The sequence below is a fragment of the Durio zibethinus genome, chromosome 8 (assembly GCF_047325235.1).
Source record: "Durio zibethinus cultivar Kanyao isolate XHJ-2024 chromosome 8, ASM4732523v1, whole genome shotgun sequence".
Taxonomy (NCBI): domain Eukaryota; kingdom Viridiplantae; phylum Streptophyta; class Magnoliopsida; order Malvales; family Malvaceae; genus Durio; species Durio zibethinus.
The window spans coordinates 1,530,325-1,602,413 of NC_143169.1; the positions used below are offsets into that span (position 1 = coordinate 1,530,325).

Sequence of the window (72,089 nt, forward strand, 5' to 3'; positions counted from 1 at the left end):
TTAAATTGGCCAACACCAACATTTTTACATGTAATATGAAGTTTCTATAGTCTTTTATCTTTTTATAGGCACTTCATTTGGAGTTTTAGTTTCATTATGGCTTTTATCATCTAATGTTTGAAGAATGAAGCTTTTAAATATACCAAAGAAGCCCAACACAACTTTAAGCTTATCAAGACTAGGATCACTGAAGCTCTCATCTTGTCCCTACTAGACCTTAATCAAGTATTCAAGGTGAAATATGATGCATCCAATTATGAAATAGGTACTATTTTAAGTCAAGAAGGAAAGCCTATAGCATTTTCAATGAGAAGTTCAATAAAGCCAAGAGAAAGTATTCAACTTATGATAAAAAGTTCTTTGCCATATATAGAGCTGTATCCTATTAGAGTTAGTATCTCTTTCTCAAGCCATTTGCCTTATATTCAAACTATGAGGCCTTAAAGTTTATCAATAGCCAGCATAAACTCAACCAAAGGCATACAGCTTGGGTGGAGTTCTTTCAAGCCTACAATTTCATTATCAAACATAAATTGAGAACTCAAAATGTAGTGGTAGATACTTTGAGTCGAAAGTGCTTCTTATCAAGGACTATGGCTATTGAAGTTATTAGATTTGATGTGATTAAAGGACTCTCTATAAGACAGATCCTTACTTTAGTCGAATTTAGGAAGAATGCAAGCAAGGACCACATAACCAATTTTTGTTTCATGATAGATATCTTTTTAAAGCTAACAACCTTTACATTTCCTCATGTTCTTTGAGACAAGCCTTAATCAATAAAGCTCATGATAGTGCACTAGGTAGACACTTTGAAAGGGACAAGATACTTGCTTTTTTACAAGATAGATTTTATTGATCAAGAATGGAAAGGGATGTTATGAAACACCTTAAACGATGTAAAGTGTGCCACATTGCCAAGAGTAATGGTCAAAACACTAGATTGTATACTCTATTGCTCATGCCTAATTCTCTTTGGGAAGATGTTAGTTTGGACTTTATAGTTAGACTGTCTAGAAGTCAAACGAACAAAGACTCCATCATGGTGGTTGTGGATTGTTTTTCTAAGATGGCCCATTTCATTCCTTATGCCAAAACTATAAATACTTCTCATGTTTTTAATATATTTTTCAGAAAAATTGTAAGGCTACACAGAATTTCTATATCCATGGTATCTGATCAAGATTCTAAGTTTTTTAGTCATTTTTGGCGCACCCTTTGGAGAAAGCTTGGCACCAAACTCAAGTATAGTTATTCTTATCATCCTCAAACAAATAGTCAAATGGAGCTAACTAATCGTAGCTTGGGTAAACTTCTAAGAAGTTATATGGGAAAGAATATTAAGCAATGGGATCTTATTTTACTTCAAGTAGAGTTTACCTACAACCGCTTATTAAGTCAAATCACTGGTTACAGCCCTTTTGAGGTGGTGTATAGTAAGAATCCAATTAGCCTTTTATATTTAGTTTTTTTTCTTACTAATTAACAATTTAATAGAAATGCAGAAGAAATGGCTAAGGGTATCAAAAAATTCATGAACAAGTAAGAGCTAAGATTTTATAGTAAAATGAGAAATATAAAAAGGTAACAAACAAGCATCGAAAATATGTAGAGTTCAAATAAGGTGATTTGGTGTGGATTAACTTACAAAAAGATAAATTTCCTCCAGAAAAGTTTGGCAAATTATAACCAAAGACAAATAGTCCATTTAGAATTTTCTAACACATTAGGGAGAATGCCTACAAGATAAAACTTCCTAACACTTACAGAGTATCTTTCACCTTCAATATTGCTGAGTTGTCACCTTACCATGGTGAGAAAAAAAATTCAAACTTGAAGACAAGTCTTTTTTAACTAGAAAAGATTGACACCGAATTGTCAACATATCTTATAACTTAGGCTGAGATTAATGAGGATTTATCCAAAAATAAAATGGGCCTATTCTTGGTTCAAATATATTAAATAAGTATAGCAATAATGTGGGTAGGAATAGAAAGATTGTGTTTGCACTAGTTGAAAAACAAAAGCATAAAGATAGACGAGATTATGGTCAAATTCATTATTATATAATCTATAAGAGTAAATGCGTTCACATGCAAATCTCTTGATTTTAAGCACGATTTTAACAATTCAATTGAAAAGTTTCCATGCTTGAAGAGATGTTCCTAGCCTATTTATTTTCTATTATTCTTTGGTAAAAGGCAAAATAGAGTTTTCTTTATCCTTAAGCAATTTTTTAGATTCTTCTTCAAGTTTTGTATCTTTTAAGTGGATTTCTTAGAGTGGTGAACTTCTATTGCTTTGTATCTTTGATTAGAATTCTTAGGGTGGTGTTTCTATATCCCTTAATGTCTAATTTTAGTGGTGAACTTCTATCCCTTTTTAATCCAATAATCATATTTTGCCATTATTCAAATTCTTGTGAGTTGTCTTTTATGTGAATTTTTCTATTTACAGTTACTCTTCAACATCTCAACCATCAATTTTTGACATCAGATTGTCATAACGTATCAGTCTAAAGACTCGATCGTTAGACAAAAAAAATTTAGAATTGTAAAAAAACATTGAGAGTCCCCACCAATCTTTTTTTTTAGTGTGATTGGTTATCCAAAAATTTTATCTTTTTAATAAAATGGTAAAACGAGTTTAGAGTTTATTAAAAAGATAATTTTATTCTATGAAAAATCAGGTTAGATTCAGGAGTCGATTACGTATGGGGAAGGATTAGCACCCTCACAACGCCCATAATTGGTACCAATTAATTATGCATTATTTTTGGCATTGGAAAAAATGATTTTGATTTGAAATTTAATAATAATTCCCTTTATTCATTGAAAAAGAAAGTAATTTTATTAAAGTTCTTTATTTAGGAATATCAAGGAAATCTTTGAAGTTAAAGAATTACTTTAAAAATTCTTCAACATTTGACAGAATTTAAAATAACTTTTTTTACTTAAGATTTATCACAACATTTTTGAAATGAAAATAATATTTTTTGTAGATGATAATCATTTATAACTCCAACATCTAGGTAGAGTACTAATAATTATATTTTACGAAATGCTATTTTAATTTTATTTATTTAAAACTAAAAAATTTTGAGAAAACTTTTTATGTAGATGAAAAATAATATAATTAATTTAAACATCAATAAACATATATATATGCATTATAAATGAGTACATTAATTTAAAAAAATAAAATATATGCAAATGATGATCACAAGCAAATTAAGAATCAGGTTTTCAAATATAAAGAGATCACATGGACTTTCTAACATTTAGGTAGAATTTGGGTGTGACTTTTTATATTTAAAATCATGTCCCATTATTTTTATTATTTTATATTTTTATATCTGTTGTTTTAACAAAACAAATTTATTTTGAGTTGTGAAAATGTATGAAAATTATTAATGAAATAAAATTTCCTAACATCTAGGCGATATTTGGGAATAGATTACTTCATAAAAGGTTTTCATATAAATTTTTAAAAAATTTCCTAAATACCGTAACATGTAAGTGGTATTTGAAAATTTAATTAATTGACTTGCATTACATTTTATGATTAGATAAATATAATTACAATAAATCAAATTAAAATTAAAATATTAGAAATCAAAAATAAATTTATTATCAACAACTAAAAATAATTAATATAGACTTATTCAAAAACATACATGCCAAAATAGATAAATAAATATATGAACAACAAAGTAAGAAAGTTAAAATAAATTTACCACAATTTGGATCAAAACCCACTATAATGGAAGGGCCTAAAGTAGATGAGTTGAGGCTTAGGCCTTTTGTGTGGCCTGGTTCAGAGATGGGTCTAACAAGTGAATACTGTGGGCCTAGGGGACTCAATTCGGTGTGGATAGTAGATCGGATTAGGCATTGGTTCGACCTAGTTCAAAAAAAGATTTTTTTTTACCTATAAAAGCTAATTTTTTTTTAATCTCATTTCAAACCCATTTTTTACAAAAAAAAAAAAAAAAAAACCTCTATTCTTTTAAAAAAAACTAAAGCCTTTTCTAGCCCTCGATTTCTCGCAAAGCCTTGCCATGACCACCACTGCTCCGTCATTGGCCAATGGTCTTTTAGCTCCCAATTTCATTAAGAACTTCTTTTATTCATCCTCTTTATAGATCTGAGTTTAGTTTTTCATAAAATAGCCTAAAAAACTCTAGACTTGAGCAAAAAAACCAAAACTTTGAACCTTTGTTTAGCCTTTGTCTACCATCTAATCTTTCTAATTTCTTAGTATGTTTCTCCTCCATTTTCAATCTTCGTCTTCAATGATTCAAATCATCCTAAGATGTCCCAAGCAATCGAAAGCTACATTATACCATTGCCATCCTTTTCTCTTTCTTTTTTCTTTTTTGGTATCATCGAATCTAAGGCTTTTTTTCAAGGTGTTGCATGACACTAGGTTTTTTACAATAGTGAAGATTGTGATTTTTTTTTATAATTTTGGTTTTTCAGGTGCTAAGAGGTCTTTTAGTAACTTAGGCCTTTAGTTTCTTTCTTTTTTTTTTGTCTATGGTTATGGGGTGCTGTTGAAGGTTTTATTTTGGTTAGAATGGTGGTTTAGGGATGGTGAGGTTTAGTGCGTGGTGGCAAGGGTGTAACGGTTGGGTGCGATTTCAAAGGAGAGGGGATTTTGATGATTGATGATGCAGTTGATTCTGGATTTTGGGACAACACTAGTATTGGGTGCGTGGGTGAAAGCTTGGTTGGGTGTAAGGGTAAATGGACTTGGACTATGGTCCTACGAGCGACAAAGTTTACGAAAGAGGCTATGAATGGCTTTAGTCCAGTGTGGGTGAAAGGGTCTGAAGTTTGGTAAGTTTTGGGTATAACTAATGCCTAGAGGGTGTTTGGCGAAGGCTGTTCGGCAAAAGCTGATATGGTGTTGAGGTGTGTTATGATGGTTGGGTGAGGGTCTGACCGAGGCTAAGCAACTGGGTTTAAAGGATCGAGTAAAGGTCTAGTAGGGATGCTTGTAGGCACAGTGCCGGTTGTGTTAAGGCCTCTGGTACGGGGCAGGGGTTAGGATGGTCTGTGAAGGTTGAGGCTTTGGGAAAGGTTGGTAGTGTGAGTGTTTGGTGCTTTAAAAGTTTTCCAGGGTTGGAGCAAGAAGGCTAGGTGAAAATGTTGTATCCGTCCTTGTGTCTCTTCTTTTCTCTGGTTTTTATCTGGTCATTTGTAACATCCATCTAAAATTTTTTCAGTATGCAGGGTGGTGGAGCATGGCACTAAGCAGTACAAGGTAGTGGAGAAAGGTGTTAGGGTTAGCTTGTTGTGTGCAATGGCCAAACAAAATCTGTAGTGGCTGTCGGCCACTCCTTCTTATATTTTTTGTTTTTTCCTCTTTTTCATAATTTATTTATTTTTTGTAAATTAATTTTTGTAATTAATTTTTATCTTATATATTTTTTGATTAATTGTAGTAATAATAATTTGATTAATTAATTATTTTTCATATATATTTTTTTAATTTTTAATTAATTAATTTAATTTAAAATGATAATAAAATAAAATAAAAAATAACAAATTCGAAACAAGTTTGAACAAATTTAAATTAATGCTTAAGCCAGCTCAAAAAATGTGTAAATTGAGTCTGAAAAAAATCAAACAAATTTGAATTAACTCGAATAAAATTGAGTATCTACAGCTGCTCATCTTTGCACATTATTGAGAATCAAGAATAGGACAATGATATAGATAATAATTTTATCTGTAGTTAATGGTTCAAAATCTTTCAAAAGTTTTTCCTTTTTTTTATTTTTCTTTTTTTTTTTGTTTGATTTTGGGTTTTTTTGTTTATGTTTTTGTTTTAACTAATAAACTTGACAATTTGAAAATAAATTTAAAAACTCTTTTAAACAAAAACTCAATAACTTTTGAAAATAAAATAAGAAATAATGCCCGGAGACCTTATAAATCTCAAAATTAAAACAGATTTAGTTCGAAAAACTTACGAATCTTACTCATAAGACTTACAAATTATGTTCGAAGTTATTAAAGATTACGCTTAAAGATCTTAAAAATTATGTCTAAAAATCTTAAATATTGTGCCCGAAGGTCTCAAAGATATCAAAATCTTTGAATGTTCATCATACATTAGAGGTAATAAAACTTTAAAAATTTAAAATGTTTTGTCAGGAGATCTTAAAGATTATGCCCGAAGGTCTTAGAGATTATGCCTAAAAGTCTTAACTTATTTTTTAATTTATTTCTTCAAAAGATAGAGTTAATTAGTGTAACATTGCCTATTACCATCAACTAAAGTTAGATTACCTTTATAAATACCATTTGGTAATTGGTACATATTTTTTAAGTTGGTGTTAATCAAATTATAGGATAACTAAATTATGACTCGTGCAATGTACAATATAGTTTTATTTATTTCATATGTATATACTATAAATTAGTTTTTTTTTTAAATTATATTCAAATTTTCAAAATTTGTAATATATAAAAAATTTTATATCTAACTAACTTGTCATAAAAAATAAACTTTTTTAAAAAAGTAAGAAGAAAATGAAATGTTTTCACTTTGCGTCATCTTTATTTACAGTAATATTTATACACCTAAAATTTATATCAAATAATGTCCTTCTTAAAAGTCCAAAAACTTAAATTATCGAATGATAAATTAAATAACAAAAAATATATAAATATACTTTTACTTTTATAATTTTATTCAAATTACTGTACAAAATATTAAAAAAATATTAGGAGATGTGTGAAAATAATAAATTGAAAAAAATATTAATTTTCATAAGAATAAACTTGCAATACTAATAGAATATACTTGGAAAAAAGAAAGATGTAAATCCAAAAAATAAATTGCAATAACAATAGAATTTAAAAAAGAGGCAAATCAAAAATTAAAAAAAAATGATACAACAAATTACATTTTATATTCTTTAATTTGTAGAATAACTTTTAGATAACATTTAGAATTGAACAGATAATTTTCAAATTGATATTTTAAAAAATTAGAAGGTTATAATAAGTGATAAAAATTAAATCAAATTTCTTACCTTTTTTTAAATACAAAATTAATAGTTAGAGTTGAGATAGATATAGATTCTATTATTTAGAGATTTAATATGAAAAGAATATTTAAATTTTTAATATTTTACATAAATTTTTTTAAAGATAAATTTTGTTTTATACAAATTAAGATAAAAGAATATAATAAGTTTTTTTATAGATTCGGATAAACTTAATCTTTATAATTTAAAAACATGTTTAAAGATTTTTATAATTAAATAATTTATAAAATAAAATTATCTAATAAAAAATTAAATTATTCAAATAAAATCTATATTTAAAATTTTTAATTTTAAAAATACTTATCTCTAGATTATTTTGATTTGCAATTATAATTTAAAGAATTTTGATATTTGAATAAATACAAAATTATCTAATTTGTAATTAAAAGAAGTTATACTCTTTAAAAAAAACTATCCTACAAGTTATCCACATAAACATCAATGTGTCAAACCTTATCATATGTTTATGTATATTGTAATATAATAATGTATATAATTTCTTTAATTTTAATTGTTTATCAAATAATTTTTTAATCAATTATTCAATTTTCAATTACTTTTTTAAAATTTTAAAAAATTAAACTTTTTCAATTCTTTCAATTTAAAAGTAAACAAATCATTTTATCTTATCACTTATGATTTATTAACAATCTATTATTTCTAATAAAAATAGTAGACAATTATAATTTTTTATTAAATGAGGATCTCAGTGTCCATTGTGAGACACTTATGGTTTTATCTTGGACAAATCAACCTTTTAAAATTTAAATATATCAATATGCAATCGTCAAATCCCTTTATTGTTTCCTTTGACCAGATTAAAAATGGTCACTCTAGGAGCCAACCTTTGCAAGAATCAACAACATATAATTTTAGTAACTGGAAAAATTTTGTTCGTGATTGATTTTTGTCGATGGCAATTAGCAATGAATGCGTCCTCATGTGCTAAGGAAAGTTTAGATAATCAAGGGTCTATTTGGATGAACAATAAGATTAATTTTGATAAAATTAAAAATAATAATAGAAATAAGATTGATTATTATAGTAATAAGATTTAAATATATATTTTTTAATATAAAAACAGTAATAACGACAATATGAATTGTAATGAAAAGAAAAAATGATCACTTAGGACATTGATTAAAAATTACATATAAATAAAATTTTAAATTATTTAATATTTATAAAATTAATAAGTAATTGAAATTTTTTAAAATAAACTTTATTTGTTAATTATTGATTAAAAATTACATATAAATAAAATTTTAAATTATCTAATATTTATAAAATTAATAAGTAGTTAAAAATTTTTAAAATAAATTTTATTTATTAATTAATTTATTATGTAATAAATTTTATTTTTATATTAAATTAACAAATTTATTTTATAATTTTTAAATAAAATAATCAAAATTAAAAAAAAAATTAAAAGTTTTGAACTTAAAGGAGAAAAAATGGAATAAATAAATAAGTTGCGGTAGCCGTGAACACAGGCTTCTCCCTCCAGTGAAAAATTCATACCTATCGCACCTCACCACAATTCCATTTGGATTTAAAAGTTGCTGTGGGCACATCTTTTCATTATAAACGGACTCATGCAATGAATTCCAAGATAAGTTTCGTTTAAGTTGAGGATGAAATTAATTTTGGTAAAATTAATAATAATAATAGTGATTATTATAATAATGAGATTAAAATTTATGATGAGATATATATTTAGTTGTAAACATAATAATAATGATGAGATGAATTGTAATAAAATAAAAAAATAATCGTTAAAGATATTAAATTAAAAATTATATATAATAAATTTTAAATTATTTAATATTTATAAAATTAATAAATGATTAAAAATTATTATTATATTAAATAATATATATTTTAAAATTTGATAATAATATATATTTATATCGATTAAAATTTAATAAAATAATATTAAACAAGTAAAATATAAAACATTAATTAATTTAAATATAAATACAAAATAAAAAAATAATAGTATTACAGTAAATGGTCCAATTCAGTGACTCACTGGACCATTTTTATCGGTGGAGAATTATTGCTGGAAGAGCCCAATCACACTACACTAGTATACATCTAAACGAAATGAAATGATGCAATTGCACCAAAAAAGGTAAAAAATTTTCTCGCACTGATGCTGTGAGCGAATCCGAATGAAGCCTAAGAAAATTGATTCTTTTAACTGATGTAAGTGTTGCCTATCATTTATCCGATGTTGATGAATATCAGGAATTAAGTTCTTGACAAAGTATTAATAGGGTTGACAATCCAATTCATCTCTGACAGATTTTAATTCGACTCAATTTTATAGGATCGATTTTATTTTTTAAAAAATTAAATTTCAAATTGAGCAAGATTAAAAAAAAAAAATCAAGATATGATCAGATCAAATTCGAATTTTAGGTAAAATCAATCTGATCGAATCCGGTATTATATAAAAAATTATTTTTAATTAATTATTTAATTTTTTATTTATATATATTTATATAATTATATATTTAAAAAATAATATTTATATTTTAAAAAATAATATTTTATTAATTTTTAATCAAATCAAATCTGGTATGATTTATACGGTATTAAATCAAGTCGGATTCAAATATGAAAAAAATAAAAAAAATTTCGAATAAAATTAAATTCAAATTTAATGAATATAAAATTAGACCATATTCAAAATAAACAAAAAAACGATTCCGATTCGACCCATTGCCCACTGTAAGTATTAGCCACTCATGAGTTAAGGTTAGAAGAGTGGATAAATTATAGAAACAACCCAAATTGCATAATTGCTTCTATTTCTTCCGCTAACAAAATAAAGATATATCTGTCCGACATGGTCGGATGCTGCTCATCCTTTTGTTTGTGTGTGTCAGAGGCGGATAACTTTTAATGTTAGGGTATTCATGAATAATTCTAAATTTGAAAAATATGAAAGTTTGAAAAAAAATTTTCAACTATACATTCTTTAAAACTTTTTAATGGATACCTCAAAAATTGAAAAATAAAAAAATTTGAAGAAAATTTTCTATTGAATATTCTAAAATTTTTTCATAAATAAAATTGATAAATTCATCCATAAATATATATATATATATATATTATAAATATACATCTCCTAAAACGATTCGTGGATCCGCCACTGATGTGTGTGCATGGAGATGTTTCATCCGTCTTAGATTTGTGCGGTATGTATGCTGTGAGAGGTAGTACGCTGTCCAGAGTGGCTAATCGTGTTTTTGCTCTTACATGTTTGATTTCAGGTTCGAAACCTTGATGTCTTCAACTCTACATGGCACGAAAGAAAGGTGTAAACAATCTGCTGGCTCAGGCAAAAATTGAGTTTGGTTTTACTATATTTGGAAACGGAGAGTTTAAATATTTTTGAAATTTCTAACTTTTTTTTTTTTAATCCCTACTCTAATATTCACTTGATTAAAGAGATATTATCCATATAAATTCTTTCATACTCGTAATTTTTAAATATCAGTTCTAATAATATATCAATTAATTCAAAAATCAATCGTTAATTAGTTTAAATATTTTATTTTAGTATAACATCGATACTTTGACAATTTAAGATTATGTTTGGCACGTAAGATTAATTAAAAAATAAAATACTAATTATCATATCACATATTTGTTATACACTTAAATAAAAAGATTAGATTATTGAAAGAATTAAATATCTTATGCCAATAAGATAACTCTATCCTTTAGAAAAATAAAGGATTATTTTTAATTTATGAAATAAAATTTACATGTCTTATTACATCCTTAAAAATTATATCAATAATTTAAATTATATAAATTTTGAGGAAGAATAATTTTGACTAATAAATAAATTATCATATCTTAATCATTGCATACATCAAACATAAGATAGGATAATATTATTTAATCTAATCATATTCATAATATTATCTTGTCATATTCTATCATAATATTATGTTCTGAACAAAACCTAAATATATTATATTATATACATTTTATATATAACTTAGACACATAAATTAAACAATATCAATTTATGTATCTACGAGCATTTAACAAGTAAAAATGATCTCATAGATTTCTAAATTAGTAAAAAATAAAGAACATTATTTTGTGCTTTCTCTAAACATACTATGTTACATCATTTTTTTTGAAAAAACATAGATTACTACTATGATAGCTTTTGGTTTGAGAGAATTCACAAAATTTTTCTTAGAGATCTTAATGGTGGATATTTGATTCATACATTTGATTCACAGTAATCTAATTATGGGAGAAAGTGATAAATTTTTAACAGTACCCAAAGTCTCGAAATTAGAAACCCATATTTTCCTGTGGTATTCTAGGATTTTGAGAGGAAAGTTACCTTATTTCCAAATTTGACATGAATAAGAAATTATGAAATAGTTATTACCTTTTTGAAAAGCCTATCTAGAAGTTATTAGAAATCAGTTGTAGATTTTTGTACAGAAAAAAATTTTATATTGCAATTAAGGCATTTGACATGAAGAAATACCTCAAATAATCATTTTATGTTTTTATAAATGAATTATTTAAGATGTTTTTATACATAAAAACGTCTTAAATAATCATTTTATATTTTAAGGTTTAGTGTTAATATTTTTATAAAAGGATTATTTAAGACGTTTTTGTATAAAAATACTTTAAATAATCATTTTATATTTTATAAATAAATTATTTAAGACGTTTTTAAACAAAAAACACTTTAAATATTCCTTTTATATTTTTACAAATAGATTATTTAACAGAAACATTTTAAATAATCTATTTATTTTTTAAAAGAAATTATTTAAGATATTTTTGGAAAAAAACACGTAAATAATGTCTTTTAACAAATATATCAAATATATCAACATTATTTAAGGTATTTTTGTCAAAAAAATCTTAAATAATATCACATATTTTTTTAAATGCATTATTTAAAGCCTTTTTTTTATCCCAAAACCTTTTAAATAATCTTCTCATTTTTTTAAAGGACATTATTTAAAGTTTTTTTAGTTCAGAACTGTCTTAAATAATGCCTTTTAAAAAATGAAATAGATTATTTAATGTGTTTTTTGTTGGAAAATGTCTTAAATAATCTCCTTTAAAATAACAAAGAGATTATTTTAAACTATTTTCCAACTAGAAATGCTTTAAATAATTTTAATATTTTTTTATTGATGATATTTTATAAATAAAATAGCAATCATAAAAATATTTGTTTTATTTTGCTACTAAAGGTATTATTTATCGTTTGAGTATTTATTATTAATAGAAGCTAATAAAAAGTTATCATCATATATGTCAAAAAAATTATAATAATTATTTATGAATTAATATATATAGATTCTCTTCAACAAAACGAGTGAATTTGAATATGAAATATCTTAAAAATGAAAAAAAAAAATCTTATATCACATTTTTTTGAAGATTACATTTTCTTTGAAATTTACGATTTTGTGAACTAAACGTCTCGTATAAAAATATTTGTTTTCTTTTGCTGCTAAATGTATTATTTGTTGTTTGAGTATTTATTATTAATAAAAACTAATAAAAAGTTGTTATCATATATGTTAAGAAGATTATAGTAATTATTTCAGAATTAATATACGTGAATTCTTTTCAACCAAACGAGTGAATTTGAACACGAAATACCTTAAAAATAAAAAAAAAATTTCTTATATCGCATTTTTTAAAAAATTATATTTTCTCATGAAATCTACGATTTCATGAACCAAACATTTCCTATAATTTAAAGTTAAAATAATGAAAAAAACCTTAATTTTTATAGCTTTTTTTAAGATAAATTCTTATATTTTTATTATATTTAAATAAACATTTAATTTTTTATTTACACTCAAATAAAAACTTAAATATTAATTTATATCCAAATAAACTCTTAAAATTTTAATTTATATCTAAATAAACCTTTGATAATAATTTATTTGAATACAAATCAAAATATAAAAGCATATTTAAAGACAACAAAAATATAAAAACTTATTTTAAAAAATAAAATAATTTAAGAGCTTTTTTTAATATTTTAACCATAATTTAATGTGATAATAATTGATCCATCATAAAGTTGCAAGCAAATAGAAGAGATGAAGTGAGACTAAGAGGAGCATTTTTCAATAGTATTAAAAAGATTCGAATATTTACACAGGGAAAAAGCTGAAATATAGCAACGTTAATCCAGATTTACAGCACACCTGAATTTGGATGGTGCATATATAATCTAACTGAGAAGAACTAGTCCCTCTTCTTTAAAATACATAAAACAGAATCATTTCAGCTGTGAAATTTTAAAAAGAATTTATTTCTGCTCCACTAGCCACATTGCACCTGTACAGCTCCTCCAATCTGACTGAAAGATCTTGTCAACGAATCTACTTCTTATTCCTCCTGTAACTTCACAATTCTGGATGAGCCTGCAAATCTCATTAGCCATGAATGATAATCAATAAAAAACTCCTCTCTTCAAGTAGACGTGCAGAATTTTTACGTGAGAGGCAAATTATGACTCACCCCAGATGCTATTGTGAGCAATAGGCATGGCTTCATCCTTCCTCATCCTCAGATTTAGATGAAATACTTGAAGTTATATCTACCTCCACTGGATGCGGGGATCTACCTGCAATGTTGTAAAGAAAATTATATTCTGCCACTCATAAAAATTTAGGAAACAGGTTCAAGGTATAGTCTAATTCTGAGGAAAGATCCTACTCCCATCCCATCCTAATGGTTGTCACAAGTTCGGGTGTAAATGAGATACTTGTCCTCACAAGCTACTCGAACTTGATTAAAAAAAAAAAAATCTAATTTGAATCGGTCATTGTCGATCCGAGCTTGAGTAACTTGAATTATTGAGTGAGTCAAGTTCAAATATTCTGATACTTGACTTGAGCAGTTCAAAAACTTAATCGAGCTTTTCATTTAAATATATATTTTTATTATTTTAATAATTAATTTATTATTTTACCCTTAATATACCTAATCTAAAAAACCCTAAATCATTTTCCATCTACTCTTTCACTCACTCCCCCGACTCCCAATCCTACCAGAACCAATATGTGGCACCCCTCCTCTCGCTATCTCCTGATCCTTTTTGACACCAGTGTAGCATCCAACCAACCAACCAACCTTCCAACACCAGCTTAGTTTTTCTTACTCGGTGCCCCTTTTCCTCTCACTCTCCCGATCATTTACGGGTTAGTCCATCTCACTCCCCAATCATTTCTGATAACTTTTTTAGTGTTTTTTATGCTTCTTATATTGTTGAATGGTTCATTTTGACAGTATCGAATATGGGAACTTTAGGTTTGGTGGGAAAAGGAATTTGTGGTCCGGTGGGTCTGTATTTTTCCCTGATTGTCTTCAGTCTTGGTGTTCTATCTGTTTCTGAGATGTAAGGTGATTGAATTTCTATGCTTCATCTGTTCTACCTTTGGTTTATATCATGTTCTTATTCCATCTGTTGGTTAAATGTTGGGTGGATGGCTTTCTTCTGTTGTAAGCGTCTACTTCATGTCAATAAATGTTTGATTTAGAAAACAAAGCCTCATTTGGTGGTTGCAATTTGATGGGGTTCTTAGCAAGACTTTGATATCGAAATAAAATAACAAAGGCATGATGAAAATGTTAGAATAAAACAAAGCTCCAAGGGTTCCATCTCCTGAAAATAAATGCTAGGGAAAGTGCTCTAATCCAAACAAAATCGCTTCTCCATTTATTTTTTTTTCTTTTATAATCACTGCTCATTTCATTTCTCAAAATTGATACAAATTTATAAAAAATCTCAATTTGAGCTCGAGCACATGAAGTCAAGTATGAGAATCAAACTTGTCCTTAACATAGTAAATGAGCCTAATCAAACAAGCTTGAGTAACTCGATTTCTATCTCGAGTTGAACTTTGCTATAAATATAAACTCGATCAAACTCGAACCGAGTTTCAAGCATAGAGTTTGAAACCGAGTTCAAGATCAAGCACTTGATCACTTAAACCCATAGTCACAAGCAAAGGGGCTATATAACTTAATCTTAAACCTTCGTCCAACAAACACCAACTAAATAAACATCCCAAAAGCCAATTAGCTTTCTTCTTGTGAAACCCATGATCAGCAAACTTTCTTGGGAAAGAAAGTAGAGAAGAACACAGCAATGCAGAAGTAAAAAAAGTTAGTTGTTACTTTCTTCCTGTGAACTTCCAAGGCCTCATTTGGCATAGAATTTGTGCATAAACAAAAGGCTAATAAGGTAAAGTTTACTGTATAAAATCACGATTACAGAGTATTTTCTCTCTACAACATAAGCATGTTCTTACCTAATATTAATCCCAACATTTAAATCACTAATTTTCAATCGCAACCACAGTGCCGTACTAAGGCTATAACAACGGTGAAATCTTATTTTGAGATGCCTGATTTATAAACAATTATATTCCAGTCAAAAAGACTAAATCCAAATAAGTCAACAATCTACATGCCAAGTTGAATTGGACGCCAAGCGGTAATTGAAAGAGAGAATGAACAAAAATTACTACTCAATTGGTAATTGAAATTACCTTTGATGAAATAATCAGAGGAGGGCCAACCTCGGACGGTGGTGGTGGACATGGACTCCTCCGGGGTCAATGGATTAGCCAATTTCTCAACGAGCTGGGCAAGGCCGTAAGAGTGAGCTGCGGATGGCGGGACCCAATAAGAGGATCCGGGGAGGAAAGGAAGCCAATCGGGGGCTGAACGGCGTACGATGATCCGGTGAATCGCGTCTTCAAGTTTTCGCAGGAGCTGATCGGAGGAGGAAGAGGAGTCGGAGGAAGGATCGGAGAGGTCGGAATGGTTGGGTTGGGTGGATTGGGTTCGGACGGAAAGGAGACGATAGGAGGAAGAGCGCGGTTTGCTGATTGGGCTGAGCCTCATTATGGTCTGGGAAAGAAAAGGAGCCATGAAAAGACAAAAGGAATTTTTGTTCTTTTGCTTTCAAGGATAATGGGAAGAAGAGAGAAATTACGTTTTCAATTTATAGAGAGGCTAGAGAAGGCAGTAGAAACGAAAGGTAGAGAGAGACTGGGCTTGGGCTGTAGTCAGATTTGGGTTGGATTCAGCCGAAGTGTATGTTTATCTAAATATTATTCCAATAAATAATTTTTTAATAATTTAAATACTATTTTAATTGTTCGGGTCTAAATGGGGTTGACTACGGCTTTAATAAATTAGGTCTTGTCCCAACGATTCATTCCATTTATTGTGATTCACTTCCTTTTTCTAAAAAAATAAAATTACAAAAATGGACTTAGTATTATTGCATACTTTGTTGTTTTTTTTTTTTCCTTTTTTTAATATTTAAGTTTATTAAAAATTAAACATAATTAGTGAAATTAAAATAACATCATTTTATTAGTAGATCACACAACTTATGAGCTATCATAGCTCCATTGGAAAACTATTCAAATTTGTTTCTATTATTATTAAACTGAACACAAAATTAAACAACTTTAATAATCAAGTATGTCAAAATTGAGTAATTTAATATCTGGTTAAAGTAATTTACAAAAATATTCAAACTTTTTATTTTTAATATTTTTACAATAAACATTAATATTACATATAAATATTTTTGTTAATTATTATAATATATATATCCGTAAACCTATCGTTAGACATAAATTTTAAAAATTACCATTACTCTTTTTTATTTAGATGCAATTAACCATCTAATTGAATCTATCACATTTAAAAAAAAATCTTAAATTTGATTCAGATATCTTTAAAATGTAAATTCTAGCTTATAAAATCATATTTAAGTTCGAAAGTGCGATTACGTATGAAAAAAATTATGACACCCCTATAACATTCATCCAAAAAAATATCAATTTGATTTCAAATTATCAAAGTCATAAAATCTCTTTGTAATTTTATCAAATATTTTAATTATTAAAAATTGATCTTAAAATTACTTCTATAGTTTAGTAACAATTTAAAATAAAATTTTCACCTCAAAAATATTTATAAAGATTAATCTCTCACTTTGAAGAAGCTTTATCATTGAAATCAAATTTTGGGATAAAGGTGATGGATTAGAATTTTTATTTGTGAACATTTTAGTACATCAAATACTTAGTTATGACATGGCATGGCACAAGAGACAAGTCCCAAACAAATCAAACAAGCAAAGGGAAAAAAAAAGGTTTAAAAAGATTTTATAATTTAAACTATGATTTGAAAACACAATCCAAAAAAAAAAAAAAAAATTTGAAGATGATATGATTTTAACAAAAATTTTAACAAATATCATATATGAGTTTAATAACAAAAAAAAAATGTTTTTCCTGTCAACGTGCAATTTTTATACAAAACAAGACATCGAATACATTAATTGTCAAATCTAGCTCAAATTTCCTTCCCCAAATAAAAAGAGAGAAGAAAAGAAAGCTCAATACCTAATAAGCCTTTTTGCAGCCTGAGCGCTTAAATCATTGCTACCAAAAGTCATGGAGAAAGTAAGAAGTAGAACACAAAAGGATCTGATGAAGTTAGTATATCATATTTGCCTAATGAGCCTTGAAAGATATTGTCCGGTCAAAAAATACAGTAACCACATGACATTCCTATACATGTAACTCTATATAAGTTTGGATAACTCTTTTGGAACCCCTAAAGGGAAGGAAATTCAATCAATAGCAATGATGAGAAAACCAACGGATACGTACATAAGAAAAACAGGGTAGAGCGCAAGCGCTTTTCTCCTCAGATTGACAGCTGAACTAATGAAAGGATAGGCAGCCCATAAACTCCACGCCAATGTTACACAGACCACAATCAATTTGACTAAGACGTTGTCCTTCAACATACAGATTAGGGCTCCGATATCCAAAGGAAATAAACAATAACCTAGAAGACTCAGACTCTGGAAAAAAATTATGTGCCCACCCTGAAAGGATGTAAAGGGCAAAACCTCAGCAGAAATCATATTTTACACCAAAATTTCAAAATAATGGTATCTAATTATATGAAAAATGGGAATTCCCAAACCAGAAATAACATTTAAATAAATTTCAAAAACTAGCACACATCGTAAAATTTTACTCTGTAAAGAGAGAGGCCATTACCAGTAGTAGTACATTCAACGTCAAAATTACAGCACCAGCTGCAAGCAGTGCAAATGCAACAGCAAAAACCTCAGACTGAAACATTTTTAAAAGGAGAAAAAATTAGCACTGACTAAGTAAAAACCACGATAATTTTTATAATAAACAGATAATAGATATATATATATATATATATATATATATATATATATTGGAAGAAAGGTCTATATACAAACATAAGAGATGCCTCTTATACAGTGAAAATATGCATAACAGAAATAACTTACAAGAATATAAATGTAAGATGACAAAAAAAAACACAAGTAGAAGAGATAAGGCAAGATTGCAGGAAGAGAAATCACAAATATAAAACAAGCAGAAGCAAGATCACAAGTAATCACAAAATATGATGAGATGATATCTCTTAAAAATGTAAAGCATCATCATCATGCATCAAAAGATCTTGAAGGAATTGGAAGCCAATAGGCAACCCAGCACCTCAAGTTATCTCCAATCTGTCGCAGATCGACCTCAATTTTTATCAGTAAATGCAGCTGGATCATCTCCATCTCTAGATGGAAGAGGCCAAATGCACAAGCAATGCTATATGTAGCTATGCAGACAGGTGTGCAAGTCAAAAAACAAGATCACTTAAATTGAATGAGAATTTCATTTACGATCAAAACCTTGAAAAAGTCTGAAGGACTAAAAGTCCTAATTATTTAGGTACTAGATCTTATGTAAAATCTATAACTTTGAAGAAGAGGCAAGGATCAACATAGAATGGCATTCCAAAATCACTAAGCTTACCAAAAGAGCGAAAAACTGGACAATACAAATAATAATCGAGCAATTGAGAATAACAATAAACAAACCACTAGAAAGATGCATAGACTATATATCTCGCCCTAAATCGAAATCTTAAGAATTGCAACTTCAGTTCAAGGCTACAGTTGTCAAAAAATAAATAACTAAATCTTCAAACCACAGCCCATTGACAGGTGTCAAGATATTTTGCACTTACACGTGAAAACCCTTTAAAACAATCAAATACAAAAGCAATTACAAACTAAGCCTTTCTCTCATGATGTGCGGTCAGCTACATAGATCATATTGTGCCATCATGCTCTATTTAAAACTATCAAATGATGGAGACAAATTTGAAATAGAAAACATTCAAGTAAATGAATAGGGAAAAAGAAATTATACAAAAGATCTACCTACTTAAAGAAGAATCTTTATCTATTCTTACATGTATAACTTAAGTGCTAAATAGGAACAGATATGCAGCAATCCAAATCCTCCATCAGAAACAGCTGCTTCGATCCATCCATCAGAGGGATAAATTTTCTACCATAACCAAAAAAAAAAATCACAGTCTATGCAACCAGCTTTTTTTTACAAGACTAACTGACTGCCACAAACAACTATCAATTACAGTAATCTAACATAAATATTTATAATTCAAATCAATAACATAGAGCATCTTTTAACTTTAGACGGAATCAATGGTGTTGTATTGTTTGTTACTTCTACCAATTGCTTTTTGCTTCCAAAAGCAAAAGGCAAAAACCGCATTTTGATAAAAAAGAAAATGTTATTTTAAATAATTAGAAATCTTGAAAAGCAAAATGCATAATTTTACATTTAGGTAGAACAATTACTTAGAACTCAGTCTCGTAGAAATTTGTTCATTTTTTATCAACATTTGCTTGTAATTTCTAAGGATTTTAGAGAAGTAAAAAGCAAACAACAAAAAAAAAATTTATATATATATATAAAAGAAAAAAAACTCTGTTGAAATAAGAGAAGAATTCTTATTCCAACAACTAACCCCATTTTCATTTCATGTAAACTAAGGATCCACAACAAGTTATATAAGATTTTAACAGCTAACAATCAAATTTTCATAATAAATTAATTATATGCACATTAAATCAATTTATCAAACACACACAAATAAAAAAGAAAAGAAAATGTCAAAATGTCAAAAAATAAATTAAAAAAAAAGGTAAATGGAAATCCAGAGTGACAACAAACCTTCTTAACGGAGGCGGACCAAGAAAGCATGAGTCCCAAGAAGACAACGAAGAAGAAAGGACCCCACAGATCCCAATCTCTCAGCGCCTTCCCTGGATCTTCTCTGAAGGGATTCGGAAACACCACCAGCTTCAAGTTACTTACGATCCTCGACAGATCTCTTTTAACGGTATCCCAAACAGGCTCCGTTAGGGTGTTGGGCGCGGGACCGAATCCGGTCGCCAAGATGCTGCTAGAGTTACCAACGGGTGGAGGAGGAGTAGGAGCGTCAGGGACATACGGCACCTTCTGATTGGACGATGATGAGGAGAGCGGAGGCGGAGGAGGGATATTGGATTGGATGAAGGGGGAAGTGGAGACGGGAATGGAGGCCCGAGGCGGGCTTGAAGGGCGTGCCGGGAGGACTGTGGCTGGGCCGGATTGGACGCTGGCGTTGATTAGATTCTCGATCTCGTCAATGTCCGATTGGGACGACGCGTTAAGAGGTATCGAATCGCTGTAAGAAATTGACATTTTTGTCTTCTTTTTCTTTTCTTGAAATAAATATTTGTTTCTTTGTTTGGAAAAATGGGTTCCGACTCCGTGAGAAGGTGGAATGAACGAGGAATTGAGTAGCGACGAAGACAGTGTGCCGGGGTGATATTGGTTCAGTTTATTTTGATTAATTCATAATATTATTAATTTTTCAAATTTCATCTAAATTTAAATTTATTTTAATTAAATTTTATCAATTCATCGAATTTTACATTTAAAATTTTTATATTATTTTAATATAAATTTTAATATATTTAAATAAATTTAAATATAAAATAATTATTTTTATTTTACAAAAATTTAAATATATATAAACTACAAAATTATATAATTTGGTTCGATTCAAAATTTTTTTTTACTTTTTACTTTTTGATCCAAAACTTAATATGCAAACAACAACAACAAGCTAAGTTTTATATCTCATAACTTTGATTGATTATATGAAAAGTCAAAAAAAAAAAATTTATGTTAGATAGTAATTTTAAATTGTCTTGTATCACTTATTTCTATAAATTTTTTTTTATTTATTTTCTTAATCTTTATATCATCTTTTATTACTTGCATTTACGTTTTTGTGATCTACTTTTAAAAACTTTACTCGCTCCTAAATCCAAAAATTTATTTCTTATTATTGGTGCACAAATAGGCTTATATTTCACATTTCTAAATTATCTAAAACATTCATCTCTTATCTTTTCTTCAATTCAGATTATCACTAATTTTTCTTTAATCTCGTCATCTTTATTTTTGTTTCTTTTAGTTTTACCATACATCCATCTAAGCATCCTCATAATTGTTAAGCTTATTTTCTTCCTATGTTGTTTTTTAATTACCCAACACTTAATCCCATATAACAATGCATGCCTTCTAGTTATTTTATACCATTTCACCTTTAACTTGAAAAATATGTTACGATCACACAATAAATCCAATGTACTTTGCCACTTTATCAATCATGCTTGAATCCTTTGATACATATCTCTTTTTATCCTTACATTGTTCTGAATAATTGATTCAAAATATAAAAATGACTAATTTTTTATATCACATAATCTTCTAACTTAATTACATTAGCATTTATTTCTTTATAACTACTAAACTTACATTCTATATATTCAATTTTTGATTTACTCAATTCAATTGTATTTTTATCTTAGAAATATTATCTATTCAATAAAGATTGTGTTTTTTTTTTTATTTTAAAAACGAATTTTTATTACATTCTAAAAAATAATTTTTTTCATATTTTTAACAAAGACCACATTTATTATCTTAAAAATGTCATTTTTATTAAATTATGAAAAATATTTTTTTCATGTTTTCAACAAAAATCATGTTTTTAATCATAATTTTTGTGAGGATTTGAATAATATTGTGTTAAAAACATGATTTTTGTTTAAAATATTTAGGAAAGAATTTATTTTCATAATATTTTATAAAAAAATTATTACATTTTTAAGGTAAATAATATTATTTATATAATTTAAAAATGCACAAGTGAGGACAAATCAGGAAAATTTTCACTATCCCTTTGAAATTTTAAAAAATCTCATGGAGAGTAGAGTTTTTAATTCTACTATATTCTCATTTCTTGACACTATTAAAATTCTTATGATCTAAAATAAAAAATTAAATTACAAAAAGTAGTATTTCGAAAGAAAAGTTATTTCCTCCAAACCAAACGCTCTTTAATATTTTGTTAAAATATGAGAGAAAACAAAAAAATTCTCTAATACTTTAAATAATAAAATAATAATAAATAATTAAATTAAAAATAAAAAGCATTTAATTAAATTTATAAAATATAATATAAAATTAATTGATACACTTCTTTTGGATAGACATCGTAATAACCAATTTGTGAAATATAATATAAAATTAATTGATTCGACGAACATCGTGGGAATGTTAATCCCTTCGCATGTAATGTACTCTCCATGCTATCGTATAATACAAATAAAATCCTTTCTTTTTAAAACCAGTTAGTTAATATTAGGATTTAAAAAAAAAAAAAAAAGGCAAATTCAATTAAATAATCAATAGCATCGAAATAAAAAATATATATATAATAACGTTTTCCTTCCGGGCCCCACGTTATGCTAATTTCCGTTCCATAAAAACTTTTATTTCTAATACCAAAACACAAGTTTCCTTATTTTATTTTCTTTCTATTTTCCTTGCTACCAAACACAATATTAAGAAAATAGAAACGGAGAATACTAAAAAAGGGTGAAGCAATTTATGTCAAAAGACCAATGAAGAAATAGCGCCTAAAATGAAGCAAATCATTCGGATGACTATTACCTTATATGTAAAATGCGAAATGTAAATAAAACATTCGTTTCGTTCACAAGGACTCCAAACGGAGATCCTACACAAAGCCTGTTAAAACTTGTATGAGAAAATCCTCGAGAAATGACTGTAAGCTTGTTGACTACATTCTTTGCTAGATATCCATTTTATAGGAAAAAGAGATGGCATTTCAAGCCATACGAATAAATGATACAACAGTCTGCACTAAACCTGGAACGAAGGATTTGGTTTGAGCGGCATGCTTCCCTGATGGGAGCCGGAGACCGACTCTTCTTCTATTTCAAGAAAGTACAACGGTAAAACTTTGAGCTTGTCATCTATTTGAGGTCTAAAATCATATGAGTGAGGTCAGCCAAAAACATTGAACTGCAAATGAACCCTAATTACCACCCAGTCGACCTGTCTTCCTGCCTTGTTTTCTAATCACTGGTTTACGTTGCCCTTTGGATTCTGCAAAATTTGCATCGTTGCGGTTAATGATTCTTAAAGGGTGTGCTTCTGTGTTGAATACCCACTCATCCAATGGGATGACTGTAGGGGGTGAGAAAAGAAGATAGAGATATTTCAGCGTCTCCGCGAGAAAAAAGCTTTGCATCATGTTGTCTTTAACACCAGTGTTAACCTGAGAAAAACAAAAAATTATCAATTAATGAATGACAACAATAAAATTAGACCATTCTGCTTCAAGCAAATTGTCTTTACAGCAATCTAAAAGAAGAAACTCAAATAGTGATGAGGTTAGGCAAAGTTAATATCCACAAGATATTGCCCACTGAAGATAACTAAATTTGGAATTCTGATAATGTATTGGATTAATAACTGATAATGTATTGGATTAATAAAAATAAGTCAATACATCTTAAGAATATTTTTTACCTTCTCCCGATCATAAATTTTTCTTATTAATTTTTCAATATTCTTTTTTTTTTTAACAATAGATTAGGGGATGCACTGAGGAACATAGGCAGTGCAGAAAAGATGGCAGAATTACAAAGAAAAGATGAGAACAAAGTAACCATCTGCATTTCTTCAAACTATAAACCTTGAACATATATTACCATAGATCAATGATGAATATGTAAAATTGTAGACAAACCTCGCAAAAGAAGGTAAATAAATAAACATACTGCAAAGTTCCATTGAAGTTGTATACAGTACAATTTTTCAACAGGGGCTCTAACCATAAAGAAGTAAAAATAAATTTCTATGTTTTATATCTTTTAACAAAAAGTATCAGGTTTATGAGCTTAATGTAACCACCCCCCCCCCCCCCCCAAAAAAAAAAAAAAAAAAAAAACGATTCATATTTTTGTTATTTAAACATCAACAAAGAAGTTTAACTATTAATAAACAAAAACGCAAAAAACGTAGATCAGTCAAATAAGATCCACCCACAGTATAATGTCAAGACAATATGACACCAATAGGAATTATGAAGCTCAATTTCATTTTCAATTCCAGATACTAACTTTAAATCTTTTTAGGCCATTTACATTATAGGTCAAATTTTTTAAATTTACTCTATAAAATAAACTTGAGAGGACAATGCATTTTATATTGGGAATATGATGCCATACATAAAAGTTTTATGTTTCCCAACTTGAAGGGTGATGAAAATTAGGTTTCAAGGAACTTGGAGGGACAATGCTTTTCCCTCAGCTACCTTTCCCTTCAATATATAACCATTCCAAAACAAAAGAATTTCTCCTCTCCCTTCATTTCCTTCGTACTTCCCTCCTTGCCCCTCAATCTAAGCACTGTGTTAGGGGGTTAAGAATTAACATCTCAAAGGACATGAGAAAGTAATCAGGCATTAAGTGCAAATGTAGGACCAAACAAGCTAAAGTATTGAAATGCTAAGCTGAGCATCTTATTGTTTTATTTATTTATTATCATTATTATTATTCAAAATTGTGATCTTCTTTGAAAGGATTCTGAAGTACAAATATAAACACCGAAAATAAATTATGTCATGCTGTGGGCTTGATGAGCACTTACATCCTTCAGGCCGACAAATCCAGATTCTATCCTGGAGTTCTTTTCAAATGCCTGAAATATATTCCAACCCCACTCTTGATATGTCTTGTTACCAGTTAAGCGCCACAGGTAAAAGAGCGATTCAATAGTCTCTGGTCTCAATATGTTCCAGGATGTACCCACACTCATGTCCTGAAAAGATTACACTTAAAAAACGTCAACATATAATATGATAATCTATAATATATATAATGAGAATAACAATAACTTACTTGTCCAGAATTAAAGAAATAATTCTCTCCAGCTAATTTTGTTGGTGTGGACTGGTAGAAATTGTAACAAGTCCAAGCAAGCTGCACAAGAAGACAAAAAAAAAAAAAAGTCCAAGACCCAAAGAACCAGCAGCTGTTTAAATGGATCATGCATGGGAAAACAAGTACTTGGAACCCAACCTATTTATAATCCGCCCATGCCTGCTCATTTGATACCCTTAACTGAAGACACAATGTTTTACATAACTTTTGCCCCCAGTGACAAAGAAGAAAACAAGATAACTGCAAGTCACACATGTCCTCGTATTTGGAAAGCAAGCAAGAGAGCCAAAAATGCCAGAGGCCATGAAGTCTTAAACTCTTAATTACCATTCACCATAACATAAGACAATATTCAAGAACATAATGCTTGTACATGGAAACAAGAAGGAAATGTGCCCTATACTGAGGAAAGTAATCTACAGTGCCAACATGAGAAGCATTAAATCCAACATAAATAAATTGATTGTAGACCTCAAACAAATTAAAAATGTCAGGAGTGTAGAATCTCATTCTAGCATGCCAATTTGCAAAAGGGACAAAATTTCTTCTAATATAAGGCATGAAGAATTACTCTTAACATCGAAAACCTGATAGCAAAAACTAGTTTAGTTCTCTTTCTTTCAACAAGCCACAATCATCTTGACCTATCTAGTTTACTCTTTGTGAGAGCTGGGTATGCTCAAATGGACATGAAGGTTTAGCAATGTTTATGTAGCTGCTTTTGAGTTTTGATCATTAAAGGAAAAGATATTTCTTAATTTTTCCAAGTTTTCCTTGACACATGTGGCTGCATGCACAAAAACGACCTTGGCAGTGATCTAAGATTTGGTCATCTACTGATCTCATGGATGACATCAACTTTCTATATCAGAACCAGTAAGGCTAACTTTGACATTTGTCCAAGGGAAATTCATCAAAAATATGAAACATTTTTCAGTAGTAAAATCAAGGTGAAAGCATTTTAAGGTTAGCATTTCAAGTATAAAAAATACCTCTTCAGCAAGTGAAAAAAATTTCTTTGCCTCCCCAGGACCATAACCAGATGACCCTAAAGCCAGCATTCCTGGAGCAAAGCATGCTAATTCATCCATCTGCATAAATATGAAATGTCGAAGCACACAGTGAAATAATTGCACTATAAAAAAGCAATGCAATACTAGAGCTACAGTAACCCAAAATTACCTTGTCTGTCAGTGAATCCCCATTTTTCTCACAGATATATGCAAAAGATGATGGTGTTGATCTTCTAATTAAGCTCAGTAGACCTTTCATTGATATCTCCCACATATCTCTACATCCAACATTGCATAATGGGGTTTTCTTAATGGGAAGTTAAATCAAAATAAAGTAGTTAAGTATTGCATTAAAATTGATATGCTTAAAACATGAAAATCAAATTCATCAACAAAGACTTTTAGCATATACTTGTTCATGCCAGAACATTTTTGACATTTGAAAGTCCACTAAGGATTTATCTCAAGTAACAAAAATTCAGCCTTTACCAAGTCTTTTACATTTTATTTTTGTACTTCAGACTTAGAACAAAACCTACAAAACTTGGAAGTGACATCCATTTGATATAATTAGAATGCATTAGATACTCGTCACATTCTGCATGAGCCTACAGTTGTGCCAGCAACAAAAAGTGCCTTCATTCTCAGGAAATAGAATAAAAGAAGCAAAACCAGGCGCAAAATAACTAAGTGGTGAACAATGATTCAATTTTCTGAAATCTTACAATAAGCATAAAATTGATTGTGCAGGATGGAAGGAGAACTTAAATAACCAGGTACCATAAGGTTTAGTCATATACTCATATAGAGTTAGAGTTCAGCTGAGTTGAGGCAGTTTTAGAGGTACAAAATTGAAAGCTAAAATACCAAAAGTGAAAATGCATAAAAAATTATCTCAACTAAACTTCTATAAAGGGAGAGGTACCAATAAATAAGGTAGTATGCACTTTCCATGTCTGTATATTAAAATAGATAACATTTTCAACTCAGACAAAAGCTTAGCTCCTTAAAAGTCTTTAACTTTAAAAGAAATATGATTTTCTCATCCAATGAAAAACCATAAGCAGCTATTAATAGCAGCAATTCAACAATGCAAATGGAGAAAAGAAAGATGATGGAATCCTCACCTATAAAATTTTACAGATGATGTTTTGTTTCCTTGTATCCAGACTTTGAGCAGATATTCATAGAAGCTGCAATAAACTTATTCATATTATGCAGAATCTCAAATGAAAAAAAAGTGATGAAATGTGAAGCCAAGAAAAAGAAAGGTGGATTTTTCAAATGGCAAATACCTGTCACCCATAGCACCAAAAGTTATAGTAGAGTATGAACCAGTTCCTCTGTCAGGATTAATATAGATGGGAAGCAAACCATCTGCTGGAAAAGTTTTATTAAGCGCAACTATAACCTTCTCCACCTAATACATCAAAGCACAAGCAAATTAATTAACCACCTCAGCAACCAATAGCCACTTAACCTTTTTTTCCTCAAAGAAACAGTGGTTGTCTATTCAATATATATTTTCATTCAAAAATTTTAACCCAACTTCTAAGATATGATTATAGAGATTGGTTCAACACAGAAGTCAGATATCAATAAAGCAGTTCTACCACAACAATTAGAAACATGTTCTGTAACATAGGCACGCATAAACATGAGACAAATATACCTTCTCCTGATACTTGGGATCTCCTGTTCTTTGCGAAAGAGCAATAAACTCTAGTTGCTCTGTCCCTGAATCTGCAAGAATACTTTCGCCCTAGGAACAGGGGGGGAAAATCAAATTAAATCAAATAAATGTATAAAATAAACATCTAATACCAGCTCTTGAGCCACCTAAAAGAGCTTTCTTCTTAGAAGGTTATTTTTCTACTAGTGGAATGACAACTACCACATAAAGGATAATGAAAGATCTAACAAATGATTTGCCAAAAACAGACACAGAATAATCTCCAGCGAACATGATCTTATTTGCTGCATAATCAAATAATAGTATTCAAATCAAACTCAGTAAAGCTTTAATCTCAACTAAAGGAATCAGCTAAATAAATGATTCTGCACAATTCCACTCTAACCAACACATGCTTCATTAAGTCTTAAGCAATGTTAGTGATGTCTAATGTGCAAGGATTTGTTTACATCAGCAAGGCACAAGGTGAGACAAAAGCACGCCCTAGTAGCATAAGGTGCTATGCTTTATACATTTAAAAAACTATAATACACATACATAAAAGAAAGAAATTTCTATACATCATGTCCAACAAGCTTAAAATCCATATATTATTAATCGGCATTAATAAATTAACTCCATACAACGAGCTAATTTATTCTAAAGATCAAGTTTTATCAGTAATTAACTAAAAGTCATCATCAAGCACTAGCTCAATTTTTCCCTCTCTCCATATTCAATAAAAAGTTGCACATGGACCATATTAGTGATCTTTATTGTAAAAGGCATTTGCATTATCCACTTTTTTCTTCTTAAGTTACAGCTAATAAAAGAAATAAAAAACTAAAGAAACCACAGGGACACTTAGTGCATGCTTTTATGTGCCTTGACAAAAGTGTGTCTACGTATAAAAGCATGCACCTTGTCCAAGAAACCTTGCCCAAAGGGATGTGAGGCACCTTTGTTAAATTGGCACTGCACCTTAGCACCTAGGCGCACACCTTTATAATGCCAAATAGTAATCATTGTTAGGGTTAAAAGGAGATGGAAATAGCAAGGAGGCCATGATTTGCTAATCCAACAGCATACTGATATAAGCTAGTGAGGTCATAATCCAAGCCTCCTAGCTTATTCACGAAATGTAAAAAAACTTTCACTGCTATAGCATCAAAGAGAGTAAATACTAAACAGTAGAAATGCAAAAGACTTACCCCAGTCCATCCAGGGTTATGTGCATTTCCATGAGCCAAGTTGATAACATTATAGGGGATCCCAGTAGGAGTATCCCAGGCAGGTAGCAATCTATCAGCAATATCTCTAGCTTTTTCAAGGAAAACCTTGTCGCCTGAAAGATCATATGCACTAAGAAGTCCACCAACAACTCTGAATTTTCAATTAGAATAAACCGGAGAAATTAGTGTCAATTAAAAAAGAAAAAATATTTAGAAGGGCAGAAAAGAATCATAACTCATAATAGTTTCTTGACAAAACAACTAATGCACATAAAAACTTGACAAACACAACCTTATGGTTGTTTCAAAAACACTGGCATCATAGTCCTTATTAAAATCCAATGAGTTTGCAACCCACCTGCAAATAACAGCACCACAACACCTATCAATAGTAATTTAACCATAAGCTCTCCAGGAAAACAGTATTACCAACTACATGTACATAGGAAATGGTGACAAGACAGACAAATGGGTGGAGCAACTTAATGCTTCCCTGTCTCCAGAGCACCAATGATCACAGCCCAGCATTATGCAAACGGCCAGGATACAAGACTCCTTGCTATCATAACCAGAAGTGCATGTGTTCCAATCAAATGCAATTATTGAACTCAAACAGTTTGAATCTAAGCAAATGACTCACTAGACTTAGTAATGTCAGTCCAGGGACCTGAGGGGACATACAGACTAGTTTCCTTGTAAACTAGAACATGTTGTAAGGTAAAAGGAAGAAAGAAAAAAGTGAGCATCTGAAGAAAATGATAGGAACAAGAACTTGAATATTCAGAAAAGGAGGTTGGTGACATAATAATGAATGCTAAGAATGTTGAAAGATACTTGACAAACATACAACAAGAAAAAGCAAGTAGGCTGAGGGTGAGAGAGAGAGAGAGAGAGAGAGCAATGATGAAACTCAATTGCATTACATAATAACAATTAGATATTTCCCCATAAGTATTTTCATCAATTCACATTGTTCATGACTAGAGAAATAAGGTGATCAAAGAGTTTCTTTTTCAAAGGAAAAGGTGATCTAGAATTTCCCGCGACCACTAATGAAAGGTAAGCAAAGCTTTAACAAAGAAGCTGGGCTGTTGTACCCTAGGAGCAGCAGAACTAAGAAAAACCGCTACATGATGCCACAAAATATCATAAAGAAAGTGATTGGCTCACACATTAACAGTCCAATCTCTCTGCATATGAAGTTTCACCATTCTTACTTTCAGAACAGCATTTCTTAGGTGCACAAGCAATAAAGGAGAGCCTAAGGGAGCAAAATTTAACAATATATGCCTGATTTTCTGTTACAAATGGCAAATTGCAGTGATAGTAAAGAGCACACAACTACTACAAGAACTGATGACACCACTAGCCTGTCCATCAAAGATTTTTTAAGTAGCTAACCAAAACTACATTTAAAAGTAAGGTCCGAGGGCATCCTAATTGCTTGACACTTGGCAACCCAATTTGCTGCAATTTGTCATGCAACTAGAACTCCTAACACATTACTTTAAAAAAAGAAGAAAAGGATATTTTCCCAAAAAAAAATAGATAGAGAAGAAGTAGAGGAAAAGAAGGAAAAGAAAAAAAAAGTTAACATTTTTTTCATTTCCCTCTTTTTTGTTTTTCCTTTCAATTTTTCTAGATAATTATTTTTTGCAAAAAAAGTTACCCAAAAAATGCAGAGAAAAATGGAAGCAAGCTTAATCTATTCTATTATTATTTTTCCTTTTTTCCATTTTTTTCCTAGATACAAAAGAAAAAAAAAAAACCTCTTCTTTAAATAATTTTTAAAAAATCAATTAAATAATTGTAACTATACAATAATATAAGTTTTAATAATTCCTAATTTAATACTAATTATTATTTGAGACACTCAACATAATATTTATAAGAATTATTCTATTTCTCAAATGCATTGCCACAATTGGCAAATTTGATTTTATTAACATCATAATTTCTTAAAATTTGAAATAAAATACAAAAATTAAGAAAAAAGAATTAGAGAAAACTTTACAAGTTCCAACTTAGAAAAAATGAACCTGCAGCATCAGGCTAATTTCTAGTGTAAATATAAACTACAAAACAAAAAAAGGCAGTTTCATCTCCTGATTTGGTATAAATAGGAAGACAATGTTTGATTGGACTAAATAACAAATATCCCTTCCTGCTATCTATTTAAGAAAAGCATATTGATATGGGAGCAACCAAAACTGAGATAAATGCACATTTCATAGAATAAAGATATATATATATATATATATATATATATAGATATAGATAGATATACCTATACTATATATAAATGTGGTTTAAGGGGTGTGAAACTTTGGCGAAGAAAAGAAATTCCTTTTATCACTTTTTCTATCTTATTTCTAATAAATTTATGATAGAGTTGTGATCTACTTAAATTAATTCAAGTTAGAGTTGTAGTCTACTTGAATCGCTATCTTTTATCTTTTATTTATCAATATCAGATAAAAATTAAGGGGTTTGAAACTGTTGTGAAGATTAAGAAACCTCTATAACATTTTGTTTTATTTCAAATACATTTTTATGATAAGAGTTACAAATTTTACTTGAATTATTCAAGTTGTCATGCAACAAAATCACTATGACGTAGGACAACTTGAAAGGCTAGGATTTATGATAATAATAATCTGAAATTCTAAAGAAAATGGAAACAGAAAAGAAAAGATCCTTAAGCTTCAACCCTAGTGTTCCTTGATTGCATCACACAACCAAGAAGGAAGAAAACCTAAGCATCACACCTAAGGTTGATTGCATCACGCAATCACAATATCAATAATACTTAAAAATCTCTTGTCATAATCTCATATCCTGTCCTCAAAAGAAAGAGTACATTGATATTTTTATAAGTTATGCTAGCAATCCTAACCCTAGAAGAACTAGTAGTCCTATTCCAACTTCCAAATAGGAATTTAAAGAAAATACTTGACACCCTAAACACTAACCACCTTGACACTTAAAAACCAAGTCTAATAAACTAAACCCTAATATAAATGTAGAATACCAAATATAACCCTAGATCTGCAAAATATTACAATTGACCTCCATAAATATAACAAAGTAACAAAATAAAATCTTAAATAGGTTCACCCCACAACTAGCTTCTTAGAACTCTACATCACACTTTTTTTTTTATCAATTTTAATTTACTAGCTCGGAATGAACCATATGATACATTTACAAGTTGAATAGAAAAGTTTTAATAAAAATATAATGTTCAATGCCTTTTTTTCAATTTAAATGCTTCATCTAACAGGAAAAGGCTTTGTTTATTTGCTCTTGTCCTTTTTCAGTTCTTCAGAATTAAAAGGTTGTTGCTTTTATCTAATTGTGTTTTTCAAGTTTTAGGTATAAGGGATGATCCAGTAATTTCAAGATTTACCAAAGATAGTAGATTTTAAGTTGAAGAGCCTTGTATTATATATTTCTGAGTATTAGGTCTCTATTCATGGTCTAGGGAATTATTTTAAATCAATTGTGGTTGTTGCAAACTCTTGCATGATTATTAGGATTACCATGCCTCAATAAATATGTAACTTCTTTCAATTAAAGGTGAACTACTTGGAGATGGTTTTCCAGACATAAGCTCTTTACGTGCATGGAGTAATCAACCTTAGGTGCAAATCCTATGAAACCTGTGTGTATGAAGCTTGGTAATTCTTTTTCTTCTTTCTATTTAACATTTGCAATTTTCATTCCCAGTTTCAAATCTGCATGTTCTCATTCAAGTAAGTTATAATCTACAGAAACAAGGCAAAATAGCAATCATGCCTTCCTCCAGCAAGACTCCCAGCACCGTTTTATTTCCAAAGTTTAACATAGAAAAACAACAAATATAACTGCTTATAAATGGTAATATCTCCCTCACAAGTGAATTGCTAGCCCCCCATTGGTAAAGTAGCATGACAAGTAATATCTAGCTTGAAGTTATGAAACTTCTTCTAAATCACAAGCCCAGGCAAACAAAAATTCATACTTAAAAGTTATTTCTGATTAGATGAAAAGGAGAGAATGATGCAATCTAGCATACAATGAAATAGACCTTTATATTGAGAACAAAAAAGCCAAAAATAGAAAATTGAACTCACTCTCTTGCTCTTCGGAACTGCTCATCTAGACCCATAATATATAAAGTATCAAGAGAGTCTATTAATGTTGCTCCAAGACCACCAAAGCTATTGACTCCATTCATTGACTGAGGCTGGTACAGGACATCAAAAGTCAACAAAATTAGCATCTTTATGAAAGCCTTGTAGCGAGGGGGGAATTGAATGCCACCAAAGGACCAGTCTAGAATTTTTTTAAGATGTAAAATTATAACCAAACTATTTGCATCAGTTTTAGAATTTGAACAAGACATACCCTAGCAAACATATAACAGAAAGGTCCTATTTTAAACAAGTTGAAGTTGGTATGCATAAAATTCAAGTTAGTTTTTCTTTTTCCCTTTCATATCATCCAATGTTTTTTCAACAATTATAAGTTCATGATCACTGCCAAACTGACAACATGAGTTCAATTCTTCTTCAATTAACTTTTGAAATATTTTCAAAGTTGTTCACATTCAGTGCTAATTCTTCATTCTGAAAAAGTTTTTCACCATAAATGAAAAGCACATTCAGAGTGTTGAGAAACCATCAAACAATTTGTAATGACATTGAACAAGAAGGGAAAAACCAACCTAAGAATTGTCTAAGAACTTTGTTCTCTACCAAAAGTTAATACTCAAACAAATTAGGGAGTCATGAAGTAAAGCATAAGCCTCTTGCTTCAGAAAAGAATGATTTGCAACATGCATCACTTAGTTTCCTCATAAAGGCATTATCTTTGACACTTCCTTTTAAGTCATTATTTATTTGCTAACAGAAATTCACATAAAGCATGATAATGAAGGCAACAGCCTTAAAATTTCCCATATAATTGAAAAGCAAGAACCCCTGAATCTCAAGAAATCAATCACTTTAAGTTTTTTAACTAAGCTCTATAAGATTTGTAAGCGAGACAAGTTCTGACAAGTAGAATGAGTACAGCAAACATATCAACATATATTGAAAATCAGATAATTATTCAAGTTAACTGAACTTAATGATGAGGTACAAACTGAACACATGAATATTAATGTTACTTTGGCACAGAAAGCTCCTAGTTTGTAGAAGAAATCATGAACATTAATGTTACTTATCATAACTTAGGTAATATGACCAAAAATGTAGTAAAGCGGGAGAAAAAGGAAAGAGAACTGCTTGATATAATATACACAGAAAGATTTCAGCATACCTGAAGTTCATCATTGCCCCATGCATACTTCTCATATGAACTCCAGGCATGAATCATAGCTTCCTTCACCTTTTCTCTTCTTTGCATTTCAATGGGATCATTTGGCACCACCTTCATCTTTAATTCCTCCAGCTGAAAGAACCAAATGCTAATACTTAGTCCATGCATCTAGCCAAACATGATCCATGAACCCAGGTGGTTAGGAAAAGACACGGTTTTTGGAATCAAGCATGTGCCATGGACAGGTCACTCCAGTTGCATTGAGGACAGAATAAAAGAAAAAAACAAATGAGTTTTTAAGAAAATCTCTAATCCACCATTTTATAAATATGTTGACAGTGAATTTAAAAAAAAAAAAACCCTAAATCTAGAGTCTCCAAATAAATTCACATAGAAATTTGCCAGTCAAGAATAATAATTCAGAAAACCCCTTCCAGGGAAAAGAAAGTATGGTAAATTAATGTGAAAAATGATGTTTTACATTTATTCAAATAAGTAGAAAAGAACGCTTAACTTGAGCACATAAATGAAGCTCTTACCATATTTTGTAATCGATGCACTTCATCAGTCAACTTGGACACTTCAACCTACACGTCAGCATGAAATTTGTTATACACAGGCATTTAAAAAGAACTCCTATAGCAAGGATGTATCCACTTCTAGTAGCGAATTTGAACACGGCTGCCATCACTTATCATTATCCCAAATTCATAAGTAATATCCACTTCAATTTTTAAGCCATCAAATCCATAAAATTCATATTAATGAAAAAGCTTCTTCTGATTCACCACTTTCAAAAATTAGGAAATATCTTTACTAATTTCTTAACTATAAAATACTGAATCAAAACTCAATTCATTCTCAAAAAATGCCAACACCAAATTACCAAAAAAAAAAAGTTACTATCAAATTATCTCGCTTTCTGACTCAAAATCAAAATTCTTCTAAATTTCCATTAACAATATTAGAATGACAGCAATTAGTGCTAACAGATCAGTGCTCGATTTGCTTGAAATTCATGATCTAACAATTCTAATTTCTTTCTTCAAAAAAATAAAATTCTAACTCCTTCAATTCCACATCAAACCAACAAAGTAATAAATTTTGATCAATGAAGACAAAAGGCTAAAACAATTATGGTCATCCTTCATGATTTCCAAGAAAAAAAAAAAGAAAACAGAGCAATACCTAAATTAAAGAGTCAAAAGATTTAAAAAAAAAAAGTAGAAAAAATTTACCTCGTGTTCTCTAACGAGAGTTTGACGATCCCAGACGAAAAAAGTAGCTGAAACAAATGCAATCAAAAGCAAAGCCAAACGCTTCGGTCTTTTCAAATAATACGAAGGGTTACAGTATCTCAATTTACTCGAAGACGAAGTTGATCTACTCCTCGCCATTTTTTTATTTTTTTCTTTAAATAATAATAATTATAGTATCTTCTAAAACAAAAGGATAAAATGGAGTTGAGGAAGAAGGTAGACAGGGTGGAACAGCAAAAGTAAATGGTAGAAAAAGAAAAAAAGTCTTCAAGGAGAGAAAAATAATTAAATTAAATTAAATTAAAAGCGGTGGCGTTTAGGAAATTAAATTAATTAAAGTCAAGTACGAACCAATGTAATGTAAAGCTTGACGTTAAACCATCCACTAGAAATTCAGTAGTCACGTCGATTTCTGGCTCTGCTGGATTGTGGTTGGATCATCACTCATGGATTCATGGAACACTTTTCTTTTGCTAAAATTACGTTACATGCTCTTGTAATTTTTTAAAATTTAAAATTTAGTTTTTTTCATTATAATTTATATAAATTTAATTATTATATTATCTTAGTTTAATAACTAATTCTATTAATTTTTTTATCATAAAATTATTGACGTTAATGATATTGATTTTATTAACGTAACATTAATTTTACTAATATAAGAATTTTAATTTATAAAATTAATTATTAAATTATGTAAACTTTTTTTATATTTATATAAAATTAAAAATTTAATTCTTTTAATATAATTTTAAAAAATTCTCGTTTTCGTATAATTTGAATTTAATAATGTTAGTTTCACTAATAATAAAAATACTATTTTTTACTTTTTTAAATAAGATTTTATTTTTTAAAATCAATATTTTGATTTTTTTATATTTTAAAATATTAAATTTAATACTTTTAAGTATATTCATTTTTTAAAATCATATTTTTAAAATTTTTTAAAATTCGATTTTACTTTTTTAAAAAATTTAATATTCCAATTTTTTTAGAAATTTTCTAAAATTTTAAAAATAATAAATTTAGTTTTTTCAATATTTAATTTTTTAAAATAAAATAAAATTTTTGAATTTTTTATTTTTGAAAATTTAATAAGTATTTAATAAAAATATTTAATTTTTATGGAATTTTTTATAAAGTTTTCTATATTTTTAATTTTTATGATTTTTAGAGATTTTGTATATTTTTTATAAAAAATGAAAATTTTATAAAAACATAAAAATTAAAAAATATAGAAAATTTTATATATATTCCAAAAAATTAAAAGATATTAAACTTCAATATTATGTTTAAATAAAATGTTAAATTTTGAAAAAAATTTCAAAAAGTGAAATTTCAAAAGTTAAAATTTCAAAAAAGAAAATAAATTTAATGTTTCTAAAAAATCTAGAAAAATTCTAAAATATAGGAAATATTAATTTTTTAAAAAAAAATATAATTTTAATAAAAATATGATTTTTAAAAACTAAAATATTTAAAATATTAAATTTAAAATTCTAAAAATATGAAAAAAAATTCTAAAAAATTCGAAGTATTGATTTTTTTTAAAAATTAAAATCTTAGTTTAGAAAATGAAAAAAAAAATGATTTTTACTAGTAATTGTACCAACATTATTAAATTAAACTTGTATGAGCAAGAAATTTTTATGAAATTATATTAAAGGGATTAAATTTCAAATTTCATGTAAGTATAATGACTATTTATATAATTTAATAATTGATTTCATCAATTTAAGTTGTCGCATTAGCAAAGTCAACACCCACATTATCAAATCAATGGCCACATCAATATTTTTATCAACAAAAAAATTATAAAGTTAGTTATTGGACTAAAATTATCAAATTAAAATAGTATACAAACTAAATTTGTATAAATTATAATATAAAGATTAAATTTCAAATTTTAATAGAATATATCAAATCATTTTCTACCTCATAGAACATTTTTTATTACTCTTAATTTTAACTTAACACTTTATAATAATTAGTTTGCAAAGCTACACTATGCTGTGGGTTGTATAATAGTGAAATAGATATTATTCAAATTATGAAGTAGATATTGATTAAATATAATATTCATAATCTAAATACTTTACCTATCATTGGATCATAAAAAGAATAAGTAACTTTATTTGAAACTCAACATTCAAAGAGAAATTACCTAATAACTTAAGAAAAAAAAAAGAGAAAGATATATTAGTTTAAAACACCAATTGTTGTGAAAAAACTAACGAAAAATCTCTTAGTCTATATTTAAAAAAATATAAAAACTAATTTCCACCTTAAGAGTACCACCATGTACAAATCTTCTAGTGTTGTATCCAATTCAACAATTATATTATCACCCTTCGCAATTCTCTCTTACATCATCACCCTTCACAATTCTCTCTTTCTCTTATGCCTAACCTCTACAAAAAACCTAAAGAAAAGCTCTATCTTATCAGCAAAAGTAGGTGATTCAATTTAGCAAAACATAACTAAAAGTGAACGATTATTAAAAAATGATGGCTAGCCACATTTAAACTAAGAGAATATAGGAATTGGGAGATGATTCTTAAAGGTTAAAATAATTATTAATGTATGTTATCACAATTATAAGTCAATAACTAACATTTTATTGATGATTTCATACATATTCACTAATAAAGTAAAGGTTTTAACTTCAAGTATATGTGGGTACAATGCCAGCACTTAAGTTACCATAGCATTTCAATTACTACCATATTAATATTAAGATAATTAAATGTGATGCAATAGTAATAAGAGAAGTAAATTTTCAACAATCTTATGTGCTAAAGATGTCTTGAATATTAATTCTTATTCCACTTCTATCACCGTTAGCAACATGCTGCTTTAGGCTCTCTTCTCCATGCCTATCATATATTTCTCTCTTTTTGCTATCTGACAACACCCATATGCTAATCATTCATCAAATAGATTAATCATTGAAAAAAAATCAATTAATTTCATCACAAATTATTTTTCATAAAAGAAAAAATTAAATAAAGAAGGAGATGTTTTATGATTGTTAATCTTAGCAAATCGTTAATTGGCCTCTTTATTAAGTAAAATGCAATAACCACATTTGAATGAAATGCTAAAAAGTAAAAGGAAAGAAAAGGAAAACAAATTATAATCAGAAAATCTAATACATATTACCTACGAAAAAATAGTTTAGATGCTTACTTTGAGTGGTGTCTAGACTTACTGTTCATCAGGTATACAATTATGGCCATTCTAAATATTTCATAATAGCTTTACATGCAATTTCTGAGAAAATCATTCACTTGATTGAACCAAAAAGAAATATAATCATACATAAATACAAATGTTAAATACATATTTGGTTTGCTTTTTTTTTTTGTTTTTATCAGGATATAGTAAGACTTTGTTCACTTATAAAAGCCTGCAGCATCTATCATCGATTTTTAAGTTTGCAGGTGGCCCGAGCTTAAAATTAATAGTATTTGAAGCAATTTATAGCTGCATTCAACTGTAATACATTAAATGAGAATCCTAGAGTAATACTCAAACTAGATGAAAATTGAGAAACGTGAAAGGTTTTTTATGGAATATACACTTTACAAAATAGGAAAAATAATATCATCATTTACGACAATTACAGCATATCTTCTGATCAATGTGATCCATTGAATTTTAATGAGTAAAATTTTCATCATAAACTAATTTAGGTCACTTAAAAATTTTGAAGTATTATAACAAAAGTTAAAGATCCTTTTCAAGATTCATCCACTTGAGAAATATAGTTTTCTTAAATAGTTAGATGAAAAATGAATAGGTAAAATAGGTAGTATAAAGCAAGAACTCGAGATCCTTTCCTCCATTTTTCCTTTGGTATGAGAGGTAACGTCTTAGAACTATACCCATTTTCTTTAACATCAACAAAGCTGTAGACATCAAACTACTAAAGACTCAGCTGAATCATTGAAAGATTTTGTCAAATATTCATTGTCATTTGCTATAAATTCAATAGGAAGATTTTGTTAAATATTCTTTTCAAGATTCATCCACTTGAGAAATATAGTTTCCTTGAATAGTTAGATGAAAAAATGAAAATGTTAAAACAGATAGTATAAAGCAAGGACTTGAGATCTTTTCGTCCATTTTTCCTTTAGTATGAGAGGTAACATCTCAAAACTATACCCATTTTCTTTAACATCAATAAAGCTGAAGATTTAACTTAACTATTGGAAGATTTTGTTAAATATTCATTGTCATTTGTTGTGAATTCAATTGGAAGATTTTGTTAAACAAAACTTTAAACTCAGCTAGAAGATTTTGTTAAAAATTCATTATCATTTGCCTACCATTATATATATGCTTGTCCATAAATTTTTGAGAAAATATATTAAGTAGTTATAAATATAACTAAAGTTGTACAAAGGTATGCAGCTGTAAAATAGATAACTCATGAAACAAAATTAAAGACATGCGATTTTTCTCTTCTATAGAAACTTAATAGAGGCTTAAACAATTAAACATTGTCATGTATTTTAATAAATGTATTTAGAAGAGTTTTTGAAATGTTTCAAAATTATCAAAGGTTGCAAGAAATTGAAGTACATAAGATGTAAATCTTTTATTAATTTTCAACAACTCAATGTAAAAGTACCATTTTTTTTAGTTAATGTAAATATCATTTCTTTTAATTAACCAAATATCAAGGCATGAAACTTTTGTTCTGAGTATATAGGTCTACATGCATGTAACAAAAACCAAAAAATTAAGAAAAAATTTAAACTTACTCTTAATATAACATTGATTCCACTAATATAACCAACATTTTAAGGAAATCAAATAGGAAAAAAGTACAAATAAAAAATTTGACAAATTTAAAAGTAAAGGACAAAATCAATGCATTTAAGAAATAATAGTAAACAATTAAAATAAACATTTCAATTTAAATCAAACAAATAAAAAAGTTAAGTACCAAAGAAGAAAAAACTTTAATTGAAAAATAAAAAAAATAAAAAAAAAAGCTTTCCAAGAAAAAGACAAACATTTTTCAAACCGAATAAGCAAATAAGTTACCTCAAAACCTTCTTGTTAAAAATGCTGGTAAGAATCCAAAATGCATTTGTGCTTCGTTTGCATCATCATGACTTGGTGTTTCTTGTCTTTGTAAAAATGCATGAAGTTTTTCATTGAGATGTTGTTCAATTCCATGGCACCGAAAGTAGACAATTTCTTTTGGGAAAGCTCCAATAAGTGTGCCTATTTGTAAACGGGTGCTTTTAGTGGCTATTTTCAATTCCCAACCATAGAAGTAAGTATGAGATTGAGGGTTGCTATAACGAGAAAGGTAGAATAAAAACATTGAATCCAAAATCCTAAGGTCTACTAGGAAAGTCCCTTGCATGTCGAGGTAAAGTGGATGACCCACAATTTTCACACTTTTCATGGTAATTCCTGTTGGGTTCTCATACTTTGGTGGGGAAGCCACAACGGCCGTGGTGGAGAAATAATGGATAACGATGGTTGTTTTGGTTTTGGTTAAGCTTTGACAAAGAAGCTTCAGGGCCATTTTAAAGACACATCTTCAATGTTTCTCTTAGTACCTTTTTCCCTCTTCAATAATCTTGTGAAGAAAATGGAGAAAAAAAATAAAGAAGCTTGGCACATCTGTTCTTCCAAGCCATTTATTTATTTATTTTTACAATAAATCTCTAAAAGCTTCTACCTTTTGTGTCTTTTCAAAATATCGTTTAAATGATGTCTTTTTACATTGATGAGTTGTCATGTAAAATAAAAGCAGGGGACTATTTTTATATATTCTTATATATTGTATCCTAACACCACCTCTTATAAAATGTCCAGCTCTTAACCAAACAAGTTAATCTTTCAATCACTAGGATGGCAGATTAATTTATTTTATTTTATTATAAAATTGATACATATTAATACATGTCGAATAAATAAAGCCATAATAAAAATACATAAATAATTTTATAATTCTTGTAATTGAATTTTTATTATTTGAAATAATTTTTCATTTTTTAACTTAATACAATTAAAATTTAGAAATACAATGAATAAATAATTCTAAGCTAAGTAAATCATATTCTAATCAAACTAGTTCAATAGGATTAAATCTTATTATTATTAATTTATAATTATAATAAAAATTAAAATGATAATTTGGAAATATAATAAATAAAAAATATTTTTTATAAAAATATTAAGTAATTTCATCATTAGTCCATTTTTTTTTACCAAGACATTTTCATTTGCAACAAAATTTTTAATTTTTTTTAGTCCTTACTTTTTGAATTTTTTGAATTAGTTACAAATTTATACATCCAACAACATATGGTTAAAATTTAGATGAAATTTGCCTTGTAAATGTAAAAAAAAAAAGGTCATGCGGCAAACTTCATCCTTATTGCACATAAATTCTAACATAATATTGATTAGATTTGAAAAAAAGGAACACTCGAAAGGTTATGGATAAAAAAAAAACTTTTAGATCATGGATAAAAATAACATATTAATAAGTTGTGAAGAGTTTAACCATAAACAATCTCTTAACCATCCTATCAAATAAGTAGAAGATTCATTAAACTGTGAGACATTATCCACCATAATGTGATGTTTTTCCAATGCTAATAAAAAGTAACCCATCCAATGGTATTTAACATATAGAAAACTTCAAAATAAAATGCGTCCCACGCCAAAATATCATAAGTACCACCTTATCCTAGACCATCGCAAGGAAAACTATAACCAAAATTTTTTTATTTGACATTAACTTGGAATCGGGCACATCTAAAACACCTTTTACTAAGATTAAGGTAGAAAAAGCCATGGATTAGTGATATAATTTACTTAAAGTTTTACACACATCATACTTTTATATATGATAGTATTTATTAACATGTGTGCAAGCACCAAATGTTGGATCCAAATTGATGAATGAAATAATAGATTTTCCAAAATAAAATGAAATAAAATTAGAGATATTTGGTAAGAATGTTGATTGGCACTCAATCAACCACATTTCTTTTGTTCGACAATATACAATATCGATTAGTCAATGCATTTTTAAATAAAGATGCATCTAGATGAACTTTTAATTTTTGATAAATCTCAAGACTTAAGTGTTGATAAATTTTTAGCAATTTATGAATTTGAAGAATAATAGAAATGTTGATTGACAATTATATATTGTCAACTGAATTGATAAGATCATTTTCAAAATTATCTCGTTTCATTACCTCATGAGATAAATAACTTTAGAAATTATCGCCTTTAGGTTTAGGGTAAGTAAATACCACTTCTCTTTGTTATTACATAATCAAATTGTAATGTGTCAATACATAATCAATAGTAGCACAATAAAAAGAATAAGTTAAATAATCCTTTATGGGAACTCATTATACTTCAATACCACTTCTCTTTATCAACTACATAATTAAATTGTAATGCCTCAATACATGTTTGGATTGTTTTTTAGACTTGGGTTCCTTTTGTTTAGCACTAGCTTCATTATTTTCAACAATGCAAAAAACTATAGAATTCAATATTTCAACTTCTTGTTTCAGACCTTTTCCTTTGCCACCTTAAACTAAAAGTTATATTAAGCTTAAGTTGTAGAATTTGCAATCATCATTTGTTTGAAACTCCTTCCAACTAATTGTTACATCATTAAGTGTAAAATATAATCATTTTGTAACTTTGTTATTATCCTTTTAGGATTAATAGCTAGTGTGAAAGAACCATTTACATGGTGTTTGACCTCTCTATAGCATGATACGTGATAAATTTTATTATTAAAGCATATATTGTTCTATGCATGTGATCTCTCTTATTTTGTGTCTTAAGACAAATGCCTTTTGAGAGATTCATATAATTCATCATAGACAAGTATCTCTTCATTAAAATCTTTTAGCATCTTGTCTAGGATTATGGTATGTAATATAAGTAAGTATATACTCTTAGATACTTTTATGCTAAACCTCTTTTAGCACCTTGACTATGTTTGTAGATTATTAGAGTTCTAGCAACCTTTTACATCCATCCTTATTTTGTTGTTAATAAACTATCACATTTTATACATGCACCTTCAATTTTTCATTTTAGTTCTTTGAAAAGGTTCTTAAAATACTTGAATGGCAGAGTTCATCATGGTTTATTTATTAAAAAATGATCATTATTTTTCTTGATGCTTTTTCAAATTCTAATTGGGCTAGCAATAATGATGACGGAACTTCTACAAGTGGTTATTTACTCCAATTGTAAGATAATGTTGTATCTTGAAAATTGAACAAGCAAAAATGTGTCGCTTGATCTTCCATGAAAGTTGAATATAAAGCTATTGCCTCAACTATAGATAAACTTGCTTAGATTCAAAATTTACTTCATGAACTAAAAATTCCTTTGTCTATACCACAAACCTACACTTTGATAACGTGAGAGCTACATATTTGTGTGTTAATCTTGTGTTTCACTCTCAAATGAAGCACATTGCATTAGATTATCATTTTGTTTGACCTTTGATAATGTGAAAGCTACATATTTGTGTGCTAATTTTGTGTTTCACTCTCAAATGAAGTACATTGCATTAGATTATCATTTTGTTTGACCTAAAGTCAATTATGAAGAACTCAAAGCTACTTATATTTCTTCCAAAGGTCAACATACAGATGCTCTAATCGAACCATTATCTAAAACAATGCTACATCATCCAGAAACAAGATTAGTGTCTTTGATGGAGCTGTCATCTTATGAGGGCATGATAACAATGATCAATGAAATGGTAAAGTTTATCCACATCATAGTGAAAGTAACAGCTAAAGCCATATTAGACGAGAGTAATAGATAAGAGTCTACACATAGCTATGTTATTTCTTTTGTAGTTATCTTAATCTTAAAGTGTATAGTTATATAATCTTTTGACTCTAACTTGGTGTGTGTGTGTATGTATATCATTGTACATGACATTTATAAAATACATAAGAGTTCACTTTCTTGTTATTTCTATATTCAAGAGTCAAATCACATGCAAATTTTTACTTTTTAAAAAATTTTAAAACAAATAAATTTATTTTTCAAACCCAAACTAAAAGTCATATATTTGCTTTTAAAAAATCTAAAACAAATAGACATTTCATACTTCAAGTTAAGTTGCAAATATTAGAAATTCTCTCTATCAATAAATAAGACCAAAATAGGCTAAAATCAATTTTTTTTTTAGACAAATAACCTTATAAATTGAACCAATTTACTTTGAATGTGAAATCTTGATTTGCAAAATTTGTTAGACTTTTCTCATCAATAAGAAAATATTATTATATAGAAAACATAAAAGAACATCATTTTAATATAATAAGATTATGCATTTAAAATACAAATTATTACAAATTACAAATGGTGAACCAAGTCGGTAAAATTCATGGGTGCTAATCATCCCCATCATAGGCTACCAACGAAAAAGATCCAATTAAAGTATTTTGTTAGCTAGTATGGAGATTGTCATCTTATGAAAGTGTAGACACTTTGCTCCCTTTTGAAAGGGACGGAGCCTAGATATAGAGCTCATATAATGTAAATGCATGTGATAATGTGTGTGAAGGAACATATAATTTTTAACCATATTTCCATAAATCAAATAAAAGACAAAGAAAAAAATGTTAGTAAACAAATAACATAATCATTACATTTTAAGACCATTAACCAAAAAATTTGATAAATTTAAAATTTTATGGCCTGACTTTCTATACATCCCCAGTAAAGTTACCAAATTGTTATAGTGTATAGATCCGTATACCTATCGCTAGACACAGACTTAAGAAGTCATTACCAATCTTTTTTTAAAAGTGTGATTAGTCACCTAATAAATCTATTATTTTAAAGATGTACTAAGCTTAACTAAGGATCCCTAAAAAAATAGGTTTTAGTATACTAATAAGAACATGGTTCAAAAGTTTAGTTACGTATGAGGAATATTATAACACCCTCATATGCTCATCAAAATTACATTACCATTTATCTTAAATTATCCTAACGGTCTATGATTCTAATGGCCTTTTATTTAATATTTAAAATATTAAAAATAATTTCTAAAATTTTTCCATCAATTTGGCAAAAATTCAAAAAATACTTTCACACTTCAAGAGTACTCAAGAATATCATTTATCTTTCTGAAAAAACTTTGTTGTCAAAAAAACTTAATCATTTACTTTTTTTTGTTAAATTTTTATTTTATTAAAAACATATCTAATTTTTTCACAATTTGAGCTAAAATTAGAAATATTTTCTCACTTAGAAATGTCTTAGATAATTATCTATTTGCGATTACTAAGAATTTTATCATCATAATTTATTTTTTATTTTGCAAGTTTCGTTTCTAAATTTTTTACCATTTAGGCCTAATTTAGAAATATCTTATAAGTTTCATTTCTAAATTTTTTACCATTTGGGTTAAATTTAAAAATATCTTTCTTATAAATTAAACTATTGTTATTTGTCATTTGTTTTTTAATATTTAGAAAGAAAATAATATGACAATTATTTTTTTGAAGTCTTATCTAAATTCTTTTACCATTTGGATTGAATTTATATATATAAAAAAAACTTTATCTAGAAATCTCATAAAAATTCAATCATTTATGATTTTTCTTGAGATTTTATCCTTTGATAATTGTCAAATATTTTCACACAAAATTTTAAGTTATATTTTCAATTTTTTATTTGAAAAAGAATACAATTACTTTTATTGAAATTTCAGCTAAATTATTTCACAATTTGGGTTAAATTGAGAGAAATTTCTCACATAAAGATTTCTTAAAAAATTTATTATTTGAAATTTTTAGCAATCTCATAATTGGAATAATTGTTAGTTCATTTCCAAATATTTTATTAAACTTGCTTATATATATTTTTTAATTTAAAAATAAATAATAATTATTGTAATTGAAATTTATCTAAATCTTTTCCTCCATTTGAGTCAAATTTAGAAAAAATTCTCACCTAAAAATTTTCTAAAAATTAGCTATTTGTAATTTTTAAAAATTTCATAATTAGATAATTATTATTTATTCTCAAAATTTTATTAAAGTTTTATTTTATATTTTTTATAATTATTTTTTCTAAAATAACTTCTTTTAATTTTCCTAAAAATTTAATCATGCAAGAACATTTCAAAAATAAATAAATAAATAAAAACCATAAAACAAATATAAAAAAGAATAGGCTCGGCTCAGCTTGCTTGGTGCGACTGTAGAAAGGAAGGAAATTTGGCTGAGACGACTTTAATACTAACTCAACTTGGCTAGAGCAAAAGAAATTGAAAATGAGTTATATACTATTGGCCGGGTTGGTGCATAGTTCTCCCCAGGTCAACGCACAGATCTTGGGGAATTATAACCTTCAAAACTCAGCCATTTCATTTTGAAATAAAAGCCAAATTTTACTTTTTTTTTTTTTAGTTTTTAGATCTTAACTCTCTCTCTAACCTTTTTTTTTGCTTCTCTCTCTAAGATAAATGCCAATGAATGTGTTTTGCAAATCTAGCTAGGAATTTGTCAGAGTCCTATTGAAATCAAGGTTTGATCACCGAATTCTGAAAATGATTACTGAAAACTGAGTTTCTCGTTAGAAAACCACTGGAAAGTTTGAATTTTCGCTAAGAAATTCAACAAAAAAATCTAAGTTCTTCAAATTTTCTAGAAATTTTTAGAAAATCCACCAAAAAACATTGACTCAATCTCCTGGGTTACTGAATTCCTTGAAAACACTGACTCTTTCAACTCAAAACTAAATCAAACTCTAACATCCAAGGAATTCCCTAAAAATTCCTTCAAATCTTACTACCAAAACTCTTATACAATTTCTCTATTTTCTCTTTGATTTTTCTATGATTGCTCTGTGTATTGTTTGTTGTTTTTTCTATGATTACCTTTTTTTATGTATTGATTCTGTCTTTTTATAGATGAGAATCCAAGTCCAAATCGTATTTTAAATAAGATTAAACTCTTCAAAAAGTCTATCTTATAGTTGGATTGAGACTAAATTTTATTTTTTAAAAAATCATTTTGTTCAGTTTCCTAAAAAATTTTAGGCATTATTACCTAAGAATCATGATTCAATTTTAATTCCATCACCGATCAATCCTTTTCCAACCAAGGCTTTTGCCATTTGATTTTTAATTATCTTTTTTGTTTAAACCTAATTAGATAATACTCAAAGATAAAATAACAAATAGTAATAAAGATAAATAAATATTAGATAAAGACAACCAATAATTACATAATAAATAAATAATAAGATTTATACAAATAGATAAAATAAGGATAAATATCATAAAATAATAAAGTGTAAAAACCTAACAATAAAAAGGAAATATAAAATGAAAAATTAGGTTGAGATTAGTTTGCGTCTAAATAGATTAGGCCCAATTGGTATGGATCCAATCGGTTTGGGTTCGAATCAAATAGGTGTCTATAGAAATGATTTTTTAACTTTTAAATACTTTTAGGCATATCCGTATGCTTTTAAAAGGAACAAATATGCTTTTTCATATATTTTCAATATTTGTCACTTTTAAAAGTGAACAGATATGTATATTTTTTCACTTTTAAAAGCAAATGAATATGTCTTTTCGTCAAGCTCAAATATAACTTTTTAAATGAATATAGTTTGGATAAGAAGATTCATTGCAACAATTAAAACCTAAATTTAAACAAAGACAAGTAATTTTATGCCTTAGAAATTTGATATTGAATCTTGATATGGTCTGAAACTTGTAAAAATTAATGTTATTAGCTTTTCATTTTGTGTGATGAAACTTAAGTTTAGGGGAGTAGAAATATGTGAGAAAGAGTAAATGGAAGGAAAGAGATTTATGGAATATGTTATTTTATTTTTTATAACTTTTAAATTTTGCTTGATAGAAAATATGAAAGGGATAAGAGAAAACTGTTAATCAAATGATTAAATTACAAAATAAGAAAATCATTATGAAGCTTAATAATTGGATTAATACTTTTTTTTTGTCTTTATTACTTTTCATCTTTCTTACCAAATAAAACTATAAAGAAAGTCTATCTGTTGGATCAAAAGCTCGTTATTTATATTTTGCTAGTGGAAATAAAAAACAAATCAAAAAGGTTTAAGATGTGAAACAAAACTCATTTTCTTTGCTTGCATTTTGCTTTCTAGAACTTGAAATGTAGCTTTTTTTTTTTTTTTGTTAGATCAATTTTCAACTATGCATGGAAAGTGGGAAATTTTTATTAAAAAATAAAAAAAAAAATCTTTGGAGGAAGATTTGGTTAGAGACTTTAATATTTCTTTTTTACACTTTTAGCTAAAGAAGACAAAAAATTTAAACCTATAGAGAAGACCAAAAATCTACATGAGAAATAAAGTCACAAAGTGTTATATGTTAAATGGAAATGGTTGTGTCATAATGACATTTCGATTGTTAGACACAAAAACAAGAGCATTTAGGAATTTTTTTTTATTCAAGTGTGATTGGCTATCTATAAATTTATCTTTTAACAAATTTTAAAATTAATTAAGATTTACTAAAATTCTTTTGGTCTATGAATCGAAGTTGAGTTTAGGAGTATGTGTATATATGAAGAAGATTATAGCACTTCCAAACGTTAATACGAAAACAATATCAATTGATTTTGTGTTTTCCATTAAGAAAAAAAATATTTTATTAAAAAATAAAAAGAAACATTTTGAAAATTTTTCTTAAATGACTCTTATATTTTGGCAAAAATTTTAAAAATATTTTCTCATTTTAGAAATATTCAAAATATCTATTGTCACTCTTGAAGATAAGGGTGAGCAGTTGGTCGGTTTGGTATGAAAAAATTAATAATCAAATTAAATGACTTTTATTTTACAAGTAACCAAACGAACTAACAAAATTTTAAATAACCGATTTAACTGAACCGATCAAAAATTAATTCAGTTCGATCAGTTCGGTTAAATAACTAAATTTTTTTATTATTTTTTCTTTTATTTTTAATAATTATTTAGCAATAAATTCAATCCAATAAAACTTAAATTCACATATCATTCTAACTAAATCACTAAAGAATTTAATAATTTTAACAATACTTTACAAGAAAAAGACAAATAAATATTCATCTAAACTTGTTTAATCAAAATAAATCAAACAATAAGTTTTAAAAAGTATTACTCTAACATATATCAAATAACAAACAAAGCCAACAATACATAATAATTGTCATTTCAAGACATAAACAAGTTTTCAAGGTTCAACAGGCCAACTGAAGAAAGCAAATCAAGCAAATGTAGCTCTCATAACTTTGGTACAAAACATAAAAGACATTTTAAGTTGACAAATTGAGCTAACAGCTCATACAAAACATAAAATAAGTTAAGGACACTTCGAGTTAACACATGGATATAAAAGTTCATAAAAAATATAAAACAAGCTAATTAAAGGACATTCCAAGTTCTAACAGCGTTTTTCATATATGAACCCTATAGCTTTGGCGTATATTTTTCATTATTTTTAAAGATATTAAAGAGATCAAAACCTTAATTAGTTGTCAAAGAATATACATATTTACCCTTTAAGGGGCATTTTTTCCCTTATAAAAATTTAAGAGAGATTATTAAAGGCGTTTACAGTAAAAAACACCTTTAATAGTCCTTTATAAAAATTTATTAAAGGGATTATTGAATGCATTTTTGACCAAAAATACTTTTAATAATCCCTTCAAAATTTTTTTATATGGATTATTAAAGGTATTTTTAGTCACATACGCATTCAATAATCCCCTCAATAATTTTGTATAAGGGATTATTGAAAATTGAACCAAAAACGCTTTCAATAATCCTTCATAAAATTTTTTGTATAAATTATTGAAGGTGATTTTAGCCAAAAATACTTTCAATAATCTCTTTAAAAAATTTTTTTGTATGGATTATTGAAAAGCATTTCTGGTAAAAAATGCATTCAATAATCTATACAAAAAATTTTGGAAGGGATTATTGAAGGCTCTTTTAGTTGTTATAAGATTTGTTAATTCAGTTATCAATTTTAAAATCGATAATTGATCGATTTAACCAATTCAATCGATTCCAAAATTGACTATAACCGAAAATCGACTAGACCAAACCGAAATGACCGTATTTCATCGCTTTCAGTTGGTCAAATAGGTTTAATCGATATTTGCTCACCCCTACTTGAACAGAGTTCATCATTGGATTCAAAATATTTTTTGTTTTTTTCTTTTAAAAAATTTAATTTAAAATAGAATCTTTGATTTTGAAAAAAATCTTTTTAAATTACTATAATATTTTAACATAAATTCAAGAGTATTTCTTCTCCTAAAAATTTATATAGAAATTGTTATTACATCTTTCTAGTAATTTCATCATCGGAAGATTCAAAACTTAATTTTTCAAAATTTTAAGAAAAGTTGATATTTCAAATTTTTTTCTAGTATTTTCAAAACAAGTTTTTTTTCATTAAATTTTATTTTATTTAAAATATTTAAAAAATTTTGATATTTCAACTTTTTTTTTAAATTACAAAAAAATTTTTTTTTTTCACTTTTAAGAAAAAATTGACATTTCAATTTTTTTCTAAACATTTTATTTGCCTAAAAAAAATAGATATTTCATAGCATTCTCAAAACAAAATTTTTATTTAAAACTTATTTTTTTTTATTTTTAAAAGGATTTTTGTTTGGCTTGAGAAAATATTTTTATTTTTATTTTTATTTTTTAGAAAATAGTTTTTATTTTCTATTTTTTGTTTTCTAAAAAATATATTTGGTAAATGAAAATAAAAGTTGTTTTCTAAAATGCAAAAATAAGAAAATAAATAAAATATTCAATAACATTACTACTAATATCATCTAATTATAAATATAATATATTTATTAATTAATGACGTTAAAATGTATTTAAATATGATAACCTACAAAATATAAGGAAAAAATAATGTACATTTCTCATTTTCTCAATTGAAAATATCTTTTTTTTCTATTTTTATATTTCAACCCATTTTTATTTTTATTTTTTTAAAAATTATTTTTATTTTCAAGTACCAAACACATTTTATTCATATTTTTTATTTTTTTAAAAAATAAAAACATAAAATAACTCTATTTTCTAAAACCCAACACTGTTATATTAAATTTTCTCTATTTATTTTCAAATTTTTATGAAAAAAAATATTTTTTAATTTTTTCTTTTAACATCTTTTAAAAAAAATGAAATTTTTATATATTTTTGCAAGAGTGTTTCGCTACAAAATTCAGAGAATCGAAGGTACAATGACTTGGCATTAAGGTGGAAAGCCATTGGTTTTTTTAGGATAAGGCACATGGGCACAAGTAAGGTGGAATGCTTGCATGATCACCAAGTCATCATGTGTACTGCAAATCTGGCAAGTCAGCCCAGAGACATTTCTAGACTTCATTTTCTCTCACTTGGGGAACTGACCTGGCCATCTATTTGTCTTACAAGTGGCTCCTGTACTGATCCACCTAAGCAAATATCACGTGTGCTAAAAATACATGAAAGAAATGCCAAGAAGTTCACATTTTTTTCTCTGCAGCATACTGCCCCAAATTGCTCCATGTTTTGAAGGGCTGACGTGGCTTTTTATGCAATTTGATTGGTTGTAAGTATACCTAGGTTTTAGCTAGTTATAGAACATTTAGGGCTGAGATTAAAGGAGCCCCGTTTGTCTGTCTGTTTTTTTTTTTGGCAACTCCAATGTCTGGCAGCTCAATAGCTACTAGGTTCTTCACTGTTCAGCCTTTGTTCTTTATTTTTCACTTTGTTTTAAATGTCTATTATGTTTCTTTTAAATTCCTTTACTTTTCATATAGTTGATTTCGATTTTATTTAATCATGAATTTTTTTTATGTTATTCTTCTAATTGTTAACTCAATTTACGTTACTTTCCCTTGATCAAATACTTTCATAAGAGGACTTCTAAAACCATTCTAAGTATCTAAAATGAAACAAATTAATTTTTGGCCCAAAAAAATCTAAAAACCAATTAATAAAAAAAATTCAACTTAATATATATCCATGATTAAGGTTAAATTTGTCGATGTATATAGATCAATAATAAATTTTACAGTTGTACATAAATTCCGTTGAATTTTAGCATTATATTTTTTATTTTGTTGATTTAAAAAAATAATGAAATTTATGAGATTTGCCTCTTGTATTAACAAAATATTTGTGAAATGTTTCAATTTTGTAACTTTTACCCAAAAAATTAAAGAAATTGGAAGTACAATGAAATTTTTTTTCATTTGCATTAAAAATATATATTCAAATTTTTTAAATATTTTTGAAAATTCATATCCAATTTGTTTTAATGTATCCAATTTATAGTTTCGGAAAGTTTTTAACATTTCATTTTCCTAAAAGTTAAAAATATTTCGAATATGCATTTTCGAAAGATTGTGATTTTGGCTGGTAAGGGTTTGAATGTAAATGCCTTTGTGATTCAATCGGTTGTGTTTGAGCAAATTTTCCCAAAAAAATGTTTGAAATATAAGTATATTTAACTTTTGGTTGTAAATAATAGTAGAAAAATGATTCAATATAGAATTTTCTTGATGTCTAAATGGGATGATATTAGGGATGTAAATGATATATTTGAGTTCGATTCGAATAAAATTCGAATTTAGTTCGATTATTATCGAGTCGAGTTCGAATTTGAGTAGCTCGACTCATCGATCGAATTGAATTCAAATATTCTTATATCCGACTCAAGTAGCTCACGAGCTTAAACTTTTATATTTAAATATATTTTTATTATTTTAATTAATAAAATATTTTATATTCGAGTTCGAACTCGAGCACAAATAATCGAACTTTTATTGAGTATATAATCGAGTTTATTTTTATATATTAATTGAGTTTAATCGAACGAACTCAAATAACTCGATTTAAATCACGAATCAAACTCGAGTTAAGAAAATGAAACTCAATTGAATTCGAACTGAATATCGAGCTATGAGTTGAGAGTCGAGTTTGAGCTTGAACTTCTTACTATATCGGTTCGACTTAACTTAATTACACCCTTAGATAGGATCAATTCCAATAAGTTAAAATATCAAAAAAAAAAAAAATCCTTAAACTTTTTTTTATTATTTTATAAAATAAACCTCTATAATTTTGTTATAAATCCGACCAGAGAATTGCCAGAATAAATATGGGTCGAGGGATCAAGACTGAGAAGGATCAAGACTGAGAATTGAAAGAAAAGCAAAAGAGAAAAGAAGAACAAAAAATATTTTTTTTAAGAAATAACTTTTGTTTTTAAGTTTTAGATCATGTATGTATCAGGTCATGTCTATTTCAATGTGGATAAAAAATCCAACTGAAATTGATTGTAATAAAATCAACCTCTTATTTGAAATAAAAATTTATTTTAATATAAATTAAAAAACAAAAGTTCACTTGCGTATAATAAAAATATAAAATTTTACTTAAAAACTGAAAAAAAAAAATTTACGACTCTCACTAATATTTTAACCGAAATTATATAATCTTTGGCTCAACGGCAGAATCAATGCCATTTTAACCTACTCCATCGTTAACCCTAAGAAAACCTTAGCTTTCTTTCAATTAAATATGTAATTTTAAAAGTTAAAAAAAAAAAAAAATCTGAACTCGATTCTTTTAATGAAAAAAATACATGTCTCTGCTATATAATCAAATATTTAGGTAACAAAATAACACCTTATATTATAACACTTTTGCCTTTTGGGGAAAAGGTTAACATTAAGAATGATTTTTTAATTATAGTAAAATATTTAATGTGATAACTAAATTTTAAAAATATTTAATGAAATATTTAACTTATAAATTTATTAATTAATATAATCTTGAAAAATTATTTATCTGTTATATGTCATCATTCGAAATTAATCACATTAAAAAAAAATTATTTAATTAATAAATTTATAATTTAAATATCACATTAGATATTTTTAAAGTTTAAATATTATACCAAATATTTCATTATAATTTTAAAAATAACAGTGAAATTGTTAATCAATTTGCTAATTTTACTTTTATCTATACAATTTTCACATTTTTCTCCTTTCACTTTATTCTTTTTTTTTCCTCATTTTCCTTTTTCCAACCAACAACTGCTTTTTTTTGACACAGGTAGGACAGATCTAGCGTCATCATGGGCCATGTATCTTTAATCTCCCCTCCTTTGAAATTAGTCATGTCAATTTGTATATTTATTTTTATTTATTTTATATTTAATATATATAAAATATAAAAATTATTGTATTATAATTTATATTAACATATTAAATACATAATATATATTTTTTATTTTTATCAAATTTATATATAATTTTTATTAAAATTTTAAACTATATCTTTTTTTGTATAATTTTACCATATTATGTTTAAGATTGGCAAATCTATTCAACCCGACCCGACTTTATAAGGTCGATTTTTTTTTTTTTTTTTCAAAATCAAATTTCTGGTCGGGTCGGATAACATTAAGAAAAGTTGGGTTCGGATTTTAGATAAACCCGACCCGACCCGATATTATATAAAAATAATTTTTAAATTAATTTTTTATTTATATATTTATATAATTATATTTAAATATTTATATTTAAAAAATAATATTTTATTAATTTCGGGTCAAGGTCGGGTCAGGTATGGTTTATATAATATCGGGTAGGGTTCGAGTTCGAATATTAAAAAATAAAAAAATTTTGGGTCGGATCGGGTTTGATGGATATAAAATCGGGTCGAGTTCAGAGCGAGCAAAAACCCACTCCGACCTAACCCATTGCCATCCCTATCTATATATATATATATATATATATATATATATATATATATATATAAGTTGCTAAAATGCCTACTTTTATAATACATGTAGCTTGTGTAGGAATTTTGCCAAAACTCCATATATAAACAAAATTCCCATGCATAAACCTGTGACATATCATTTAACTGAAAATCCTCTACTTAATTCTTACAACGAGTCTCTGTCTCTCAACCACTTTCTAACACCAAACAGCTCATTACATCCCTGTACCTAAGGAAAATTGCTTGTATTTCATCAAATTAATCAACTTCATCTTTATTTTGTTGGTGTTTGAAGTTATCAATGATTGAACCCTAATCACTAAAACTAAGAATCTAACACTATACCAAAAAACCACACGATCATTTACCATCTTCATACAAAAGTAATCTTTTTTTTTTTTTATCAATTAAAGATAGGAATTATAAAAAATGTGCACCCTTATAACAATGAATATACTATAGGAATGAAGTTTTGCAACACATCAAGCAGCATATTGACTCAAACCTTGTAACATTTCTACCCTATTGAAAAACATATTAAAGGAAAACAAAAAATCATCTTAACAGATAACTTTTATCTAGGGTACTTCGCACCCAAATGAACTATGAAGAGCAAAGTTGACTTGTCCAACTACTCACCTGGAAAAGACTCGGACTGAGGTAAATGGAGAAGGCTCAAGAACCTTTTATGAAGGCTTCTGCAAATGCATGTATCGAACACCCTTTCCAAGTTTCTTGGAAAGGGTGGGTTAGCAAAAACATGAGTAGGCCAAGTGGTTCTTCTTGGCAACATAAGGAGAGAGGTAGTTGGTGATGGAGGCAGAGGTGCCAGGTATATCAGCTGGAACAAGGATTTGAGGCTTCCCTGAAGCTATTCTTTTTCCAGCTACATTGGCATAGAACAGGCCGGAGATGGCTGGAACAAAAACGTCACTCTGAGAACATATGTAGAAGTCTATAACCTTTTCAAATTCTGAATCTTCTGATTCAAGGAACTTCCCTATTTTCTCCTCTGGCATTATGCTTTCCTACAATAGTTCCAATAGCAAAAAGGGGTTCAGAATAGTAGGAATACTAAAGTTAATTTTTCAGGACCGAGCTGCTGGTAACCATTGTTTATTTGCAAGCATTAGACATTGTATGAAAATAGCAGATTAATGTTTATCACCAGAACAACCCTGTGCCAGTTGATTGTAAAAATCAAGCATTGCACATAATGGTTCGAGAAGCACATTGAAACTATAATTGGCAGAATTGTTATCAGAGAAAAGAAGAATTTACTCACCTTTGTGTATGTTCTAGGGAAGATATCCTTCAGGATACTAAGGCTGTTATCCCACCTTGATTGAGTCAGATATATGGTGGTATCCATATCAAATCCGACCTTCCTCAAAAATAAAGCAATCTCCTGTGCACTGTAACAGCTCTTTGCTCCAGTAGAACCACTTCCATGACAATTCTTATTCTCTAGTATCTCAACCCTCAAGTCAACTGCTATAAATTGGCCATCTGATTTACGACTCAAAGTTCTAAGCCGTTCAATCATTGAATCAACAACATCATTAATCTCAGGTTGCAACTCTAAAGTTCCAAACATTCCCAAACATGCGACTGAATCAACACTACTCTTTTGTGCAGTTTTTCTCATATTTACAGTAGGGAAGTAGGTTGCAAGCCTTATGTTGCCCTTTGATTTAAATATCGGTTCTACATTTTCCACAATGTGATCTTCACTAACCTGATTGGGAACCTTCACAGCAGCAAGATTCCGGATTGATATTTCATTTGGCAATTCTTTTGCTACTTTGACAACCCCATCCAGGCTTTTCATGAACTTCTCAACATCATAAATATCTTCAAAGTTTCTGAAGATATTCAATCATTTTAGTACCCTTCAGATTTTTCACTTAGATTATAAAAAATTTATAGTATTCAATATTATTCATTGGATAACAAAATAAAAGCCTTACCATAAGGAAAGGTTGAAGAAAAAGGAGAGGAGAGAATAAGAGATCTTCAAAATAAACATGAGCACTAACCTTTTATCACCAGGTTTGCTTCCTCTAATGTCAGGAAGTATAAGAGTAGCCCCTATATATCCAGCTACTACTACAGCATCGGCTATCTGATGAGTGCAATCACCATAGAATGAATAATAGATTAGATGGAAAAACAAGAAAATGGCTTTCAATAGATTATTATTCATAAACTGCTGGTACCTTGTGCCCTGAAATTCTGTGTAAAACAATTAACATAAAATTCAAGATTACATTCCTAATCGAGATACTTAGTGAAACAAAAATTATAACCAAACTAAGCAGTAAACATCAATATAAATAAATTTTAATTTATTTAGTCAGCTCAAGAACTGGAATTTAAGGTTCTGCATTTATCAGATTCTTAGTGAAGGCAACAAAATCTCCTTGAGGAACTATCCTCTGGTATAAAGAACACCTCCTTTAGCATGAAGAACACCTCATGAGGTAATGGCAAATTGGCAACAGTACCAATAGTAACATTCACTTACTCATTTTTACAGTAACAAGTTTACCATGATCAACAGTTTGAAAATATATGTTCAGTTTGATCTATCAACTTATTTTCGGGTAAAAAGTACAAAGCTAACAAGTTCAAAGGATGCAACAGAAAGGGAACTTTCACATGCATTAAACTTAGGTTCTTTGAGAGAGAACAAAGATAAAAAGGCAACAACAAAGCTATCTTAATGAGATAGCTTTATAACTAAAATAGATACTAAATATACCTGAGAGACATGGTACTCTGGGCCATTAGTCAATGAGAAAGTAACATACCCTCTTGACTGCTCAATCTCATCTGTCAGCCAAGTATGAACTCCATCAATTAAAGGGAAGCATTAGCTTAAGTTTCTGTCTATGAGTACACAATGATGAATGCGGACATCTGGACAATAATACATGTATACACAAGTTTATAGAACATTTGGTCATTTTTCAAGAAGTTAAGCAAAGTTAACGAACCAAAATTTGTCGTTCTCCAACATGGTTTTAGCTCTTGACTATCCTCTATCCAAGGCCCTTTGCTCCTCTTAGAAAGCTTTACAAGGCCATCCTTCTCGATAACATTGGCACTATCAAATTGAGTATCCTGAGCTTCTCCAGGAAGTTTTTCCTACATAACAAGGGCAGGAAAAAAGCCATGTAAATTTCAGAGTAAATAAACCAAAGTTGTAAAAGGAATTGAAATGAAGTCATACAAACCTTGCAGACATTTTAATCACTATAGATGGGAAAGATAGGCATCAATACAACTTATAATAATAGTAATAAAACATCTACAATTTCCTCTAGGTGGCTTGAGAGATGAAAAGAGGCCTAGGATGGAAAATATAAATCTGACAAAAGTAAAAATCTTCACTCATCTAAACTTGGAATCCTGAAATAACTATTCAAAAACTCCAGACTAGAGTTGACTTCAAATGGGTTGTCTTTTATTCCATATTTAATCTATTTTCCAAGACACTTCACCTGGAAAATAAATCAGCTTTAATTTCAAAATAAGAAGAAGTTTCAATTCAAACCATGGTTTCTTGTTCATGAAATTAACAATTACTTTGTGAATAAATCCTAACTAAAATCATACACAAACAACCAAACAACTACCAAAGACAACACTTTTGAAGATCATGGTCAGAATCATAATCTTCTTTTTCTTAAGTTGCAGATTTGATGCCAAGTGAAGCTTAACAACAAAGACAAGATAATTACAGATAAAGTAGAAGCCTAAGTGAATTGTAAACAGAAGCAACTTGTTTTCAGATTTGCTTCCACAAAATCAGAGATTCACAAAACCAAAAAACAACTAAAAAAATAAAACAATGTAGTGAAAAGAAAAGTTAAATTGGGAAATTGGTTTATTATAAAAATTGAATCTTTTGAAATCATAGAAGAAAAAGGTGATAAACTTGAGATCAAAGAGAAGTGTAAAGAAAGAGGCAATTACTTGAAGAGAATCAAAATGGTCTCTTTTGATCATTTGACCAAGCATCACAAACATGATGAGAGTGAGTATACCAGCCACTACTTGTCTCAAATCAACTCCCATTTTTTCTCTCTCAAAGTTCTGTGAAACAAAAAAAAAAAAAAACACACACACACACACACGCACACACGCACAAACACAAATAGATTTGAAAGAGAGAGAAAGAGAGAGGGAAATGGAAAACAATTGAGCTATGTTAATCTTAATTGTGGGTGTCTTACAGCACCGACACTTTGACCTGAGAACTCAGAACGATACTCTGCCTGTTTTCTTGCAACAACATATTTTTGTCCTCTGTTACTTTTTTTTTATTATTTTTATTTGCTTCTTGGACAGTTGGATTTTTTAGGTTAAGTTTCCTCTTTTCTTTTTTGGTAGGTTTGAATAAATAATTTGAAAATGTCAAATCACTCCTGCCCACAAATTTCCATTCCATTTCCGTTGGTATTGATTTTTGTATTTTGCCCGGCCATTAGAATTTGGAACCAACTGATGTTTATTAGTAGTTTTTTCTTAAAGAAAAACAAATTATTAACTAATATTAGCAAATTTATTTACATATATATATATCTATATAAAGTTTTGAGTTACATACTAAATTAACAGTGGGGGCAAGGATGATTTGACATACCAAACAAGCTGTTCATAGTTAGGCAAACTTGTGGCAGTGGCATCAAATCTGCAACTTAAGATGAGCCAGCCTTCTTCAATCATATAGCCATAAACTAAATCCAACTCAGAGAACTCAACTAAATCATAGAGTCAAGATATCTATTACCTAATAAAATCTTAAAGACAGTTTGAATTGGAAGTTAAAAATGGAAAGCATATTATATTGTATTTAAGGTTTGAAGTGGGATCTTTTATAAGTGTTGAAAATTTTGTATATTATTTTATTCGGTTTTTATAGTCAATAAAAAAAATAATTTTTTAAATAAAACAACTTGCCAAACTTCCTTAATGATTACGTTTTACCAATTTTATATTTGAAACAGCAACTTATATATAAATAAATTTGATTCTTTATTTTTTTAGGTAATATTTCAACAAATTCTTAACTTTCATTCAAAAATAAAGTAAAATTTCATTTTGTTATTATATGAAATTAAGATTATAAACTTTTATTTTTCTATAATTATACCTATTAAATCTTAAAATGAGATGAATGATGTCCAATTAAAAAATTCTCAAAAATAACATTCTCTCAAATATTTATAATTCAATTCATCTGAATAAATTTAAATTAATATTTTTTCAGCTTTTTGACTTAATAATTAAGAAGGTTTAGGAAATTTAAGGTTGGAGTTCTAATCCCTACTATCCCATTTCCTATCTCCTATCTAATGAATAAATTTTTTTTAATTATATACCGTCAAGATTTTACTTATAATAAAATAAAAATTCATAAATTTATTTTTTTTATTAAAATTTAAGTGTTTATTCGGATAATATTTTTTTAATAGGGCGGAGGAAGTTCAAACCTTCATCTTTGATTCTTGTAAAAAAAACTAACACCAGCTCATCCTATCTTAGTTGTTGTAGTGAATTTCTATTGGATCACCTAAGTTGCATTTTATCATTTTCTTGGTAACAAGTTGCAATCTAAACTTTTCTATACGTCAGATTCGGGTCGTACCTATCTTAAATCACTCATATACTTATTATTTCATTATTAATATTCATAAAATATTATTTTATTTTTAATAATTTAATATCTTTAAAAATTAAAATTAAATATAATACATTTACTAATATAATAATTCAAAAAAGCTAACCTAGGTAGGGCTTTTTTAGAGAAAAAAAAACTAATTGTGCTCATGCATTAAAATTTATGTCCAACCTTGACCCAAATAATGTGTTGATCAATAATATCTTGCTCTAATGATTTTTCTAACTATCATATATCCAATTGCATACACTTTATATATTCTCTCATGCACTTCTTCGAAGATTTTCTTAATTTCAACAGAGTCTATACATCTTAAGAGAATCTAATCTTGGCTTTTTTTATACAAAATCTCCTTGTTAAGAATGAATCCAATCGTTAATCTCTTATTTACTCTTGTCATTCTCGAAAGTGTGCTTCGAATATTTCTAGTATTTAATATATTGTATGATATCATAACACCAATGTTGCTCATCAACTTCTTTAACATTCAAGCAATGTGCTGGCGACTATCGTGTCTGCATTCTAATGGGCTGAATTTCCATATTTGCATTCAATTTAAACATTATAGCCAACGTAGTCAAGCCATCAACGATTTGGCTCTCTTCCCTAAGAATGTAATGAAATTGAACTTCCTTAAACTGCTCAATTAGTTCAACTATGTACTTATTGTATAAGACTAACTTTTGGTCCTTTCTCTCTTACTCACCCCATAGTTGGCAAATTACAAAAGTTGAACCACCATACAACTGCCATCTACAGACCCATAACACAAGCTTCATATTCTGCCACATTATTGGTGCAATTTAAACCCAACCTGGTAGTACAAAGATAGTAATCTCCAGTTGGGTATATCAATACTGCTCTAATACCATACCCCATAATGTTGGATGCACCTCAAAGAACATTGTCTACACTTCTTCGATAGATTTCTCTTCTTCGATTTGTAATAATGCCACTAAGTCTTCATCTTGGAACTCAAACCCCATAGGCTCATCATCAATAGCATGATCTACGAAAAAGTCTACTATCACATTTTTTTAATGGCCTTTTATGCCATATATATAGTGTTATATTCCGAGAGCATCACTTACCATCTTACTATCCTTTATGATAAAAATGGTTTTTCAAAGATGTACTTGAGAGTATGCAATCTTGATATCAACCAAGTTGTATGATAGAGCATGTATTATCTGAGTCTATGCACAACCCACACCAATGCACAACATATTTTTTCTAGCTGAGAGTACTTAGTTTTGAACTTAGTAAATTTCTTACTTAAATAGTAAATGGCATGCTTTTTGTTGCTAGTCTCATTCTTTTGTCCCAACACACATCTCATGGAGTTCTTGTGAATTCTCAAGTATAGAATAAGAGGTTTTCCAACTACAGGTGGTACCACCATTAATGGATTAGACAAATATTCTTTTATCTTTTCAAATGCACTATGTCACTCTTCATTTCATTCACTAAGTTGACTTTTCTGAAAAAATTTAAAGATGGAATCATATTCAAGGTTAGTTGGAAAATAAAACAAGAAATGTATTTTAGCCTTCCCCAAAAATCCTTTTACCTTTTTTTGTGTGCGTGGCGAGGAAAAGCTCTTAATGGCATGGATTTTATCCTGGTCCACTTCAATTCCCCTTTTGCTAACTATGAATTCCAATAATTTTTTGAACTTGACCCTAAAGGTACATTTTGTTGGATTTAGCTTGAGCTGATATTTTTGTAACCTTTTGAAAAGCTTTCTAAGGTTGGCAACATATTCCTTTCCTTCATGAGATTTTACTATCATTTTATCAACATACACCTTTACTTCTTTGTGCATCATGTCATGGAAAAGAGTCACCATCGTCCTTTGATATGTAGCACCAGCATTTTTCAATCTAAATGGCATAATGTTATAGCAAAATATCCTTCACATTATTACAAACGTAGTTTTTTCCATGTCCTCCCAAGCTATTTTTATCTAGTTATAGTCGAAAAAATCATCCATGAATAAGAATACGAAGTGCTTGACAATATTATCCATGAGAGTATCAATATGAGAGAGAAAAATTATCTATACACATCCTCACTTTTTCATCATTTTTAGGGATTGGAACTATATTGGTTACCCATCCAAGGTACTTGGCTTCTTCTAAAAAGTTAACATTAAATTGCTTCTTAACTCTTTTTTTTTTTATTTTTAATAGCATTTAGGCTTCATTTGCCTCAACTTCCATTGGATCGGCTTGTATGCTAGCCTTAAGGGCAGTCTATGTTCGATAACATTAGTAATGAGACATGGCATGTCTTCATACGACTATGCAAATACATTCATATATTTCTGAAACAAATCTTTCAACTTTTTTCTTTTAACAGGCAAAAGTGATGTGCTGATGCTGATTTTCTTTTTATTTTCCTCATCCCCTAAATTAATCGTGTTTGTAGCTTTTTGGAGCAATTTTATTAGTCTTTTTTCTTGTTCCATTAATTTTAAAAAATCATGAAGTAAAGCATAGTCTTTTGAATCCTTATCATTGTCAAGCTTATCAATATGGACGAAATTTTTTAAATTGAACCTAAAGTTGTTATCAAAACCATCCATAACGTTCATTATTTATGGTCCTAAAAATATATAATATTACAAAGATATGGATAGATATATCACTGAAAGCAAAATGCAAAAGTAATTTATGCTAAGAAGTGTATGAATAAATAGATATGAACACAATATAGAGCAAGAAATTCATTGCATTTGTTATTTTATTAATGGTGATGAAAAGTAAGCCTATACAAACTTCTTACATGCCATTGAGTAGAAGCAATTAGGGATCCCATTTATTACATTAGCTAGGTTCAAGGATAATAAAAATAAAATAAGCCGTATCTTCAATTGGGCTTTAGATTTACAGCCAAAAGGATAAAGAAGGATATCTTTATTTATTTTCTTCTCTTCTCTTTTCTTCATTCCTTCTATCTACATCTTGGAAAAAGCCACCTCTAAACTTTTTGTTTGGTCCCATTCTTCATTTTCATTGATTCAGGGTAAATATACCTACTAGAGCGAAATGTCTCATGAAGATAAAAGAACTCCATTTTACTCCCATCTAGCTCTTGCTCTTTAAAACATGCCATTCTCCTCTCTTTTTTTTTTGTCAACATCTTTTTTTAGTCAGCAATAGTAGGCTTATAACCTATACTAAACCCTTCTTTGTGTTTACAACAGCGGGTGCCTTTTTCATCCTTTACAAGTTTTTACCCAAAACATTTTTCGGTTACCACCTTTTTCTAATTGTTTGCTTAATAACCATCATTATGGTATTTGATAAATGCAAGATTGGTATTTTCTGACCTTCTCCTATGTAGGTAGCATTAACAACTTCAAAAGCTCTAAACGAGCCTTTCAATACCTCTTTCATAGCCTCAACATAAAGAGTGGTCAAGGTATTGGTCACTAGCAAATCTTCTTTTCCATTCAAATAAACTTATTTTTTTTTCAACAATAAATTTTACTTTCTGATGTGGGGATGATGGTACAATACCTACTATATGAATCTAAAACTTATCTAGCAAGCAGCTGTACAATAAAAAATATTTATCATTTGAAATTCCATATTAAAAGTGTATGGGCTTATTTGCAATGTAATCTCAATGCTTCCTAGCACTTCCCTTTGAGATCTATCAAAAGTCCTACCACCATATAACTATTCTTCACATGAGATGGATCAATAGGTAATCTTGCTAGTGTGGTCATATGCATGACATTAATTGATAACCCATTGTCAATAGTACATTTGCCACTGTATATATTTTATACTTAATGGTAATGTGAAGAGTTTTTACACTGCCTCATCATTTGGGTGGTATTTCATCATCTTTAAAAGATATGAAATTTGCAGTTATTATATTTCTAACCATATGATCCAATTTTTCAACTAAAATATTATGTTCTGCATAGGTTGGTTCAATGCCTTTAGTAAGGCATTGTGGTGTGACTTAGAATTCAGCAGCAATGATAATAAAGAGATACGAATTGGCATCTTGTTCAATTGATTGACAAAGCTATATTTTTTATGCTTAACGATCTTAAAAAACTCACAAGTATCTTTTTTTTATCAGTTTTGTTATTTGCACTTCTAGGCTCACCATTGGGTGAGCCATTTCACCTTTTTCTTTATTTTCCTCTCCCATATTACTTTTGCCTTTTTGGTTTTCTCTAGTGCCTTTGGAGTGTAAATTCAACCACTTCGGGTCATTCTTCCAATGTCGAATATATTAGTTGCATCCCCGATGTTTGCATTATTCGATCCTTAAACCTCTACATTATAGTCATATTTCCACAAGACTGTCTTATCACTTTTGTAAGAAAAAATGTTGGGTACATATACAGTGATAGCTACTTGGGAACAGAAAGCATACTTACTTGCTATCAGTTCTAGCTCATCATGGAAAATAATTAAAAGTTTGAGGATAAACAACCCATTAGATCCTTGATTTGCTATCATACTTACTTCATCCTTGTATTCTTTATTGTAGAATTCAATGATTCCAACATTCATCAATCTTTGAATCATTTTTTTGAATTTCTCATAGTTTTGGATTAAATTACCTTTTGCCATTACACGATATTTGCAAATTTGATCAAATCCTAAATGACTGTCATCAATCTCAGAGACCATTGTTTGGATCATATCAGTTTTGACCAAACAGTCTTATACCATTTTCAAAAGAATTTTTACCTATTTTGTCCACCTTTTAACTTTTTTAGCCCTTTTTATCACATTGGTTGTACCCCCAACATGATTAGGCAATGGGTTTCCTCTAATATTTGGCCTTATACGAGTATTGATATTTAATCGTTCATTCTTTACCAAAGCTTGCACTCTATACTTTAAAAGTACAATCTTTTAAAAAGTGATCCGCAACACTAAAATGATATTCATATTAGGAGTTGAGGTTGTACCATTTAAAGTATGATAGTTTGAGAGGTTCATTGGAGACTGGAGCTATGAAGTGGCCCTTTAAGAGTTATAGGTAAATACCAGTATAGGACATGGAATTGAGTTGATAAGAGTTTTTTCTTGATTGTTGGTGGTGCAAGGATCTTTTTGTTTAGGGGTGAGATTGCTTGATGGGGAAAAATATTGCATAATTAGGGCAAGAATGAATTGGGGTGCTGAAATTAAATTGATATATTGATGGTGGTGGCGATGTATACGGGTATGGTGTATGAGATACATGGTTGGTAGATGGGTAATAAGGTGTGTATGTGGGATATGGATGATACAATATGAACAGTCTGGCTGTGTGCTTCTATAAGTTGTTGTGTGAGTTTTTCATTCTTTCTTTTTTGGAGCTATTATCTTTTTGGCGATGAATGAATCATGCCTCTCGATTTTATCAATTTTGATGGCATTTTTGAACATTTTACTAGAGATTACCATGTTGATAAATTTTTTATGGTATTTCCTATCAATTTCTTATGGTATGGTGCTTTTAGAGTATTAACAAATAACATTGTTTTCTCTTTTTTAGTCAACAGTGGCTGCACCTGATCTGTCATATCTCACTATTGATGGGTGTACTCTTTAAAAGTTTTTATGAGCTTTTTCTCTATATTTTGGAGCAATAACCTATTAAGAGCTATGTCAAACACATGCTTGTAATAGTTGATAAAAGCTTAGGCTAAATCCTTTCAATAGTGGTTTCGACTCTGATCCAAATGCATGTACCACCTAGCTGTCGATCTAGTTAAACTATCTTGAAAGTAATGGATTAGGAGCTTGTCATTATGAGTATGCCTACTCATTTTTTAGCATAACATGGTAATGTAGGCAATATGGCATTTGCTCATATCGTATTTCTCAAAGTCAGGAACTTTGAACTTTGTTGGAATAACAAGTCAGGTACCAAGTTGAGGTTGTTGGCATCAATACTTCCAAAAATGTTGTTTCCTTTAATTGCCCTTAATTGTTCCTTGATTAACTCATATTTGTTTTGCATGTACGTATTTTCAATGGGCTCTAGCACATGTTTTAACTTCTCTTGCTTTTTAAGGTCGTCTAGTTTGGAAACCAAGATAGGGTCAGTAAGACTAGATTAATATGGATATGGGTTAGTTGTTAGCCAACTTAAAGGCCTCTATAGGTAAATAGTTATCTTCTAACTAGCTATTAATATACCCCATTAGAAGTTTGCTCATGTAGTGGAGTAAAGCCTAGCGGATACATAGGTTCCCTGATTTTTTTTTTCCCATGGCTCAAATGCCTTAACAACTCTTTTCCCTTTTGACATCCCTAACAATAACAGCTTCAGTTCTAACATCTGTTTATCCATGTTTTCTTGCATCACAGCCATTCTTTTCCTAATTTTTTCTTTGGCCTTCTTAACCATTTCAATTTGGCTTAACTATTTGTTTTCTATATTCCTAGCTTGTGCCCGTGTATTATATGTATATAGGGCAGATTGAGTCAGATTCTTGGATTGAGTTACCCTTGAACCTTTTTTTATTAATTACTATAAGTCAAAATTACATGGCATGAAATCAATGTCATTTGCCATAAAAGGGATTTGTTAAAGTCCTTCGATATTTAGGTAAGAGTTTTAAGAGATCTCTTTTTGCCTCCAAGATTTGATGAAAGTATATTTATAGCCATCATTTTTTTTCTTAAGTTGGCATATTAATGAATTCATGCATATTATGGATGTATGGTACAGATGCATTAAAACATGCTTATGCATGTGATATTAATTTATTGTTTACCATAAAAGCATTTTCTTAAGATCTTTTGATATCTAGGCAGGATTTTTAAGTGACCTTTTTTTTTTTTGCCTTAAAGATTTGATGAAAGTATATTTACAACCATTATTTCTTTTCTTAAGCTAGCTTAAAAATGAAATTGATGCATATTGTGAATGCATATATTGAAAGGCATCCATTTTTTAAGACATTTCAAACGATAGGATCTTTCATTGATTCCAAAGTACTCAAAATTACATATCATCCAACATTCTCGAATTATAACCATAAAACATTTAACTTGTTTGTAATGCTCATTGGCTTCATTCAAGAAATTGATTAGACATTGCCTTAATCTACCAATTGAGGTGGCTTTTTGCTATAAAACTTTTACTTTTTTCACCATTTCTTTTGTTTTCCTTACTGCCCTATAGATTTGAGCAGTCAAGTGATCTAAATACTTTGCCTCTCGAAACTTTCTGCGTACCACTTTATATGAGCATCCATTTCCATATTATAGGTATACCTCCAATTTGGTTCTTTCTCTTACAACTCATTTCATAGTGTAGCGATGTGATTTTTATATTTTTACAGCTATTGTTCTGGCCCCTTGATTGCTTGATGAAGTGCATCTCTTTCGTCTTACATTTCAAGGTATTTCTTTTTTTTCTTTTTCAATTTTACCTTCAACCTCTCATATTATTCTGACTTTTTAACAACCTAGCTGTGTTGGTCGAAAATAGATTTTTCCAATTTTGCTGATCCTAGATGACCTTTTTTTCATTCTCCATGGCTTTACTCCTATAAAATTGTATCTTTTTCCAAAGCTAATTTGTATCATCTTATGTCCTACTATCATGTCTGATCCTTCTATCTTTCAACTGGTCTCTTAACTTTTTATTTTTTTCATCCAATTTTTTAAGGACACCACGGGTCACATTCTAGTCTTTCTTAATCTTTTCCAATTAGTTTTTTTACACGAGGACTTCATACTTCAGTTGTCCTAATTCTTTTTACAATTTAAGATTTTCTTTCCTCACTCTTTCTTTTTTTTGCCTCAAAATCAAGTTTAGCAAGTTTAATCTCTATAGGTGGTGCCTTCGCCCATGGATCAACCATTTAAACAAACTGTCATCTGAAAGGAGTATTATATCGTTACCCACTTTGCTTTCCATACTAAGTATCTTGAGGTCATATCATCAATGCACCTTACCAAATCTAATTCGTATGTTTACCCTCACGTTTTGGTAGTGTCACACATTTTTTTTACATAATTAGCTTCCCCATAATCAAACTCCAGCTAGGTTAAACCATGAGTCATTGGGACAAATTGCTTGGACTCGTATTGCCTTCTAATCATGAGCGGCTTATAACTCATGGCTCCTTAAATTCCTAATAATGAAACCCATGGTTTGTTACCACAACTATACAATATAGATGCATGAGGCATTTAAGGTGCTCTTTGCATCACATCCTCTTTTTTAAGATTTTCAAAGAATGTAATCCATTGCTCCTTAGTAAAGTTTCTTAGCCATCCCTTTTTGCATAATTCAACAATAGGAACCAAGGATTTTTTGTATGGTTAAAGGGGAACTTTGTTTTCACCCTAGAAATGGCTTTGGAAGTAGACATATAATAGCTGCATACATCTGATAAAATGGCCTTCTTCTTTTTTGTGACAATAGTTCAATGATCTGATAATTTCTATTGAAATAACTGATGAGGGGTTAACTTATTTCTCTAGCTAGGCAAAAAAATCCATCACCGATGCTTTTACATACCCTAGTACCTTTAGAAAGATCACAAAACCATAGATTGCCAGGGAAAATATGTCGCTAACCCGATCTTCACTAAGGCTTTCAAATATGATATCACATAAGAAAATCTACGGGATGGCATCATTGTTTCCTTTTTTCTTATCAATCACTATAACATTCAAAACCTACTATCTTAGCTAACTTCTTTGGATACCCTAACTTTTTTTTGCTATTTCCAATATCTCTTGTCTGGCTTGGGTGACTTTATACATAACAGAATGGAATACTCTTCAATGGTGGGTGTCATATCTTCTTTAATAAAACTAAAGTACCGGTACGACAGGTTCTAGAATTGTATTATAACCTTAATCAGTTTTTCATTGACCTTTATTGGGATAAGCAATGTAATGTCCCCATACTTTTTATTGAAAGCTTGTTATTTTTTACTCCCTACTAGCTCCAAATACTACCTAACACAATCAGGTCATTCTGCTACAAATCCAAATGGACTACCTTAGGAATATTGGATACATATCCTTCTACCAAACAACCTCTATCCTTTTGTTGCCCCTTCTCGGATTAGTCTTGAACCTCCCTATATGTCTTGCTAATGGTCGATATTGGATGTAAATTTTAAGATTCCATGGTCATAATGATAGTTTTTTTTGTTGAAAAGATCTATAAGTTGAATGCCCTTCAATGTGATCGTCTTATATCCTTAATGATGCATGTAAAAAGAAAAGGAAAAAATAAGAAAAACATAAAAATCAAGTCAACACAAATGAATTGGAATCAAATAAAATTTTAAAAAAAGCTAGTCTTATTGTTTTAAAAATCATCTACCCTTTTTATCAGAAAATTTTTCATATACATGTAGACTTTTACTAGGTATCATGATACCTTCGAGGTAGGGTGTCATACTTATTATAAGTGTCTGGACATTATTAAACATCATTTGTTTTACGATTTTTTTTATTTTAAAACAAGTGAAAGGTTAGGAGTGTTCCTTCATACGTCCTATCTATGGTATATTCTATGAAGAAAGGTTTAATATTGCTCTACCCTAGGTTGGTTCTTTAAGGTTCGTTATATGTCAGGGTAAGATTTACTCGTCTAAAGGTTTACCCGTCTAAAGGTTTCCAAATTATTTCTCACATCATCGTCCATTATAAACTAGTAAGGCAACTCTATCCTTACCCATTATAGGCTACTAACAAAAATGATTCAATTTGAGTGGGAGTATTTCACTAGTCATTACAAAAACATTCACTTCATGAGAGCTTAGGTACTTCATTTCCTCTTAAAAGGGTAAGAGCCTGGGTATAGACTTATGCATGCAATGCACCTGATCTATGTGTAAAAGAACAAACAAACCTTTTAGATTTTAGCAAAATTACCTATATCCTAATGCCCCACAATTTATTAAGAATAGTTAATATAAAAAATCATAAAAAAACATAAAATAAATGTTAAAATTAAAATATGAATGTAATACAGAACATTTTTTTTAAGAAAATCAAAATCAAAATTAAATATTAATTAAGACCACTAAATCAAAATTTAGGATAATGTATGATTGATTTTTAGCCTGACTCTTTAAAACAAATGACCTCTCAAGTGGAGTTGCCAAGCTGTGATAATGGTTTTGGGATCGTTAAAAGAATTTAAAAACAAAAGGACTCACCACTAATTTTTTTTGTTCAGATGTGATTGGTCACTGAAAAAGTTTATCTTTTTAATAAAACAATAAAATAAGTTTAAAGTTTATCAAAAAGATATTTTGGTCTACAAAACCATGTTGAGTTCGAGAGTCGGTTACGCTTAGAGAAGGATTAGCACATCATGGCACCCATAAAAATTGGTATAAATTAATCACATGTTATCCTTAATGCTGATAAATATGGCCTTAACTATAATATTTAAAGATGATTCCTTCCAATTTTTTTTTATGAACAATTGTCTTTTTTTTTTTTAACCTTTTATTTACGGATAAGATGGAAATTTTTAATATCAAAACATTTTTTAATTCTCTAATATCTAGATAGAATTTTGAAAATTTTCTTTACTTGGAATTTTCATACTAATCCTTCAAAATTTTCACATAATATTTTTTCATAAAAACTTATTATTAAGAAGCCCTTTAATATCTAAATAAGGTCTTAAAAATTATTTTTACATAAGAATATTAGTTTTTATTATTTAAAGACAATTCTAAAAAAAAGATGATATTATTTTAAAAAAAGTGAAATACGGGCAAATATCATAT

The 72,089-nt window shown here is 28.5% G+C and overlaps 4 protein-coding genes across 9 annotated transcripts; all 4 read right to left on the minus strand.

Moving 5' to 3' along the window:
* Positions 1-13,188: 13,188 nt before the first annotated feature.
* LOC111278895 (uncharacterized) lies at positions 13,189-16,104 on the minus strand. Its single transcript, XM_022865634.2, has 3 exons — positions 15,643-16,104; positions 13,607-13,712; positions 13,189-13,509 (listed from the first exon to the last, which is right to left on the minus strand). The coding sequence occupies exons 1-2, from the start codon at positions 16,025-16,027 to the stop codon at positions 13,639-13,641; spliced, it is 459 nt and encodes a 152-aa protein (XP_022721369.1). The 5' UTR covers positions 16,028-16,104; the 3' UTR covers positions 13,189-13,509; positions 13,607-13,638.
* Positions 16,105-17,605: 1,501 nt separating this feature from the next.
* LOC111278896 (protein YIP4b-like) lies at positions 17,606-20,865 on the minus strand. 2 transcript variants are annotated; one of them, XM_022865635.2, is made up of 3 exons: positions 20,209-20,865; positions 18,190-18,264; positions 17,606-18,011 (listed from the first exon to the last, which is right to left on the minus strand). In XM_022865635.2, exons 1-3 carry the CDS (start codon positions 20,719-20,721, stop codon positions 17,751-17,753), a joined length of 849 nt encoding a protein of 282 aa, XP_022721370.2. In that variant the 5' UTR covers positions 20,722-20,865; the 3' UTR covers positions 17,606-17,750. The 2 variants fall into 2 exon arrangements, with proteins under 2 accessions (XP_022721370.2, XP_089620626.1); XM_089764500.1 differs by having other exon boundaries at positions 17,724-18,035; positions 20,209-20,853.
* Positions 20,866-23,018: 2,153 nt separating this feature from the next.
* LOC111278897 (mannosyl-oligosaccharide 1,2-alpha-mannosidase MNS1-like) lies at positions 23,019-36,083 on the minus strand. Of its 4 annotated transcripts, none has more exons than XM_022865636.2 (14): positions 35,806-36,083; positions 35,107-35,154; positions 34,568-34,699; positions 33,379-33,491; positions 29,556-29,621; positions 29,243-29,414; positions 28,032-28,121; positions 27,655-27,779; positions 27,487-27,552; positions 26,529-26,637; positions 26,339-26,437; positions 25,305-25,385; positions 25,054-25,224; positions 23,019-23,677 (listed from the first exon to the last, which is right to left on the minus strand). In XM_022865636.2, exons 1-14 carry the CDS (start codon positions 35,962-35,964, stop codon positions 23,435-23,437), a joined length of 1,674 nt encoding a protein of 557 aa, XP_022721371.1. In that variant the 5' UTR covers positions 35,965-36,083; the 3' UTR covers positions 23,019-23,434. The 4 variants fall into 4 exon arrangements, with proteins under 4 accessions (XP_022721371.1, XP_089620627.1, XP_089620628.1 ...); XM_089764501.1 differs by having other exon boundaries at positions 34,568-34,735; positions 35,806-36,074; XM_089764502.1 differs by lacking the exon at positions 29,556-29,621 and having other exon boundaries at positions 34,568-34,735; positions 35,806-36,074.
* A 19,936-nt stretch (positions 36,084-56,019) lies between these two features.
* Positions 56,020-59,969, minus strand: LOC111278536 (protein MANNAN SYNTHESIS-RELATED 1-like). 2 transcript variants are annotated; one of them, XM_089764503.1, is made up of 7 exons: positions 59,632-59,889; positions 59,305-59,376; positions 58,656-58,806; positions 58,421-58,491; positions 57,696-57,781; positions 56,942-57,521; positions 56,035-56,684 (listed from the first exon to the last, which is right to left on the minus strand). In XM_089764503.1, the coding sequence occupies exons 1-7, from the start codon at positions 59,737-59,739 to the stop codon at positions 56,406-56,408; spliced, it is 1,347 nt and encodes a 448-aa protein (XP_089620629.1). In that variant the 5' UTR covers positions 59,740-59,889; the 3' UTR covers positions 56,035-56,405. The 2 variants fall into 2 exon arrangements, with proteins under 2 accessions (XP_022720870.2, XP_089620629.1); XM_022865135.2 differs by lacking the exon at positions 59,305-59,376 and having other exon boundaries at positions 56,020-56,684; positions 59,638-59,969.
* Positions 59,970-72,089: the final 12,120 nt, after the last annotated feature.

Excerpts from the sequence above, each read along its gene's own strand:
- LOC111278895 (XM_022865634.2), bottom strand. The coding sequence starts at position 16,027 with ATGGCTCCTTTTCTTTCCCAGACCATAATGAGGCTCAGCCCAATCAGC. Across the intron at positions 13,713-15,642 it reads CTCTGATTATTTCATCAAAG|GTAGATCCCCGCATCCAGTG; the intron begins GTAATTTCAATT and ends ACAACATTGCAG.
- LOC111278896 (XM_089764500.1), bottom strand. The coding sequence starts at position 20,721 with ATGTCAATTTCTTACAGCGATTCGATACCTCTTAACGCGTCGTCCCAA. Across the intron at positions 18,265-20,208 it reads GGTCCGCCTCCGTTAAGAAG|TCTGAGGTTTTTGCTGTTGC; the intron begins GTTTGTTGTCAC and ends AAAATGTTTCAG. Across the intron at positions 18,036-18,189 it reads CGTTGAATGTACTACTACTG|GTTTTGCCCTTTACATCCTT; the intron begins GTAATGGCCTCT and ends ATTTCTGCTGAG.
- LOC111278897 (XM_089764501.1), bottom strand. The coding sequence starts at position 35,964 with ATGGCGAGGAGTAGATCAACTTCGTCTTCGAGTAAATTGAGATACTGT. Across the intron at positions 29,622-33,378 it reads CAGTTCCGAAGAGCAAGAGA|GTGGGTTGCAAACTCATTGG; the intron begins GTGAGTTCAATT and ends TGTTATTTGCAG. Across the intron at positions 26,438-26,528 it reads GGGATTCACTGACAGACAAG|ATGGATGAATTAGCATGCTT; the intron begins GTAATTTTGGGT and ends ATATTTATGCAG.
- LOC111278536 (XM_089764503.1), bottom strand. The coding sequence starts at position 59,739 with ATGGGAGTTGATTTGAGACAAGTAGTGGCTGGTATACTCACTCTCATC. Across the intron at positions 57,782-58,420 it reads CAGAGTACCATGTCTCTCAG|ATAGCCGATGCTGTAGTAGT; the intron begins GTATATTTAGTA and ends TGCACTCATCAG. Across the intron at positions 56,685-56,941 it reads TCCCTAGAACATACACAAAG|GAAAGCATAATGCCAGAGGA; the intron begins GTGAGTAAATTC and ends GAACTATTGTAG.